The sequence below is a fragment of the Hippocampus zosterae genome, chromosome 6 (assembly GCF_025434085.1).
Source record: "Hippocampus zosterae strain Florida chromosome 6, ASM2543408v3, whole genome shotgun sequence".
Taxonomy (NCBI): Eukaryota; Metazoa; Chordata; class Actinopteri; order Syngnathiformes; family Syngnathidae; genus Hippocampus; species Hippocampus zosterae.
This window is the reverse complement of record NC_067456.1, coordinates 3,194,425-3,254,271: the sequence shown is the minus strand read 5'-3', so window position 1 is coordinate 3,254,271 and position 59,847 is coordinate 3,194,425. Positions and strand designations below refer to the sequence as shown.

At 44.7% G+C, this 59,847-nt stretch overlaps 2 protein-coding genes and 1 long non-coding RNA gene across 3 annotated transcripts; 2 read left to right on the top strand and 1 right to left on the bottom strand.

Moving 5' to 3' along the window:
• The first annotated feature begins 8,610 nt into the window (after nucleotides 1–8,610).
• LOC127602593 (uncharacterized) lies at nucleotides 8,611–9,055 on the top strand. Its single transcript, XR_007962843.1, has 2 exons — nucleotides 8,611–8,753; nucleotides 8,957–9,055. It is a non-coding gene; the product is annotated as an uncharacterized LOC127602593 (long non-coding RNA).
• A 213-nt stretch (nucleotides 9,056–9,268) lies between these two features.
• Nucleotides 9,269–26,975, bottom strand: prodhb (proline dehydrogenase (oxidase) 1b). The gene is made up of 15 exons (XM_052068799.1): nucleotides 26,549–26,975; nucleotides 23,936–24,147; nucleotides 21,372–21,397; nucleotides 21,168–21,281; nucleotides 19,828–19,892; nucleotides 19,639–19,755; nucleotides 19,482–19,555; nucleotides 18,504–18,585; nucleotides 17,084–17,176; nucleotides 16,859–17,005; nucleotides 16,598–16,773; nucleotides 14,978–15,076; nucleotides 14,802–14,890; nucleotides 13,122–13,317; nucleotides 9,269–9,784 (listed from the first exon to the last, which is right to left on the bottom strand). Exons 1-14 carry the CDS (start codon nucleotides 26,861–26,863, stop codon nucleotides 13,127–13,129), a joined length of 1,800 nt encoding a protein of 599 aa, XP_051924759.1. The 5' UTR covers nucleotides 26,864–26,975; the 3' UTR covers nucleotides 9,269–9,784; nucleotides 13,122–13,126.
• Nucleotides 26,976–27,659: 684 nt separating this feature from the next.
• Nucleotides 27,660–51,092, top strand: scarf2 (scavenger receptor class F, member 2). Its single transcript, XM_052067697.1, has 11 exons — nucleotides 27,660–28,414; nucleotides 32,189–32,247; nucleotides 33,465–33,566; nucleotides 34,135–34,654; nucleotides 36,293–36,511; nucleotides 37,412–37,540; nucleotides 37,969–38,072; nucleotides 39,460–39,574; nucleotides 39,854–39,951; nucleotides 45,561–45,716; nucleotides 46,985–51,092. The coding sequence occupies exons 1-11, from the start codon at nucleotides 28,305–28,307 to the stop codon at nucleotides 48,178–48,180; spliced, it is 2,808 nt and encodes a 935-aa protein (XP_051923657.1). The 5' UTR covers nucleotides 27,660–28,304; the 3' UTR covers nucleotides 48,181–51,092.
• The last annotated feature ends 8,755 nt before the right edge of the window (nucleotides 51,093–59,847 follow it).

The window sequence follows — 59,847 nt, the reverse complement described above, 5'->3', positions numbered from 1 at the left end:
AACGCTGATGAGTGTGTTAAGTGTGTATGCACACTTTGGTCACACCATCATCAGTACAATCTGTTTCATGGCATTATAAAAATGCGTATAATTCCGAGAAATAACTACATCATGCTGAAATCACATTTTTTTTTTGTTATTGGATTGGTTTCATCATCTGACCAGGAGCGTTTAATATTTAATATTATGACACAATTAATAAATGTCACCTCACTACAAAGAAACAGCACCTGCTGGTCTCGGACGGATGATGACATCCGCTCATCATGTAACAACTCCTCTACTATCTTAAGGTTATATCACCCTTGTATTTTTGCAACTCTATTCTCATGACTTTGCGGCTGTTAGTCTACCGGTACTTTTTTTTATTTTTTAATCTTTTTCTCACCTGTGGCCTCGCGGCTTTATTCTTAACACCCATATGTCAACATTCGTTACAACGCAACTCCAAAACAGCTAAAACACCTTCAATCGGAAGGCGACCGTGACAGGTGACTGTCACATCCATTAAAGTCCAATCGGCTCATCGGGTAGCCGAGTAAACCATATCACAGTCGCTTGACAAGCCGCCAGAGTCTTTTGCTGAAGGAGAGGATTCAAAACATTGCTTTCCATCAGAAAATCACTTCACTGCGGTTCTTTGCTCTTTTAATAATGAAGACGTTTCGTCCTGTTTTGATAAAAACATGCCACACCACCAGGTCCCGCCTCTTAAAGGTACATATATAAAACACCACAACGACAGCACATTATTTCCTTATACATTTTACAATGTGTTTAAAAAGAGTGTTTTGTCAAATGTACATCTGTTTGAAATATGTGGGACAATAACAATAAATCGTTTTTTTATATAGCACGTGTATAGTATTTGGGTCTGGAGTTTGAACCCCAGCGATTAACCGGTGTTCACTGTAGTCAGTCAGTGAGTGAGGGAGGTGCAGTATGAGGAAAAAGTCATCCACATCACAATGAATTTTGATGGTGAATTTACACAAAATATGTCCGGAGAAGGGGCGGCCCGGTAGTCCAGTGGTTAGCACGTTGGCTTCACACTGCAGAGGTACCGGGTTCAATTCCAGCTCCGGCCTCCCTGTGTGGAGTTTGCATGTTCTCCCCGGGTCTGCGTGGGTTTTCTCCGGGTGCTCCGGTTTCCTCCCACATTCCAAAAACATGCGTGGCAGGCTGATTGAACACTCTAAATTGTCCCTAGGTGTGCGTGTGAGCGTGAATGGTTGTTCGTCTCTGTGTGCCCTGCGATTGGCTGGCAACCGATTCAGGGTGTCCCCCGCCCACTGCCCGGAGACAGCTGGGATCGGCTCCAGCACCCCCCGCGACCCTAGTGAGGATCAAGCGGTTCGGAAGATGAATGAATGAATGAATGTCCGGAGAAAAGTAAGTCGATGAATACAAGAGGCTCAAAACGGGAGCCCTGTGGAACACCACCAGTGACAGGAAATGAAAGAGATGTGAAAAACTTGAGATTGATGAACTTTCAAATTTCAAGATGCTTAGTGTCACCTGGTTGGCACGTTATTGTAGAAAAGTTACCAATTCATTCGCATTCGGGAGCAGGATCGGGAAGCAATTGGTGGCTCAGCATTTTCTTTAAGACCGATTTGACAGGACTGTGAGATTGAACCTTCAAGCTTCTATCTGAGACGCAACCCAATTCTGCTGACAAAATACCTCGCCTTTTGCTTTTTCAACTTTCAGCTCGTTAGAGGAAAGTTTTCAAAACGGGCTCGTTTTCATAACCACTCCTCAAACAATGGGATAACACAACAATAATGCAGCTGTGTATTAATATGCAGAGTAAATCCGGCAACTACGGGATTTGCATCACAAATAGCAGGCAGCTTGCCTCGGGTGGCGACGCGTTCGGTGCGAGCGAGTAGATCAAGGGTTGAACGGGCTGTAAGAGTCACGTGGGACCGAGAAGACGGAGAACATTGGGAGGTGTGTGCAATGGAAACCGTTTTTGAAGATTTGTAAACTGCTGAAAGAATCTTGGAAGCAGCTCGCACTCGGACTAACGATTCCAAACATCTCGGGCTCATGAGACACACTCTCCTTGCGGGTAAACGCAAACGTTAGCTGATATCCCGTACTATCTTCGTTTCGTTTCTAATGGAGGCAAAGCGTTTGCAAGGCAGACTCGTGTTTATGTGCCGTCCGTGGGCTTTAAAGGTGCATCGGCGTGTCTCCGAGCTATGTGGGTATAAGCGGTGCGTTTCCGCAGGGAGGGAGAGGCCGTGTGCGGCATTGGCGAGCCTATAATGATGCACTTCACTGTGATATCAGCGCCGAGGTAATCCTCGCCCGCGACCATGCACACAGCTAACAAATGAAGCAAATGCAACCGAGGAGACACATATAGAGCAGCCCCCCACCCCCCACTCCCCCTCCCACCCCTCCCACATTCTGCACTCCACCTGCGTCTTATCAGTCCGAGAACGCTGGGAAATCAGAGCTGAACAATCTCGTTGTCCCCCCCCCCCCCCCCCGCCGCCCTCGGGAGCCAAACTCATGGCCCCCTCAAAGGCTGTTATGATGATGCACACCTCCCGCATTGCTCCTCTAGGTCCTCCGCTCCGAACGACTGTGTTTGGCTATCGCATGAGGAATTAGCCAGATAGCGGCGTTTTGAAACCTTTCCCGTCAAGGCAGTATCGGGGACTTTGGAGCCAAGACCTCACTAATGGAGCCCAAAAGCCCAATGCTTGTTAGCCGGAGACATTTTCTTGAACTGAAAAATGGGAAGATAGCTGAGGCGTATTGCTAAAGACAAGGCAAGAGCTAAGTGCAGGACGGCGGAGTTAGAAGTATGAATCTCGGCTCAAGTTGACTGTCGATCGAAACATAAAAAGAGAATTACTTACACCGTGGGTATTTCAAACAACCACGTAGCTTTGCCTTAGTGAAGTCACCTTCGCTTCATCATTTAAAAACAACTCCACCACCAGGCTAATACCGTCATTGGTGTTGTGGTGCGGTAACCCAGCAGTTGACTAGCGCATATAACAGCATATCTTCTCTATCCTCTGTGTAGAACGCCTAACATTACTGCAGCTTATTGAGGAGTTTCCGACTGGCTCTATGAAGGGTATATTTGTGTTCCTGTGCTGCGCTGTCCCTGAGGACTTCATACGGCAGCATAATGTCCATTGAATTCAGGCCAAAACTGTAAAATTCCTTTACCTTCTATTTAATCAGTATGTTGTTATAAATGTACAACATTAGAGAGTACCCATTTATCTCACAAAAGGCCACGTTGCATTTTTTTTAAAATAGATTTTTTGGTAGGTAGGGGCTGAAAAGGTTTAATGACTCTTCCGTTGATCATAATGGGAAATGAACGGTGATGACACTCTCAATACCGTTTGGTATAGTATCATTTGATACTCTATCAGGAGCCATAACAATGTGAAGCACAGCATCATATTGTTTATTTTTTGGGGGTGTCACACCTACAGCGGAGTGTTTTTACAGCCACGCTTGGACAGGGGACTCTAGAAAGGAAGTCTCCATCCCATGGCTAACAAGTGTGCACTTTCCAATTGGAGCAGAATCCATCACGTCAAAGACGCCCCCCCCCCTCACCCAACCTCTCCCCCATTTCTACTCTCACTTACTCTTTGATATGATTGTTTCTCTCTCCTCAGACCAAATCAATTTGCAGCCCACAGATGATGGTCCAGCCATGACACTTAGATGTCAGCCTACGTGTTTCCCATTACATGCACACTTCCGGCTATGAATAAATCTTAATAGTAATCCCGCAAACGTGGGGGGTGGGGGGGGGGATTACTGTGTTTACAAGGGGGAATCCAGTGCAATCTGGCAGTGGCGATGCCAGCTTTGTGCAGTATTAAACACAAGGCTCGGGGGCTAGATCTGGTCTGCCGCAACGTCATATGCGGCCCGTTAAATCAGATGATGTGCCGCTACTTCACGTTTCTTGCTTAAATTCGTGACAACATATCAAATAGTGTACATTTTTATTAACGGTGTCCGGATGTTATAATCCGACACGTTAAGAGATATTATGAACAACTCGCAAGCATACCCTATTTATCCTCTGCAAGGAATGAATAATATAACTACAGCTGACTACATGAATATTTAGTTAGCTTGTTAGTCGCAAAAAATGACAAATATTCCTGCATTGTGTCAGTTGTGGAATTCGTCTTCGTATGCTAACTGTATTATACTGCCCCCAAGTGGCCAAGGTACTACCACCAGCAGGAGCAACACAATGTCCATTAAATGAGAGCAAAAAACGTGGCAAAATCAGTTTCATTTGGTTTAATTATGTCATTATTAATATGTTATTTTTATATAAAATACAACATTGTAAAGTGTTGTTTTAATTATTAGAAAACACTACACTCATGCTGAGTCAAAAGCCAAAGAATACAAAGACGAATTTTAAATGATGGAAATATCATTTACAGTTAGTTTGATCTCCAAGCATGTTCCTGGAACGAAGGAAAAAAAAAAGACTGACAACTCTGCTAAGTGAGCTGCAAAAAAAACGTGAGAATGTGAATGTTTTGTAACCTAGATGCATTGCTGTGCGGCTGCCACGTGTTCTTTATTGCAAATAAGAGCCATAAAGGGTATTACGATTCTATGTTTAGTCTTCAAAACCCGTTGCTGGCGCTTTCCTTGTGTTCAAATCTGCCCTTGAAAGTTGTGCCAATAATTATTTATCCCACTTCCTCAAAATCCTTATTATAACAGAATACAGAAGGAGGGACACTCTTAACAGACAGAGTGAACCGAGCCAAGCCAGCAATCTCCGCAAAATAGGTCAGTTTGGAAGCGCGATGAATTTTCGTTGTTTTTTTTAAATTATTTTTTAAAGAAGCGTACGCTTTTCAGGACTGAGGATTGTGGTGGAGAAGTGCCGCCGTGGATTTGTCTCCCTCACAAAAAAAGCTGAGCAAACTGTACAAAGAAGGCACTGAAGATCACTACTGCCCCCCGATGTTCACGACTGGCATTACATCATCTTCCCTCTTGGGCTCCCACTCCGGATAATCAATCAACAATCGTGTGGGTTCTTCGTTCCTCACATAGTCGTGACGACGGCGCTTCCAGGGAAGACGTGGGCTTCCAAAAACGTGAAGCGGATACGTTGTTGACCCTTCTCCCCCTCACATGCCTTCTCTCTATACCAAGCAGAGCGCAAATCCTCCACAAGCACGGGGGGAGACGGAGAAATCAATGAATGCATGCCACATTGGGCTCTTTCTCTCTCCGTGTCTTCCGATTGCCGCTCCAAGCTGACGCTTCACGTTCAGCTCAAGGTTGTGAAGCCATCGGGAGGAGGCGCGAATGTGATTCACATTCCCCGCAAACATGCAATTATTTCTCGCCTGTTCGGAGGCGGATCAAATAAGTTAATATTGCTGACCCTGCTCTCCCTTCGCCTCTCACCTATTCTCCACTCTATTAAATACATGGGCTGAAGGTTCTTTATTGTTCGTCTCGCCGGCGCTGCGAGCTCGGTCGGCATCCTGCGTCTCGCCGATTGGTTTCAGAACATTAACCGGACAGCTTGTGTAAGGGTCAAATTGGATTCGTTCATACACGCGTCTGCCAAATTGTATTTTGCATGAGCTGTATCGTACGGTGCGTTTGAATGATCCAGACAGACTTTTTTTTTCTTTTTTTTCCTCCAGACATTCATTTCTGATTCATTACTTCTGTGTTAAGCTGCTCGCCGTCTCAATTGTTCCAATTTCAAAACAACGCTTTGGAACTAATGGGAAGTGAATTCATTTGTTCAATTGTCATCCTGAATGGGATGAGGCTCTTTTTTTTGTTTTTTAAGGGGCAAGCACAGTGACCTCGTTTCAAAAGTTGGGTCACCCCCACCCCCCGTCCTCCCCCCGCCCCCTTCTTTTAATTGTCTACGGGTGAATGCTTGTTTGACACTTTGTGCCCTGGGGTTGTTTGGAAACAGCCGCACAAAGTCACTTAGGTTGGGCCCCAGCCTAGTGCTGAGGTTGCGATTCTGTAGTACAGTGGTATATTAAGATATTTTGTGATGTTTTCTTTAATCAATGTATTTCTTCTCAGTGAAAAAAACTGCTTTGAGATGATTGCATGACTTGGTGACTTGCTTGCCTAAGCAATTTCAGAGATGGACTCTGGAGCCTGCTTTGACGACTTCAGAGATAAACTATTTAGCCTGCCTTGACAACTTCATAGTCTGCTTTGTTTGAATTGTCAAAACTTGATTGAGATCAATGCCACTTGATTACACAACAAACAGTGTGGCGTAGGGAGGGATGAGAATGGCCACTCACCTCCCCCGATGCACACACTTTAGAGGATAAAAGGAGGGGAGCGATGCTCCTCAGCAGAGTCCGCTGTGGGTTAACGTACGAACGCCCAGCTCGTATTGAAGCTCACTCTGCTGAGGGTGTTGGCTCTCCACTCTACTGGCACACGGTAAGAGTTCTATAGCTTCATACAACTTGTTTGAACTGTGTTATCATTTCTTTGTGGGACCAATAAACTTCTGGCTACCAACAATAGGCACTGTTGGTAGCCAGAAGTGTCTTGTCGTTATTTCTGAGTGCCTATCTCCGACGATCCTTTATAAAACTTGATATTCATTCAAATTGAGTATCAGAAGTGTTTCAAAACATACAGGAAGTGCAAGAGATCTTCACCTTCATCACTTACCCTTGAGCGACCACATCGTCGCCTTCCTCAACATCTTCCCCCCACATTTGAAAACACACAGCTGTCCAAAATCAAGAACTAGAAGTCCGGCAAAAAATAATTTGTTGTTGAATGCATCCGAACTGATGAAGCGCGATCTGCTTCAGCGAGCTTCCCCGACGCTTCGACCGGTTCTCTTCCTACCTGCTTTCAAAAGACTCTATTATGCAAATATATGTTGACGATCACTGGAGCGTGAATTTAAATTGCATTCTGCTTGGCGGGTATAAAAGTTGATACTATATATTTTATTTCCAACATTGAAAAGGGGAAACTTTATTGTACAGTATGTTTGCTTGTAGAAGCACAGGTCGATAAAAGCGTTTACAGTACTCGGCCTGACAAGAAAAAAAAGGCTTACAGAGTATTTCAAGGACTTCTTCAGGTTAAAAATGACCTTTTGTGCTTGCCATCTGATTGTGACACATCAATCAATCAGCTCCTTCTTGTCCCTCCCCCGCTGTTTCTTGCGCAGCATCCTCACGAGTCGGTCAGTTGTCTCCGTACTTTGAGTTTAGCTGGCAACACCTTGTTTGGTCTTCAAGCCCATTCGGAGCTTTAATTGACAAGCAACCAAGCGCCTGCATGTCGCCCATCAATCAGTTCGCCAAGACATCCAAGTTGCGGGATGTCGTTATTTTTCTTCTGAAAACAACATGTGGCCGTCATATAGCGGGAGTTATTTTTCACCACTGCGGCGCTGCACGAGTCCAAGCTAATGACCAAAACACCGAGCCACCCCAAATCATGTCTCACCCCCAAGAGACGGACATGATAAATGACGAGAGAATCGATTCATGTGTTTGAAACTAAAGATCAGTGTGGACTCGATGATATACACCTTTTTCTGTGGGGTCGGGGGGTGTAAGAAAAAAAAAAACTAGGTGGCCGTTTTTGTTTTCATACAGCAGCGTTCATATGATGTTAACATGAACCGAATAGAATACCGTACATACAAGTTCTGACAGAAAAATGTTTGTCATGTATTTCGGGGACAGAGGTGGGAAATTGGATTGAGAGCGCTTCCCTTCGACACGTTTCGTCAACTACGCAGGCGCTCGTCTTTAATCCGTTCGAGCCTAATTCCTGCTGAGCTGTGCCGATAGCTTTCAAAGGCAAAACAGCGCGCATCTTAAAGAGAGGAGATGAAAGTGGTCTAATGATCTATAATACATGGGCGCCACTAATTGGCCCGGAAACGTAGTCTTAGGTGTCAGGTGGTGGTGGTGGTGGGGGGGGGGGGGGGGGACAAAATGTATGACATTTGTCATTTATGCACCGTGTAAGGATGATGTAAACATTTGACACGGCTAACTGTTAAATAACTCATTCAAAATGCAGATTTACCTCAATGTGTGTCGTATACTTTCAAATAATTAATAAAAAAGTAAATAATTTTTTTTTTACACTCTGAAAATCTAAACCGCTATGTTGAGTTGTGGGCTCAGTCGATGAACGCTGCTAACTGCAAGCTAACAAGCTAGCTAAGTGTCACGACAGTAGAGATGTAGTTTCCTTGCCTTATGTTAATCACTTTTGAACCCTCTCATCATTGTGTCTCGTGTAATTTACATTTTAACAGGCACATTGATTAAAAAAAAAAATAACAGATGTATTTGAAATTCAGACATGGTTAATGTTATCATTGAGAGACTGGCTAGTTAAGCACAGGGATGCTAACTAGCAAGCTAAGTGTCATGACAGTAGAGATGTAGTTTCCTTGCCTTATGTTAATCACTTTTGAACCCTCTCACCATTGTGCCTCGTGTAATTTACATTTTAACAGGCACATTGATTTAAAAAAAAATAACAGATGTATTTGAAATTCAGACATGGTTAATGTTATCATTGAGAGACTGGCTAGTTAAGCAAATGGATGCTAACTAGCAAGCTAAGTGTCATGACAATAGAGATGTAGTTTCCTTGCCTTAAGTTAATCACTTTTGAACACTCTCACCATTGTGTCTCGTGTAATTTACATTTTAACAAGCACATTTATTTAAAAAAAAACAGATGTATTTGAAATTCAGACATGGTTAATGTTATCATTGAGAGACTGGGTAGTTAAGCACAGGGATGCTAACTAGCAAGCTAAGTGTCATGACAATAGAGATGTAGTTTCCTTGCCTTAAGTTAATCACTTTTGAACCCTCTCACCATTGTGCCTCGTGTAATTTACATTTTAACAGGCACATTGATTTAAAAAAAAAAATAACAGATGTATTTGAAATTCAGACATGGTTAATGTTATCATTGAGAGACTGGCTAGTTAAGCACAGGGATGCTAACTAGCAAGCTTGCGATCGGTTTAGCTGAATGAAATGGGCTGCCACTTGCATTGCGATTTTCTACCTTCGCTACTCAAAACGCTTCTTCACACTGTTACGTACTGATGACGCAGAATCAGGAGCTTCTGGGGGCTCAGTATCTTGCTCAAGGACACTTCAAAATGGTCACAATGGCCAGAGATAGATGACCCCTCTACCACTGAGCCGTTAACTGTCGTTGCTGCTTAAGTCCATCTCACCAATGGCATCCAAGCTCATTAAAATAACAAAGTTTGGGGTTGCCCTCGACTTTGGCGTGGTATTGCCCCCTTGACAGCTTCACTCTCAGCGAAAAGTAGTTGCTCTCAAACAAACTTTTCAGTAATGATGACTGCCTGGAAAAGAATCAAAAGTATGCAGATGATTTGAATCCCTTTGAATCAGTGAAGATGATTGAAGATGATTGAGTCCACTGTGTGAAATATACACATTTTCAGTCACACACTTTCCATTCCGCCCCTCCATTGCGTTTTATTATCCGTGGTACGCCGCGTCTCGGCTCAGGCCGGTGAGATTAGTCATCGTCTGTCCCATCTGTTGTGTTTACTCCCAGGACTCATTTGTTTACTCATCGGCTCTCATCAGATTGCCGCCAGGGAGATTCCATGGGTACAGATGCAGTCAGATCCGTTCATTTGGCCCAGTGAGTCCTCACATTTCGTCATTCATAGGTTCACTGAACAACACCGTTTCTTTCAGTTGACGTCGTCAGTTCGGACCTGAATGAGAAGGAAAAGAGGATTTCAGAGTCCGAAAGGGTGGGGCCACTGTACATGTATGCGCAAAGATTTTTTGAAAAATAAGATATCCTTTATTTGTCCCACAATGGGGAAATTTACATGAATGGACTGAATGCAAGTGAATTCAGCACAAAAATATTAAGTTGACTCCCGTCACCTTTTGTGTGCATTAAAATACCATTTATATAGTTGAACCCCCCCTCCCAAAAACAAATTAAGATGTATTTTCATTTTTTAAATGGCAAAGCCACTGATGATGCGTGCTTCAACACAAGCAATGGAGTAGCACACGGGAAGAAAAAAAAAAATACGGCATATATTCTTTATCCTCTCTGCAAACAACTGCAGCTTTTTCAGGACCGGCTTTATGTACAGTATGTATTGTATGATATTGTCCTCCCAGTGATAATGGCACAAACATCAGAAGGAAGAGCAACATGTCAAGTGTTGAGGCACAAAAAAAAAGTGATTTTTTTTTTGCATTCTATTTAATTCCATCATTGCTATATGTTTTTCAAAAGAACAAGTTCTGTTTCAAAACACATTGCAAAAATGTTCATAAAAATCTATTGGCACACAAAAAAAACTGGGTGAGAGGCACAAAGACCAAGTCAATTAATTGCCTTCCATGATTCTAATTAACCTGGAAAACTCCCACCCAAGCACGGGAAAAATATACAACCCCCCATACGGGACGGGCGAAGTGGGGATTTGAAACCTGAATTTAAGAGCTGTGAGGCAGTTGTACGAACCACTAACCGCCGTCCTGAATGGAATCATTTCATTCCTCTTGCTTTGCTGCCAAGAGAAAATGCCAAACACGGCCCGCATTGTTGTTATTGTTAATGTTTGTGTGTCAGTGGATTGGCACCACAAACAAGTCCGGGATTCGATGGCTGGCGGAATCCAAATGACGGCACGTAAATCCATCCAGATTTGCTTTGCTCTTTTCAATTGTTCAGTCCATTTCACATCGGGGCCGATCAAGCCGCGTGCGAATAGAAAAAATGCTGCGGACAGCTTTGCTGTCTCAAGGGAAGCGTCGCGCCAAGACCGCAGTCCAACAACCACAACAATGTGGAACTGTGCAGTCATTAAACTAAAAGAAAATCTTGCATAGCACAAGTCGATGGCATTCATCACGCAGAGTAAATTAGCTCTGGCTGCCTCCATTACTGACTCGTGTGCTTTAATGTCAGGAGAATTTGCGGAGCCCACGCTGCTTTGACTGTATTTACGAACTTGTGCCCCCTCCCCCCACACACACACACACAAAATTATCTTTCTAACTGAAAAGTGCAGCTGTCTGTAAGACGCAATTTGTTGGCAAATGAACGGCCAAAAGGCACATTCTGCATCAAAAAGAACACGATTCTTAATTAATCCGAGGGAGTGGCGGCTCGGCGGCGCTTCTCCCCAGTAAAACTGAGCAGCTTCACAAGTTTCCTCTAAGTGATGATTAATGCATCGGACTTCTGTGATGTATATTGGGGCAAAGTGTCGACAATAATAATAATAAAATGAATTTCGACTGAATGCCGATGGCCCAAATCCGAGGACGTCATTATCGTGAAGGATGGCTTGGATTCAAAACTGACTGAGGGTCAATAATACCGCGGAGCGTGACGTGTTACGAAACTAGCCGTAAACAGTCATTTCCAGTTCTTGCTGATCAAACTTCACACAAGTTAACAAGTAAGAATATACATATACACTGAAGGCGGCCCGGTAGTCCAGTGGTTAGCACGTCGGCTTCACAGTGCAGAGGTACCGGGTTCAATTCCAGCTCCGGCCTCCCTGTGTGGAGTTTGCATGTTCTCCCGGGGCCTGCGTGGGTTTTCTCCGGGTACTCCGGTTTCCTCCCATGTTCCAAAAACATGCATGGCAGGCTGATTGAACACTCTAAATTGTCCCTAGGTGTGAGTGTGAGTTCGCATGGTTGTTCGTCTCTGTGTGCCCTGCGATTGGATGTCAACCGGTTCAGGGTGTCCCCTGCCTACTGCCCGAAGACGGCTGGGATAGGCTCCAGCACCCCCTGCGACCCTGGTGAGGATTAAGCGGTTTGGAAAATAGATGGATGGATATACACTGAATGTTTGTTTTTTTCAGAGACAGAATTTGCATTTATTAATTATAATTAATGCATTTATTGGAAGTGTTGAGTTCATTCATCTTCCGTACCGCTTGATCCTCACTAGGGTCGCGGGGGGTGCTGGAGCCCATCCCAGCCGTCTCCGGGCAGTAGGCGGGGGACACCCTGAATCGGTCGCCAGCCAATCGCAGGGCACATAGAGACCAACAACCATCCACGCTTACACCCACACCTAGGGCCAATTTTGAGTGTTCAATCCGCACTGCCACGCATGTTTTTGGAATGTGGGAGGAAACCGGAGCACCCGGAGAAAACCCACGCAGGCCCGGGGAGAACATGCAAACTCCACACAGGGAGGCCGGAGCTGGAATCGAACCCGGTACCTCTGCACTGTGAAGCCGACGTGCTAACCACTGGACTACCGGGCCGCCCGAAGTGTTGAGTTATTTCATTCAAATGTATCCAAACGACTCAATGGAACTGGGAATGGAAGTGGGAATGGTGTGGTGTCCTGTTTGGCTGGAAATTGTGGAACGAGTGTAGAAATGTTAGCATCGGCACTAAAATGGTGAGAGAAGTGCTTATTTACGATAACAAAACAGCACTGATACATGATTGGATCCCACGAAATTGGCGTCGGTGCACCGGTGAGGACAGGAATGTATTGCGACAAGACAACAAAGAGACTTGCAGGCACCGGTATAAAAATACGATTGCCTCCCTGAGTACTGAGCACAAGACGCAATAACAACATAAGCGACATAATGAGGACACGTTAGCTCGTGAAAAGGCTAAAAAACACAAATATACAAGTAGGTGTCCATAATTAAACCTAAAAAAATTAAACCAACCCAAATGGATGACCAATACAGATAATGCATTTATTAGCGTTTAGCGTGTTGTTGTCCTTGCGCATGATGAATTGGAGCATGAAAAGGAACGACCGCCCAGGACTCGTTGACATTTTCACGAGTCCCGTTGGCGCACTTAAGATGCCCCGCTTGAGTGATACGAGTGCTTTGCAGACAAAAGGAGAGCGAAATGAAGAACGGACATAAATGTAAAAGGGGGAATCGGGAGCATGTGGGGAAACATCAACAAATGATGCTTTCCGACTGCAACGGCACCGGGAGAAATAAAAAGAAAGAAACACACGGCGGAGGACCGTAAAGACAGAAAGGAGAGGGAGAGACAGAAGAAATCCTGAGAGCAGCTCTTCCTCACCGCTTTCAGTAGACGGGTCTGTAGAGAAGCTCCCTGGAGGCCAATCTGCGTTTGAGCTCCTTCCACAGCAGCTCTCTCTCCTTTTGGGCGCCTTTCATGAAGCCTCGGTTCTCCTGGGCTCTCCGACTCAGGTAAGGCATCACCTCATTCACCGGGCCGTAGGGGACGTACTTGTAGACCGGAAAGCCTGCCTGGCCTGGCGTTGCATGTCAAGTTAAAGGGATGAATGAGAGTATCGACTTTGCTAGCTTTGAAGTGGCTAATCCATTAGCCACTGCGTGTTGAGCCACTGCGGTTTTATTTCGTTACCTTGCGTTCTTTGTCGGGTTTAAAGTTTTTAAAATGATCATAGAGGGCCCGAACAGTTTACTTAAGGTGCTGAGCTTGCAAATGTCACATGACCAAACGCAGAAATGCGCTGAGCCCTGAGACCAAGAGTGTCAAACCTAAGGCCCGGGGGGCACATCTGGTCCGCCATGTCATTTTATGTGGCCCCGGGAAAGCAGATCACGTGTGGCAACTTCCATGCTCCTTTTCTAAAATCTGTACCGAGATGTCAAATTGTCATGTGTCATAAATCACGTTGAGATTTTGCGATCTTTTTTTTTTGTTCCTGTGGGTTTTTTTTTCATTCATTCATTCATCTTCCTAACCGCTTGATCCTCACTAGGGTCGCGGGGGGTGCTGGAGCCTATCCCAGCCGTCTCCGGGCAGTAGGCGGGGGACACCCTGAATCGGTTGCCAGCCAATCACAGGGCACACAGAGACGAACAACCATTCGCACTCACACTCACACCTAGCGACAATTTAGAGTGATCAATCAGCCTGCCACGCATGTTTTTGGAATGTGGGAGGAAACCGGAGCACCCAGAGAAAACCCACGCAGGCCCGGCGAGAACATGCAAACTCCACACAGGGAGGCCGGAGCTGGAATCGAACCCGGTACCTCTGCACTGTGAAGCCGACGTGCTAACCACTAGACTACCGGGCCGCCCCGTTCCTGTGTTTACACTCGCGATAAGTGAACAAACAAACAAATAGTTGACTGATTCCAAAACTACTCATCCATCAATTTGTAGTGTACAAGTAATAATACGATGTGATGATGTAACATTTATTCGGCCCTCTGAGGGAAGACGTAACTCCAAAGTGTCCCGCGGCAAAAATGAGTTTGACACCCCCTGCCTTAGGCACTCTGATGTCATTTTGCAAGTTGATAAAAAAAACCGGTTTTGGGGATTTGGGATTTTGCCGCGTCATCCCTATTCCACCATTGCAATATTCATCCGAATGGCGTGTTTCCACTCCCGCGTAGAATATAGGACTGTTTTGGATGATCATTTCTTGACTCGACTTCCCCCTTTCTTAGCCTGTCGGCAACGGTTGCTTGATCCCCGCGGAAAAAGCCGCGCGTCTTACACGGATGCGAGGCCTTTTCAAGTGGAACAGACAACATCCTTGCCACCGCCGCTCGCGCCCCTGATTGACAAACAACAGGGCGAGAACCGACAGCCGCGGCTCAACCGAGACAACTCGTCAATGCCAAGGTACCTCACTTCAGATGTCACCGCATGGGCCCAATTTTCACAAGGCTGGACTCTCGGACTCGGCCGATCACATTAAGGGTTCTTAAGGACATCATAAGTTTCACCGTGACTTCCGCGTGTGTGTTTTGCTCACCTAGAGGGAAGCTGATCTGATCGCACATGCCCAGAAGCTGGCCAAAGAACACTTTGTTTTCCCTGGGCAACAAAGCGAGCTCGTTCATTCTGATGGCCAGATAGAAAAAAAATTTAAAAAGACATAATCATTTAGAAAAATTCACTCGAGGATGACAAAGAGGAGTGAAGATGTACCTCTGTAGCGTGTGTTTCACTGTGTCCACATTATGGGAGGCCACCATGACGTTGACCTTCCTGCGGAGGGCGATCTCATCCAGAATGTAATCCAAACATCTGGAAAAACACACACACACGCGCGGGTAAAGTTGCATGTAAATGAAAAAAGTGCTCATCTGACGTTTTTTTAAATGTCTTTATTTTGGCTTGAAGCAACTCCAAACATCATTAAAAGGTTATAAAGCACAGACAGGGTAGACGGGAAGCTCAGTAAGCACCGCACTGGCGCTCGTATATTTTATTGTCTCGTAACAATGGCCTAAAAGTGATTTTCCAACAAATATTGACTGTAATGATGACATTCGGAGGCGGCGAATGATGGCCAATGAACTGTGATATACGTCGTCTCTGTCATGATTCTGTTTTTCGTTCAGATGGCATTTGGTTTTGTTTCGTAGTTTAGTCCCCTTTTTTATCTTCCTCGTTTGGGTTTTGTTTCCGCCTTGTTGTCACCCGGGTCCCTTGTGTGAGCCAATCGGCTCCCTCAACCCTGTTTTAAACACTCTTTCCACTTGAGGCTGATTTGGCTCCTTTTGGCATCTTTTTCGATTTGTGTGCGGCGGAACAGCTGCTTCACCATGTTTGCTTTGAACTCTGCGTTTCACAAATTGACTCGAGTCTGAAGACCTCGAAGCTCTACAAACGATGCGCAATGAACAAGTTTGTTTTTCATACAACTATTTACTGATTTTAATTTTATGTATTTATTTTTGCCCCATGTCTTTAGATTGGGATTTTGTAATGTATGTACGGTACGTGGGCGGCCCGGTAGTCCAGTGGTTAGCACGTCGGCTTCACAGTGCAGAGCTACCGGGTTCGATTCCAGCTCCGGCCTCCCTAATACCGCGGAGCGTGACGTGTTACGAAACTAGCCGTAAACAGTCATTTCCAGTTCTTGCTGATCAAACTTCACACAAGTTAACAAGCAAAAATAAGAATATACATATACACTGAAGGCAGCCCGGTAGTCCAGTGGTTAGCACATCGGCTTCACAGTGCAGAGGTACCGGGTTCGATTCCAGCTCCGGCCTCCCTGTGTGGAGTTTGCATGTTCTCCCCGGGCCTGCGTGGGTTTTCTCCGGGTGCTCCGGTTTCCTCCCACATTCCAAAAACATGCATGGCAGGCTGATTGGATGCTCTAAATTGTCCGTAGGTGTGAGTGTGGGGGTGGATGGTTGTTCGTCTCTGTGTGCCCTGCGATTGGCTGGCAACCGATTCAGGGTGTCCCCCGCCTACTGCCCGGAGACAGCTGGGATAGGCTCCAGCACCCCCCGCGACCCTAGTGAGGATCAAGCGGTTAGGAAGATGAATGAATGAATGAATGAATGTACGGTACGTGTCGTCATCACACTGTTAAGGGGCGGAGTCAATCGCTGTCATGATAATTTTACCGCTGCATTAGCATATGTAGGTTATACCTTTAACCCTTTCATGCACCCCGTAACCTGAAAACATGATAAGCTCTCCAGTGTAGTAACCGCTGTCCCTGAAAGGGTTAATGGAGTCCCACAGGATAACCGGGCTAGTTAAGTCTCATGCCTTTCTCCTAGACACATTTCAAGCAACTCTCGCGCTTACTTGTGGTACGTTGCGTTGGTAGTCTCATAGTCAGGGTTGATGGGGTCCTCGTAATCCAATTCCAATGCCCTCTCCCGCTCTTGGTGCATGTAGGCCCCTCGTACCAGCTTGGCGGCAAAGTGCCAGCCCTCGCGTCGAGATAACTCGACATCCAACGTTACCTTGTCAAAAGCGTCCTGCGGAACAAACAGCGAAAATGACCGAATGGAGATCTCGCGTGCCACCTTTTATTGCGTTTTCACGGCCATCGTGCTTTGGGACCTTCAAGTAGCATTGGTAGGTGTTGAAGATGACCGGCTTGTCTTTGTTGTAAACTTTCTGCATTTCCAGTGTTAGCCTGCTGATGGCCGGTTGCAAGTAGGTCTGTTCTGCATCCACCATCAAGCGGACACCGTTCTTGACTGCATGCTGTGTTTATATTTTAAAACAAAGAAGAAGAAACCTGTACGCATCCTGACGCTTTGGAATCAGGCTGTGAGAGATTACCTGGGCTAAAGTATCCATGCGCTGCAATATCCTCTTCATTTGGCCCTCCTCCTCCGCGGTGAAGTCTTTCAGCAGAGGCTGCAGTTCACCGAGCTGAGCAAAGAAGCAAGAAGACGATTAGGTACTAATGGGCCCTAATGGAATGACAAAGACCAGGAAGTAATTGAACTCCTTATCATTCACTAACAGAAAGTGTAATTGCCTCCGCCATAGGCACAAAGGCAACAGGTGTTATTTCATCGATTGGTTTGTCGGGCAGAAAAAAAAAACACACAAACAGCTGATTTCCATAAAACGTTTTGAATCTGAATAAAGGTTTCATCTCCTTGTTCTCTTAATTAAATTTAAAGCCATTTCACTCCCGAGCCCTGCCACAAATATCATATGTCTGCTAATGGTACAGCCAAAAATAGATAACATACTCTTTATTATTTTAAAACTCTCAAACAAATACAGATGCATCCCTCTCTCCGACAATTTCTGCGTTCGGCTCAAGAGGTGTTCAAAGACCGCCTCAGAAAAACGTAAATTGATGATTGTGTAAGCTTATGATATATTATGAATTATCATTTCATGTTTGAGCATCATATTATTTCATGTTAAGATGGCCTAAATTGCATTCTGTTGTTTAATAATTTCTGAGGCATGTTTTTAGGTGCGGCCCGGTAGTCCAGTGGTTAGCACGTCGGCTTCACAGTGCAGAGGTACCGGGTTTGGTTCCAGCTCCGGCCTCCCTGTGTGGAGTTTGCATGTTCTCCCCGGGCCTGCGTGGGTTTTCTCCGGGTGCTCCGGTTTCCTCCCACATTCCAAAAAACATGCGTGGCAGGCTGATTGAACACTCTAAATTGTCCCTAGGTGTGAGTGTGAGTGCGAATGGTTGTTCGTCTCTGTGTGCCCTGCGATTGGCTGGCAACCGGTTCAGGGTGTCCCCTGCCTACTGCCCGGAGACAGCTGGGATAGGCTCCAGCAACCCCCGCGACCCTAGTGAGGATCAAGCGGCTCGGAAGATGAATGAATGAATGAATGTTTTTAGGTTGATAGCTTCTGATTGGCTGTTGAAGTAAGAAAAAGTAGGTTTTAGTTCCTCAGATGTTCCTTTTTCTTAACGTCCTTTTCAATAAAGCTGCGTTCAAACGGAATCCATCTCTCCTTTTGCCGTTTCGTCAAGTAGAGCCATCCATTAAAAAAACAAACCCTTCATCTTACAATAGCTTCAATGGCACTAAATTTGGAAACACACATGTCTTGAAAGGCGCTTATAAATAAAATGTATTATTATTATTATTATTATTACAATTGTGAAACAGCCCAGTCTCCTCCAAAAGTATCATCGCCCATTTCAAGTGTCAACATAAGAAAGTCCTCGGCAGAGGTCTGCGCCGTGTGCAGTTTTTGAGTTCTGAATTGCATCTTGACTGACCTGAACGTTTGGGACAACAAGCAGTTGCGCCAAATTGGCTCTGTCATCAAAGATGCGATCCCATTCGAGGAGGTCAATAGTGCTGCCAAAACAGAGCATCAAAAATATGACTCGCACAAGTTGACTTCCCGGCAGTTTACGGTTTAGCTACTTGATCTTCAAACTACTGCAACCCAGGAAATATTGGGTTAGTTCCGGTCCACAGACATTTTTTTTCTCGTAAAATACTACTAAACTATACTACTACTAAGACGGCCCGGTAGTCCAGTGGTTAGCACGTCGGCTTCACAGTGCAGAGGTACCGGGTTCGATTCCAGCTCCGGCCTCCCTGTGTGGAGTTTGCATGTTCTCCCCGGTACTGCGTGGGTTTTCTCCGGGTGCTCCGGTTTCCTCCCACATTCCAAAAACATGCGTGGCAGACTGATTGAACACTCTAAATTGTCCCTAGGTGTGAGTGTGAGCGCGAATGGTTGTTCGTTTCTGTGTGCCCTGCGATTGGCTGGCAACCGATTCAGGGTGTCCCCCGCCTACTGCCCGAAGACAGCTGGGATAGGCTCCAGCACCCCCCGCAACCCTAGTGAGGATCAAGCGGCTCAGAAGATGAATGAATGAATGAATTTTAGATCCCATTTACATTTTTTGTGTTTGAAACTGTTGTTTCGCTCCCACTATGGTCCAAAATTTGTTGTTGTTTTTCTTCACTGTAGCTAATGATGCCATGTGCTAATTTTGGAAACTATGCTCATGGTTAAGGAATAAACTATTCTCATGAATATATTCCATATATTGAGCTGAGAGTAGCCATCGTGTTATGTGCTTTCTGTGGCCAACAGATTGCATTTAGAGGGAACGAAATAGAATTAGAAAGTCAACCAACTTGGGCTGCATATCCTCATTCAGTTCTCCAGCGCAGCAGATGCCGTGAAAATGGAGACCTTTCATGTGAGACAGATTTCTCTTCACTACTCTCGTACTCACCCTGAAGTTTCCCTTTTCTGTGCAGGCACCACACTGCAGAAGTCATCTTTTGCACCCACGCCGCTCAAAAATTCCTGCACGGGATACATCGACATTGAAAATACGGAAATAAGCATGTGTGTATAAAACAAGCTCAATATGAGAAGAAGCGAGGCACCTGCATCTGTTTAAGATTCAACTTTTGCTCCAAGACATCGATGCCATCTTGATCCTGCTTGGATGCGAGGAAGCTGAAAAATCGTCGCCATTTCACGAGGACCTCAGAGAGCTGGAGCTTGAAGAACAAAAGGTGCCAGGTCAGTGCAATGCTCGAACAAGACACTGACACTCGGCTGAAACATCTCACCAGGAACTGAGGTCGGCCCAGGGCGGTCATTTTGATGGCAGAGAAGCCGTCCATTGAGCTCCCACCTATTGCAGGTGTTGGAGAGACTTCATTTTTAACCATTTACATCGCATTGTATTTCCACAGCTATGCCTTAGAAAAGTCCACATAGCTGAATGCTAGCAAACAATGCAAAATGCCATAGATGGGCAAATGAAGAGCATCGGTCTTGTGGGGTTAAAACCCATTACCGCAACGGATATTTGAACACACTTGAAGACGGACAGTGTCATAATACCCACAGGCATGTATTCTTTATCCTCTGCCAAAAACGACAATGTTGTGACCGTCTCCTTCATTTCTATACGTACCTGTATGTCTCTATCAATTTTTATGATGTGCAACAAAACAGAGTACAATTGTCCTTATTCATAAAACCCGAAAAGATTGTTTTTCAATGAGTTATGAATGGTATTTCTAATCATTTCATATGGGAAAGATGATTCGAGATACAATTGTACTTGACACAGAATTCTTATTACCAAGAACCAGGGATGGCGCTACACAAGAGACTCGAGGCAACTATAGCCCGCTCAGAAATCTGCGTAGCCCCAGTCAAGCCCCTACAGCATTCATTCATTCATTCATCTTCCGTACCACTTGATCCTCACTAGGGTCGCGGGGGGTGCTGGAGCCCATCCCAGCCGTCTCCGGGCAGTAGGCGGGGGACACCCTGAATCGGTTGCCAGCCAATCGCAGGGCACACATAGACGAACAACCATCCACGCTCACACTCACACCTAGGGACAATTTAGAGTGTTCAATCAGCCTGCTATGCATATTTTTGGAATGTGGGAGGAAACCGGAGCACCCGGAGAAAACCCACGCAAGCCCGGGGAGAACATGCAAACTCCACACAGGGAGGCCGGAGCTGGAATCGAACCAGGTACCTCTGCACTGTGAAGCCGACGTGCTAACCACTGGACTACCGGGCCGTCTTTCCTTATGTGCATTATTGATTTATTTTAATCAACCAGTTAGCCTACTTTAGTATGCTGCTTCCAGGTTCAGGAGCTAAAATAAATAGATAAACAGAAATTTAATTAAACCTGTACGGAAAATGAGGGCGAAGGTCATAACCTCCGGCAAAGGAACTTGTATTTCGACAGTTACACCACTGGTTAGGTGTCATAAAATTACTAATCCAAAAACAGATTCAAATCGGAGCGATAGTGCCCCTCGGAGCGAAGGAGCGCCGTAACAACACATCCACCATGACAATTCATTCTGGGATGTCTGTTGCGTGATCCATTTTACAGTTCTGTTTTCTGATACGTACAGAAAAACCTCCGTTTGCTTACCAGATGCCCGGATACATTTAAGAAATGTTTCCATATGTTGGTCGCATTTGCTCTCATCTGCATAGAAGTATGTTTGGGATCCACCAACTGTCAATCTGTCGTCGTCACCGCCGCCTGCCGGAGACAAAAACTAAATAAATAAAATTTAAAAAGACTGTACTGGAGTGTGTATTTTGAGCAGGACAATCAAGTGAGCTGGCTGACCTTTGTCTGCACGGGGGCCACTTGAGCTAAAGAAGAAGAAACAAGAGGGAATGAATCCATTCGGCAGGTAGAGTTCAACGTTCAACATATGCAAACAATGCCACTACCCTACGTTGTCGGCTGGCCAGACATAAGCTTTATCTTACAAAGAAAAACAATCAATTAAATGTCCCAAAATGTCCAATTAAGGTTGAACTTTTTGGCCACGATTCCAAAATGTTTTTATCTGTCGCAAAGACAACAATGTTCATCAACGAAAAAAAAAACTCATAGTTCCAGTGAAGGATGGTCGCGAGAGCATCATGCTTTGAGACGGTTGATCTTCATCTTAAACTCGGATGCTAGTCAAAGTGGACGGAATTTTGAACAATTCGTAATTGGAGTCAGCGGTACCACAAAACCCTCTGAGGCTTCTGCGAGAAAGCAATTAAAAAAAACACACAAAAAAAAACAAATGGCAGGAGAAGCCTACTAGAATAGTTGAACTTGATTTGGTATTAACCGGAAGCAATTTCACGGACGGCAGGTGTGTGCTGACTCCCATTTAACATTAGATTAAAAATAACAGTTCATTCTGAACACAGCCCCGGTTCGAAGAGGGTGTGCACATTTTTGCAACCACATTATTTCAGTGGTTAATTGTTACTTCCCCTATGTTTTTTAATTAAGTTGATGGGTATAGGTGTTATTATTCATTCATTCATTCATCTTCCGAGCCGCTTGATCCTCACTAGGGTCGCGGGGGGTGCTGGAGCCTATCCCAGCTGTCTCCGGGCAGTAGGCGGGGGACACCCTGAATCGGTTGCCAGCCAATCGCAGGGCACACAGAAACGAACAACCATTTGCACTCACACTCACACCCAGGGACAATTTGGAGTGTTCAATCAGCCTGCCATGCATGTTTTTGGAATGTGGGAGGAAACCGGAGCACCCGGAGAAAACCCACGCAGGCCCGGGGAGAACATGCAAACTCCACACAGGGAGGCCGGAGCTGGAATCGAACCCGGTACCTCTGCACTGTGAAGCCGACGTGCTAACCACTGGACTACCGGGCCGCCTTGCTAGGTGTTATTAATAGAGGGAAATAGTTTAGGAATGATCTTGGTCAATTTTTGGATGGGTGGCCGGTCATTTGAACAGAGGTGTGTCGAACGTTTTTAACTTGAAGTCAGCTGTCGGCGTGCGTCAGCGCCACTTCGACACTTGGACAGACCCACTGCAGGCTTTCTTTTGTTTCGACCTTCATTCAACTCAACATTTGCGCCATGTTTGAAATGTAAAAAAGCTCACTCAGGGTTAGAATGAGAATGAAGCGGACACGTCCACCCCGCCAAGCCGCACTGACTTTAGTTCAAAAGCGCGCCGCGTTGGCTTTTTGAAGCGCTCCAAGTGGGTCGTCCTTGCCCGCTGCTCTCCGGGCGCAGCGCTCACATGGCTTCATAGGAGGTCACGTCGACCGCGTGGCTCCTCATGTGAGCAAATTCCTCGCAAGTGTGACATGCTTGACAGCGGCCCATCACGTGAAGGATATTCTTACTCTTTGTTTTTTTTGGTAGCAAACACAAGTGTGACATATTATTCAAATGTTGCAACTCGTAGAAAGCCTGCGCTATTAGCTCTGGGCAATTTTGCATTGCACGCATAATCCAATAAGTTGGACTGCCACCAAAAAATAAAAATGAAAAGCTTGTTGTAGCCATTGGATGTCAGGAAGGAATGGATTTGATATTTGATACTGTATACATACTTGCAATTGGTGAATTGCAAGTTTCCCAAATGCGTTGGGAAGAAATAATAACAAACGCCTGAAATATCGGGGAGGTGCCAGCACAGATTTTGATTGGGAGGAACGTCGCCGCAATTTGACTGTCGCCGCTGGACGCTTGTGTGTCTTTTTTGCGCCTGTAATGAGGAACATTTTTCACAGCCCCATTTTGTTCAGCTGAGATGTCGGCGCTGTTGGACAGTCTGCTGGAGAGAGAAGTGTCGGAGTAAACATTCATTCATTCATTCATCTTCCGAGCCGCTTGATCCTCACTAGGGTCGCGGGGGTTGCTGGAGCCTATCCCAGCTGTCTTCGGGCAGTAGGCGGGGGACACCCTGAATCGGTTGCCAGCCAATCGCAGGGCACACAGAAACGAACAACCATTTGCACTCACACTCACAACTAGGGACAATTTATAGTGTTCAATCAGCCTGCCACGCATGTTTTTTGGAATGTGGGAGGAAACCGGAGCACCCGGAGAAAACCCACGCAGGCCCGGGGAGAACATGCAAACTCCACACAGGGAGGCCGGAGCTGGAATCGAACCCGGTACCTCTGCACTGTGAAGCTGACGTGCTAACCACTGGACTACCGGGCCGCCCTCGGAGTAAACAAAATTGCTGAAATGGCTCATGTTGCTGATCTGATTAATGACGTCACGGATAGATTAGCAAATGATTGACATTTCAACCGATCAGCGATTTTGTATAAAATCCAAAATATTTGCCCCTCCGACATCGGTGTAAAGTATTATTATCATATGCTGCTGTTTTTTTGGATAACAGTGCAACTTTCTTACCGCATTGCTGGCTGTGGCTCCTCCTCCCCCTGGCCGATATCCTCCTCCACACTGTAGTCCAGCACGGAGCCCACGCCGAAGGCCAGGTTCTTCTGGATGAGCGGCCTGATGGCCTTGTGATCCTCGCCGGCTACAAACTGCCCGTAAAACGTCATCTTCATCAGCTGATCAAAGGCTTTCTGACCCAACACCTTCTTCCCGAAATCCATTATCTGAGCGGAAACGCAGGATGATGTCACCCGAGGGCTTCCTTGAATCATTCAAACACATTCAGACTTGCTGAGTTGACAAGAGCCACCGCAGATCTTGCTTTTTTTTTTTTTTTTTTATTCTCGCAGCGACTGGTTGTGTCTCGGCATGTTTTCAAAGTATCAGTCTTGCCTGACAAGACTGGATCCGGAAAGACTTTTAAAAGCAGCCATACACACCTTTATTGGGAAGAAAAGCGTCTTTGCAAGTCTCAAGGTAGAAATTCCTCTCAAAAAGAGACGGATTAAAAAAAAAAAAGGGAACCCCTTTAACTCATCCAGTAAAGTGAAAGGCGGCGAGCCTTTTTAAAACTCTGTCATATATTATATATCGACCTCATGAATGCAGAATAATACAGCCTACGAATGAATCCCTTCTGGGATCGTCGACAGCTTCGATTTGACCCTGAACAGATTGGAAGGTACAGCGGCAACTCCGAAAATCAAACGATACAATCCGTGATGCCGGTCGGCTCCAACGTGCTCAAACTTTTAAAGCGCTTTGGAAGTCGATTCAGATTGCTTCTTTTCGAAATGATCTGAAAATCATGTAGTGCGCAATTTGGGGGCGTGGCTAAAACGGTGCCTCCTAACCGTTTTTTGGCTCTGGAATGAGTCGCCCTCACCCACAAATTAATAATTAGAGCGCCTCCAGAGTCCACTGCGGTGGCTGCTTAAGTACTCCTTGTTGTGGTGTCGATATGCGGTATATCAGTCAGCGCAGCTTTGAGCAGATATATTTTCTCATCCCACACATTTAGTGATGCGGATGCATAAGAACGACGCTAGACGAGTAGCATCCGTTGGTACGTGATTGACAGTTGAGCAAGGAAGTGTGGTTAAGGCACGTCCAATGGAGATACCCACAGTGTTTGTGAGCGGAGAGAACGGCTTGACTTTTCACTTTTTCAAAGCCTTATTTCTAGGGGTACATAAAAATATATCTCAATCCAGTACAGGGGGTCTAATACTATCCAAGAACTGTATATTTTCAAGAGATTCATTCATTGATTTCAAGAACTTTGATTATTTTATTAATATGCAACGTCATAGCACTCCAAATTATGCATGTTAGTTAAAACCGATTTTCCTATTCATACAACGAGCAACCTATGAATGTAAGCAATGCGATGTTGTGCTGTGGTTGTCGTCAGCCTGCATGCCACTGACGAGAGGGTGACGCTAAAATGAAAGCAACACATGCACAAACAGGACCGCTGGCTTGCCTGGAAAAACGAGTTGCAATTTGAGAGGTGGGTGTTCCCTGCTGGCCTGAAGTTGTTTTTACTCGTCGCAAGTGTGTGAAACAAATCACGAGGCCCAGTGATGAATGACATTATCTTTGGTCTAGGCATGTCTTTCGAACTGTTATGTCATTGATTATCTGTCTCGGATTATAAGTGGCAGCATATAGTACGGCCACTTCATTAGGTACACCGTTTTGTGAGCAGCAATAGAAAAGCTGTATAAAATGCTGCTGTTGAATCGCTACCTAGGCTGGTTTGGATGGAATAGTACGTCTATTGGGAATTATGTCATATGTTTTGCCCCCTACACCCCCCCCCTCCCCAGTGTAGCCTTGTAATATAGCTACTTTAAAAAAATAGGAAATAAAATGTTAGTTCTCCACAGCCGACGTGACTAAATTGTTTGCAGTATAGCAAAATGTTAGGTGTATTTTGGCCTCCAGGGGGCAGTGTAGTGCACACATGCCGATAAGTTGATTTGATGAAACCAAACAAATAAGAAATTGTTATCATCATTGTTATATGAGTTTGGTGCATCCGTAACTCAGGGCTGCAGAGTGGACCCATAGTGAAAATTTTTGAGTTCATCCCACTCATTCATACTGCGGAAAATGGGCTGAGGTTTGCCAGCAACAAAAAAAAATGACTTCAAGAACGGTAATTTTTTTTTTTTTTAACTGGTTGCACTGGTGAGAGTAGATGAAAATTGTAGTTGTATGAAATCTGGAGCTATGCCTAACTTGATACAGTACAGTACTGATGTAATCTAGTGTTTTGTAAGGGTGTACAGTATGTTCTCACTGTGGATGATTAATTTATCATGAATTTCCCAATGCCGGTTCATGTTTCATCACTTCCTGTATAGCAAGCACAATAAGTAATCTTGTTTTATATTCTATAATATTTTGTTTAATGCTCCATATCATTTGAAGTAAGTGTAAAGTATATTCTCATGGGTGATTCATAATAGTTTCCTAAAGCCACTCTGTACTACAGTATAACATAACTGTGATATATTATAATATTTGTGTTTAATGATGCCGATAACTCGAAGCTGGCAAAAATAAAATAAAATAATCACACTATCATTCAGAGGAACCTAATAAATGCTTTGTTACCTCTTGATTCTTATCAACCAGGAAGTCAAAGGAGCACATCTTGAGAACCATCAGACTTCTCAGGAGCTCCAACGAGTCCTTGCTCTTATAAGCCTCCCGGGTGTGCTCAAAGTCCACAGATACCCCACCGCTGTCCCGTCCCGAACAAGCCCCACGTCCTTCTGAGTGTACATGTCGAGCTCCCACGTCCACCTGCGTATGCTGGACTTGGCTGACCGCCGAGGCGCGAAGGGGGAGCCGCGGTCTTCGGCCGGTGAGTAGCCGCCTGAGGTGCACCTCGGCCCGGGTTCGCGTGACTGCTGCTGCCGGCAACATGAGCGCACACCACCGGATCGAGCTCAGGCGTGTTATGAAACGCGCCGGAGCGTCGACCGCACACGATGGAGATCCGCGTTCTCATTTGCATCAGTGGGAGTGTCTGTGCGATTGCAAAAGTTGTTTCGCCGAGTTTTTGGGATGGCCCACGCATCCGCTGAAAGCGCGTTTCGTGACGTGCGCAGAGGTTGAACCCCAAATTAGAATACTCGCCTCAATTGCAAGGGTGACCTTCATTGAAACGTGTTCCACATAAGGTCAAAATTAAGTTTGTGAATATTTTTTTTTTCAATAGGTGTCAAAACTTCGATACTCGAGGGCTGCATCCTGCGTGTTTTTGATGTTTCCCTCCTCTCGCACACCTGATTGAAATGATCGAGATCGTTATCAAGCCCCTGCAGAACTTGATGGAGATCTGAACACTTGAATCGTGTGTGCTGGACGAGGAACACATCGAAAACATGTAGGATAGCGTTTCTCGTGGGACCGGAGTTTCACACCCAATTCGTGTTCAACAACGTCAAAGCAAGAAAAACAAACGTATATTTTTAAAAAGGTCAAGTTCGCTGTCTTTGTTATTGTTTTTGCAGAACTGTTATTATGTTATATTAACTGTTATGAGCACTTGTGCCGAAAGTGCTCTTTTCTTTTTTGAGGCAGTATGAAGTTTTAACGCCAGGGGGAGCTATTGCCTTGCCTCAAGAACAACCCCTAATTGCAGCCATTGCGTCACTGATGCGCACACTCCAAACGACCACTGAAAGTGATGCACACAAGTTCCTCAGTTCCAGTTTACCAGAAACGACCAAAAAAAACGTTCACTTTCATTTTCCCCGCATGATGTTATTTTAATGTAGGCCATTAAACGGGTCCATGTTTTCCTTCGAGGTGGCCTATGTCACACGAGCTTTGTCGTACAATTTAGGAGTCACATGTTGCAGTTTGGCGTGCATAAGTTAGAGGGCAGACCCCGTGGCGCGCACGCTATGTAAATTTGGTGGCGCACACGCAGCCAAAGACGGAGTAACAAATCAGGAATTTCCCTCCTGCCACTCCTGAGAGCGCAAGAGAGGACAAACGTTGAAGTGGTTCTCCTCAGAGAAGCACGAACAGCCATCGCGGGACCTTCTTACCTTTTTGTACTTTTCCACCGCGGTTCATCGTCAGCGAAGTTGTATTTTCTTTCCTCGCGAGTTTTGCACGCGGCCCTCAACTTCGGAGAGCGTTTCATGGAAGTAACGGTGCGGCATGCGAGGACGATTTTAGTGAGTGGAACGGCCGTGTTTGATTTTTGCCAAGCTTGGAGTCGCAGTGGATTGCCGTAGGAGTTTTTTTAACGGCTCGCCTGGAGAGAGATTTGGATTAAGTGAGAAAAAGCTTGTGTGTGGAATAATAAAACAAACAAAAAAAAGGCGTCTAGAAGGATGCTGCTGCTTGTACGATGGAAGTGAAGAACTTAATTGCTTTTGCGGCGCTGGTTTGTCTCCTTCTGAGCTTCGCTGAGAGCCAAAAACTGCGTCCCAAAGGCAGAAATGTGTGCAAAGCAACCGGGTAAGAGCATCGCATGAACTTTTAATGCTTGTTGAAGAAACGCATCTCGTCTTTTTTGATGTTTCTCTTCATTTGTCTCTACATTCCGTCACTGTTCAAATCAACGATATGTTGCAATGACATTGAACACGAACAATTTGCACGAAAAGTGAAACCTGAGCGTATGTACTTTGTGGCCCAAATGGCCTTTTTGATGCGATGGCGTCACCAACGCGAACTTCAGTTTTTAGTTGCGAAATTCGCTTTTTCTAAACCAGGGAGCGCTAGCGACACTTTTATTCCTTGTTTATATTCAAAGAGCTTCATTTCGGGCACTTTTTTTTTCCACGGTTCAGTTCATCGCCGCTGCAGGAGGAGGAGTCGGGACAGATGTGTGCATCCGTGTGTAGCAGTATTAGCATTGTACTACAGGGGACGCTGTTGTCAACGCACAGACCTTACAATGTATTGCAGATGATAGATAGATAGATAGATAGATAGATAGATAGATAGATAGATAGATAGATAGATAGATAGATAGATAGATAGATAGATAGATAGATAGATAGATAGATAGATAGATAGATAGATAGATAGATAGATAGATAGATAGATAGATAGATAGATAGATAGATAGATAGATAGATAGATAGATAGATAGCGCTTGCTATAGGTAGCGCTAGCTATCGCTGAGTATAAAGGTAGCGGCTAGCTAGGTACTGTATATAGATATAGATAGCTAGCTATCGCTAAGTATAAAGGTAGCGGCTAGCTAGGTACTGTATATAGATATAGATAGCTAGCTATCGCTAAGTATAAAGGTAGAGGCTAGCTAGGTACTGTATATAGATATAGCTAGCTAGCTACTGATCGAGATAGATGTATAGATTCCGACACTTCATCCGGTAAGGTTAAGGCTGGAGTTAATTCAAGCTAATTAACTAAGTATTGAGTGTGAAATGTGCAGAACACCCTGGACTGGTTGCCAGTCATTGTCGGGCCATGTAAAAGATACCAGACAAGCAATCCTATTCACACCTCTGGACAATATCGAGTTTCCAATGTCTCCTTACATACATGTTTATGGAAAATGGGAGGAATGTGGAGAACATACAAATTCCACACAGCAAAGTCAGAGCCAAGATTTGAACCAAGACCTCCTCGGAACGATGAGACAGATGTGCTAGAGGCCACCGCATTCTTATTATTTTTGCAGAGCAAGATGAAGCCTCTACGAGCTCCCCAGTAATGTCATTTTGGAAGGGAACAAGTACAGCAGATATATTTGCTATCTTTGAAACATTTCTGGTTGTTGCAATGATGCCAATAACTCTGACATCTCTTCAAACTCTTTCACGAAACATTTAAACACGTATGGGCAATGGTAGATGAAAAGTATTGTAAAAACAATACTGCTGTTTAATGACATGAAAATTTGTTGCGGTATCACCAAGGCTGACTTTATGGCCCGCATATTTCAGTCATCAATATTTTGAGTTGCTTTGTATATATTTTCAGCGCAGGCCTGAAAACATCATTTCTCTTTCCACTTCATTCCATAGCCAACAATCACTGCGCCCGCTACTCACCACGACCTTATTCTTCCCACTGCACTCATGACATTATGTACTTTATTTGCTCTAGCCGCAGTCAAATGAATGGGGGGGGGGAGCATCTAAGCGTTTATCATCACATGACAGCCTTTGCGTCCCAAAGTCAACTGTTGAATGTCAATGATGCCTTCAGCACTGGCTATATTCTCGTATTCGATATGAGAAACGCTTGTGACGAGTGAAAAACTCACACAGGAAAAGCGGTTTGTCACTAAAACAGCCAACAAGGGTGTTTTATTTGAACAAATTGTCTTTTCGCTCTGGAGCAGGGGGAAAAAAAAAATCATAAATCATCATTGACAGCATATTTTTCCACCAAACAATACAGCCTGTCTGGTGCATTCCACAACAGCAGGGGGCGATAAAATTGCTAAACATCACCATGGGGGATGTAATTTCTATCAAAGTGATATATAACAACATGGAATGGCGGAGAAGTGGAGCCCTCCGGAGAGATTACTTCAGAATACCTTGAATGTATAGCTTTCCAAACACAATTATAGTATTACATAAAAATTGAAACTACCTCGGCCATCGTTCTGAATTGGGCACTGGCATACCTGGCCCCAATGCAGGTTGCCTGTAACAAGGAAATTCCTGTGCCTCGTCGAGAACATCAGTCACGTATGCTAACATTCAAAGCAGCACGGCTAGCCCTCACGCTTGGTATAAATAAAACAAGGGGGAAATAAATAAATGAATAGGCAGAAGTTTTTGGGCCCAAGTTACCGGAAACTCAATTTCCAGTGACCTTTAAGGCAGTTTGTGGACAAAAGGTCGAAACTCAAATAAAAATATAAGTTCCTTTGTTTTTGTGGTCTTTTGAAACTGGACAAAGTGACTCCGAAGTGACTATTTTTATGCTGCAGTGGTGCTTGCGAACACACAATCTTGGGATTGGCGGTGTATTAAAAGGTCAACGAGGGTCAACTCTGTCCACTTTGGCAGCAGTTTGTCATGATTCGGAGAGGCGCGGCTGCACAAAATAAGTGGAATCCCGCATCACGCGGAGTGAAGTCGGACAGGCACGGTTCCAAAAACTCCTCTTTCACTGCGAGGGAAAGCATGCGGGGGTTGATCTTTACCACGCGCCGATTTGTCAGAATAAGAAAAAACAGCGTCACTCCCTCCACGCTGACTCTGAAGCGAGCTGCCATCTTCAAACACTTTGGGGGCAGCTGATGTGTTGCAGAGGCCCCGCAAAGGTCACGGCCGTGGGAGGAAGAGGAGACAAATTTGTCCTTTCCTGACAGAGCCCAAAAAAACAAAAAACAAAAATGGCAGCAAACTGTTATATATTTAGCCCCACTCGACTGTTTTCTCTCCAAAAGGCCCGGAAAGGCTTCAGAAGCTGATAAACGAGAAAAAAGAGAATTCCACTTTGGTGGGCTTTTTGAATGCACTGTGCTGGTGGAGAACCAAATTGAAAAAAAAAACTTTTTGAGGGGGATATTCATTTTACCACAAAAATGGGGTAAAAAAAAAGAAAACCAGGCCAATTATTGGGCTTGTGTTGGCGGCCCGGTAGTCCAGTGGTTAGCACGTCGGCTTCACGGTGCAGAGGTACGGGGTTCGATTCCACCCTGCGTGGGTTTTCTCCGGGTGCTCCGGTTTCCTCCCACATTCCAAAAATATGCATGGCAGGCTGATTGAACACTCTAAAATTGTCCCTAGGTGTGAGTGTGAGTGCGAATGGTTGTTCGTCTCTGTGTGCCCTGCGATTGGCTGGCAACCGATTCAGGGTGTCCCCCGCCTACTGCCCGGAGACAGCTGGGATAGGCTCCAGCACCCCCCGCGACCCTAGTGAGGATCAAGCGGTTCGGTAGATGAATGAATGAATGTTTTATGTGTTATTTATTTTGACCCAATTTTGGGGTTCAATGAATAACCCCAAAAGTTGCCAGTCCCTTTTTGACCCATATTGTTTTTTTTTTTGTTGACCCAACTGTTTTTACAGTGCATGAGTCATCTAATTAGACCACCATGTGCACAGCATGTGCATCACAGTGACAATGCCTTGACGGGTTTGATCTCCCCAGATGTGACCAAAAGACTTGGGTGCGGTTGCCGCCACTTTGAAATGTCTGCGTTGTTTCACAACAGGTGCCTCAGCACCCCACCCCGGCGACCCGCCCCCCCCCCCCTCTCTCCTCTTATTTACACTTTGGGAATTCTTTTCCAGATCTCCGGGGTTGGTGTGCTGCAGCGGATGGGCTCAGCTAGGGGATGAATGCCTTACACGTACGTACCACGCAGCGCAATTCATTCAGAATCAGAATCAGAATCAGAATCAGAATCATCTTTATTGGCCAAGTATGTAGAACACACAAGGAATTTGTCTCCGGTATAACACGCTGCACTAGTATCATCGTAAACAACAAAATCATTGAACCATTTTAGAGTAGCCAGTAGTTTTGTAGTACCATTTTGTGGTGCAAGAAGAGTGACTATGTCAGTGACTGTTTAAGGAGTTAATGGCTAGAGGGAAGAAGCTGTTTAAGTGTCTACTGGATTTGGTGCGCATGGATCTGTAGCGTCTGCCTGAGGGGAGTGGCTGAAAAAGGTGGTGGGCAGGGTGCGGGGGGTCCAGGATAGCAGCGGTGTCCAAATATCAAAACATTTTAAAGGGGGATTGAGGAGAAACCTTTTTCATCGATTCAATTTGTATTGGTCATTTTGTTGCAACTGACGAAGTAACAATAAACTGGGCAAAAAAGCACTTTTTGGATCCGAGGTAAGTGGGCTGGTGCACGTGCCTGGTTGTCGGTCAATTTATGCTAAATAGTCAAAACCGTATTTAAAGTTCCTGTCAAGTGAAAAATAAAATAAGTGTTGCGAACGACCCTGTCAGATTTGAATAATTTAAAAATAAAAAAGAATCAGGGCGGCCCGGTAGTCCAGTGGTTAGCACGTTGGCTTCACAGTGCAGAGGTACCGGGTTCGATTCCAGCTCCGGCCTGCCTGTGTGGAGTTTGCGTGTTCTCCCCGGGCCTGCGTGGGTTTTCTCCGGGTGCTCCGGTTTCCTCCCACATTCCAAAAACATGCGTGGCAGGCTGATTGGACGCTCTAAATTGTCCCTAGGTGTGAGTGTGAGCGTGGATGGTTGTTCGTCTCTGTGCGCCCTGTGATTGGCTGGCAACCGATTCAGGGTGTCCCCCACCTACTGCCCGGAGACAGCTGGGATAGGCTCCAGCACCCCCCGCGACCCTAGTGAGGATCAAGCGGCTCGGAAGATAAAAAAGAATCATCAAGGGCATAAAATGAGACTTACATCCCGCCGAAAAATGAATGCCTCAACATCTCTGCATATCCGTCTCTCACTTTATCATTAAAATATGCGTCGAGCCAATAAAAATGGGTTATAAATAACCCCCAGGCCCAGCCAAACTTTGGACACGTTTATGATTCATACAATGTGCAATTGTTGAATAACGCAGCCACTTCCTGTTCCCTCCAAGCACTCTGTGAAGGCAATTTCACCTGCAAGGAAAACGAGGTGTGCGTCAGACCTAACGAATGCCGCTGTCGCCATGGATACTTCGGAGCCAGCTGTGACACAAGTAAGGCATCGTGCACGATTACCTTCGCTTTTTGCCTTAGGAAAGTTTGTTTAGCTTAATGCTAACAAACAATGCAAAACGGCATAGAAAGGCTAATGAATAGCATTGCCGTCATTGTGTTGGAACACTTAGGCTACAGGTGTCAAACTTCGGTCTTTGGGAGCCGCCATCCTGCACGTTTTTCCATCTCTCCCTGTTGCAGCCCACTTGATTCAAATGAACAGGATGGATAGCAGGCTTCTGCAGAGCTTGCTGACGAGCTGATCATTTGAATTAGGTGTGTTGCAAAAGGGCAAGATGGAAAACAGGCAGGAAAACGCCCCTCGAGGGTTTGACACAAAGGGTATTTGAACATAAATGGCTCAGGAACTCATTGAGGCAGACAACATAGCAATCCTCACAGGCATATATTCTTTATCCTCTGCAAAAAAAGACTCATATTTCTGCAGCTGAAAGGGTTGGCATTTCCATTCATCGCAAAATGGACAATCATTTATTAGTTTCTTCCTTTGCACAGAATTGTTACATTCAAATTGTCAACTGATGTCTCTGTTATGTCCCGAACCAGAGTGTCCCGCCCAGTTTTGGGGCCCTGACTGCAAGGGTAAATGCAACTGTCACCCCAACGGCCAGTGCGACGACTTGACGGGCAAGTGCACGTGCAACCACAATCGTTGGGGGCCCAATTGCGAGAACTCCTGCATGTGCCAAAAGGGCAAATGCGACCAGGACACGGGCTTCTGCACGTGTCACCCGGGGTTCTGGGGCCCTCAGTGCAACAACAACTGCTACTGCAGCGTCAACTCCATGTGCGACCCGATGACGGGACGCTGCCTGTGCAGCCCCGGCTGGACGGGGAGAAACTGCGCCATCCAGTGTAACTGCAACAACTCGCCATGCGACCAGTTCACTCAGCGTTGCCACTGCCGAGATAGGATGTGGGGCCCCAGGTGCGACCGCTACTGCCAGTGCATCCACGGCAAGTGCAACCAGGCGGACGGCACGTGTACCTGCACGCCGGGCTACCGTGGGAAGTTTTGCAGAGAGCCGTGCCCCGCTGGCTTCTACGGGCAGAACTGCAGGAACAAGTGAGGAACAATTTGAGTCAAAATGACCTTCTTAAGGGCGGCACGGTGGATTAGCCCGATAGCACGTCCGCCTCACGGTGCAGAGGCGCAGGGTTCGATTCCGGCTCTGGTCTTCCCATGTGGAGTTTGCATGTTCTCCCCGGGCCTGCGTGGGTTTTCTCCGGGTACTCCGGTTTCCTCCGACATTCCAAAAATATGCACGGCAGGCTGATTGAACACTCGAAATTGTCCCGAGGCGTGAGTGTGAACGCGGATGGTTGTTCGTCTTTGTGTGCTCCCTGCGATTGGCTGGCAACCAGTTCAGGGTGTCCCCGCCTACTGCCCGCAGATAGCTGGGATGGGTTCCAGCAAGCCTGCAACCCCCATGAGGATAAGCTGATTAGAAAATGGATGGATGGACAGTTTATTGCAAAATCATTTTTTCCCTATCAGGCTTCCCTAATCTTTGTTACATGAAGTGTATACATTCATTCATTCATTCATCTTCCGTACCGCTTGATCCTCACTAGGGTCGCGGGGGGTGCTGGAGCCCATCCCAGCCGTCTCCGGGCAGTAGGCGGGGGACATCCTGAATCGGTTGCCAGCCAATTGCAGGGCACACAGAAACGAACAACCATCCGCACTCACACTCACACCTAGGGACAATTTAGATCAGCCTGCCATGCATATTTTTGGAATGTGGGAGGAAACCGGAGCACCCGGAGAAAACCCACGCATGCCCGGGGAGAACATGCAAACTCCACACAGGGAGGCCGGAGCTGGAATCGAACCCGGTACCTCTGCACTGTGAAGCCGACGTGCTAACCACTGTGCATACAAGGTTGAAAAAAATTTAAAAGCCTTTAAATGAGTTCATAAAAAGAGAAATGTAAATACCTATACGTTTAGGATGTATAACCACCACGGTTTTACAGAGTAAACCAACATTCCTCCATTCTGAGGTCGATCATTTTTAGCAACATCAAAACATAGACCATAGCAAGAAAGGGGGGAAAAAAATTCGGTGTCGTTCAAATTCAGTTCAGTGTAGCAAGTCGGCAGTCGAGATAAATTTAGTGTTTGCCTCGCTAAGAGACTTTATAAGACTCCTAAATTATACACTACATTAAAAAAAAAAACAGCCCTGGGCAGTGTGAAATTGGTTGTATTATTTCAAAATAAAGCAAAGCAATCCAATTACAGTTGCGTGCACAGTGATTGCAGCAATGATTATAATTAAACATTTTCCATATTCTAAAAAGCTTCGGCTCAGTAGCACGGATATCGCAGAAGGTCGTAATAAAAAGAACAATGTCAAGTCAAAAAAATAAATAAAATAAAAAATCTAAAAATAGGTTGCAGTGTGAATGCGGAGAAGCTCCTATTGGCAGTAGCGAGGTGAAACGTAAAACAGACGTGAGTAATGAAAAGAACAATTTGAAAATAGACGCGTCATTGAAAAAATAGATAAAAATAGGATTAAAAAAAAAATAGGTAGTCCAAATCCTGTTAAATGGCAGCAGCCAAGATGCTCAATCAAGGGCAGGAAACTGTGCTGTTGCACACATGCTAACCGCTCACCTAGCTTAAATGCTGCATCATTCCAACTTCCTCACAGAGGGAGGAAATCAATTTGAGGAACTGACCTTTGTTCCTCAGGTGTGGCCACTGCAAGGGCCAGCAGCCGTGTAAGGTGACGGAGGGACGCTGCGTCACGTGCGACAGAGGCTGGAACGGGACGCGCTGCGACCAGCTCTGCTCCAAAGGCTTCTTCGGGGAAAACTGCCAGGAAGTGTGTCCCACCTGTAAGGACGGCCATCACTGTGACCACATTCAGGGCAAATGCTCGCATTGTAACCCTGGCTGGATTGGGGACAGGTAGGAAAACGTATTTTCATGTTCTCATTTTCTGCGGCGAAAGTTTGCGGTTTTCAAACTTTTCGCAAGATGCGAATGTGGCCTCACAGTGCAAGGTGCACTGTAGATAAAGCAAATGTTAGCCATTGCTGCTACGTCGATTGCATTAAAGTATTTCGTTCCTAAATATGTGAAAAGAAGACCTCAAACCCTCTAAATCACTGAATAACAGTCACTCGAACGATTGGTAGTGAATGGTGCTTGGTGTCCAGCCGAAGTTGGCTTTGACCACACCCACAGCGGCGCAGCCCTCTATCTTGCAGTTCGAAATTACCAATATCAGGTCTAACCCACACTAGCGTAGAGTGTACGCCATTTGCCACACCGGATTTACCCTGGTCATGAAAATAGAGGCCTAATTAAGTTAAAATATATAAGAAAAAAGTTCAAATATACATTTTTGATAATTATGGTAACAATGTTAGTTAGACCAACAAAGCTAGCAAGTTGCTCCCAAACAATTTTTGCCGAGTTGTTTTTACGTATATCTTTCAGTTCTGTCGACTCTTATTTCTTTGTCACTTTAGCAAAACTAAAAAATACTTGAAAATATTTTGTTGGATTGCCCATCTTCAAATGTTTTTTTTTTGTCTTGAAACTTTGAGTTCAGATATCTGTTTTTAAATGAAGGGCATTAAATCGTCACAAATACCAAACACCGTTACTCAAGTGAAGTCCAGATCCCTGAAATTTGTGCTTTAGTACAGTAGCGCTTCCCGCTACCATTTAAAGACATAACTGCAGTGACTTTAACGAGTAGTTGCATTAATTGTACTGTACACGCTGTGATAACGCCTTGTGACTCATGCTGCCCAGCTCGGTAATGGCCGCCGCGCTTGCATTCCGTCTTTTGTGTGATAGGTGCGAGGTGCGCTGCCCCAACGGCACGTACGGAGATAATTGTGAGAACAACTGCAGTCACTGTTTCAACGGGAACTGTCACGGCGTCACCGGAGAGTGCCTGTGTGACCCGGGATTTTACGGAACCTAGTAAGTTGCTAGCATTGAAAAGAGTTCGTTTGACCCACAACATAACAGTGAGGCTTAAACATTTGAGAAGTGCCTACGTTCAAAAATAAATTGCTTGTCTTCGGTTGTCATCATTTCTTTCAAGGAATTGTTTTTTTTAATATGTTTAGCTAAATTGTAGCTAGCTTGCTGTTAGCTGCCGTTAAAAACGTAAAGCGACACCCACTAGCCTGGAATCAACTCCGTATTCATTTTGGAGTTGAATCTCTATTCTGTATCGATTGGAAAAGACACATTGGAAGAAGGAGTTTGCTTTTCAGACGGCAAATACAACAAAATAATAATAGACGCGCGTGGAATGGATAAACCTGTTTCCCCATTGTTGTGATTAAAAAGGACCTGAAGTCGATGGAGTGAATATCAAACAGTTTGTGTTACGTCCTCTGCAGCTGCAATCTGACCTGTCAAGCCGGACAACATGGAGTGAACTGCAATCAAACTTGCTCCTGCCATGACAAGAACTGCGACCCAGTTTCTGGTGCCTGCTATCTCCGTAAGAAAATATGATTTTGTTTCCCACTGCAAAAAGGGAGCGTGTGTTTTTGCCATTGAGACAAAAAGCACATTTTCTTCTCGGGATGTCCAAAGCGCCACAAGCCCTTCATTTTGACGGACTCTTAAGTGACTAACAGTTTGGCTGTACACGCAGTACCAACAAACAACTTCTGCAGCCTTGCGTGTGTACTAGCGAGGGACTTTTACACAGCAAAAGCCTTGATAGCTTTTCCAGACCGGTGTCCCTGTGCGCTGCGGTTTTTTGGCACCGGGAAGGAAAGGAAAGGAAAGGGGGGGTGAAAAAAGGGGTAGAGGAAAGAAGAAGGATGAGCGGGCTTTTTTCATAATTAATCATGATGGCAGCGGTGTTGAAAAAGGCTCAAGTGTCGCGGCGGCGGCGGCACGCTAGCTGTGATCCGCTCAGACCTGGTAATACCTTCGAGCCACTTCCGGTCCTTTATTCCCCCGACGGTGAATAACTAGCGGTGACCGCACGCCACAACAATTCATCTTATCTTTATGAGACACGTAACAGCCCAAGAGACGGCACACGTTACAGATGAAAGCCGCTATATGGAACTTGATCACAATGTGCTAGTGGAGTAGCATGGCTGCCATCACCGTGGCCCTGCAAATCTGTTACATTGCAGTACTTGTCCGACAAGAAGTGTTGTGAGAAGCACGTTCCACAATTAAGCAACAATCAAACCTAAATAATTGATCAATCACTTATTTTCACGAGCCTAAAGATAAATATGCCCTGTTGTGTTAGCACTAGCATTAGCGGCTAATTGTAGTCAATTTTATTTTTTTGTCTACAACAATTTTTTTAAAGCCCATCATTTTGTCGATTAATCATGAAATTGTGTTATCTTTGGTTTTTGTTGTTTTTTTTATTTTATTTTTTACCTCTTTTCATTCCCAAGCAGAACATTATGTCATATTGACAGTGCAGAAAATGCACTGTCAATAATTTCATTACAATTCAGTTCCTGATTTGGTCTGTAACCTGTCAGAAAATCAGCAGAAATTGTGATAATTGTTCTCCAAAACAAAATCAGATGTTTGCAAATGTCGATGGAAAAAAAAACTGAAAATCAGCACAATGCTTTGATGGACAACCACATACATTGTAGAATATTGACTGCCAAGAGGCTGGACTATTTTAAATTAAAATAACAAGTCATCGATGATGCCGGATTATCCCACCGTTCATTTTTTACAGCGCTCGTTCTCAGCTGACTTTGGGGTACACATTGGAATAACCTCGGGCTCAGTGTGTTTCTGCTCTACGGTTTTAATTTCGAGTCACCATTTTTTTTCTGTACCGCACCATCCAGAACTCGTTGCGTCTCTTTTTGTTTTTGTTTTTTTTACTTTTGCAGAGCCTAACCAGCGGATGGGTGTGATCGCGGCCGGGACGCTCGTCTCCTTTTTGCTGATCGTCCTGCTCGCTGTGCTGTGCTGCTGCTGCCTCTGTCGGCACAAAGACGACCACAAGTGAGTGACGCGTAGGTCGTCTGACTCTCAGTAGCCCGTTATGGGAAAAAAAAATGGATGTGGGATTGTTCTTGTCTCACCAGGTAGCAGCTTATGAGGGGCTAAATACGTGTAAAGTGCAATGCAAGTGTTTTTCATGTGTCGATAATACTGCGTAGGAAGCAGTGTGAGCAAGCCTCGACACAGGGCCAAGTCGAATAAACCCTCTTTTAAATGATTCATTTAGATTTCCATGCTGTCATGCTACCTCAGATCTAACCCAGACAACTCTTCCAACAGCAAAAAAGCCAAGCGGATCCTGTGCGGACGATTTAGCCGAATCAGCACTAAACTTCCCCGTATTCCACTGAGGAGACAGAAACTGCCAAAAGTAGTTGGTAAGCCCCAAAACTTTCTTTCATATCCCACACTGAGCCGCCAGACGTTTGCCTGTCTTTTTGCAACTATGCTTTCTGCTGCTAAAAAAAAAAAAAAATCGTCTTTGGATCGTTTTACTTCCTTCAAAACTGAAGACTTCAACAGTAGCAGCAGTAGTTTCATGTTGTTTCAAACAAACACGAAGAGTACTAGTTGACCTACAATTTAAAATAAAAGAATCCTCGAGCCCCTCTTCCACTTAAAATGTTACAGCAGTGCAGAATAAAATTACAGATAATAAAAATCTGAAATTAAAAACAAAAAAAAACGTTTCCAAAGATAAACACCATTCACAATACAAGTAAGCGCTCACCGATACTGAGTATAGATACATTGAGCACTGAGATATATAAATCCATTCAACACATCTTTCTGAAGCAGATGAAGCTTCGCCGAAGTGCCAAACTGTACGCAGTACAACGCTGAGAAGCACTTCTCGGTGTGAATTTCGTTTTCTTTGCCTTAAGTATTGGTGGCTGGTATCGGCAGCCGCCACGAGTACCCAATACCTTTAAAAAAATACAGATACCTGATATCGGTACCTCGGCCATTACTAATTCTAGCCAATTTTCCATCCATCCATCCATTTTCTGAACCGCTTAATCCTCACTAGGGTCGCGGGGGGTGCTGGAGCCTATCCCAGCTGTCTTCGGGCAGCAGGCGGGGGACACCCTCAATCGGTTGCCAGCCAATCGCAGGGCACACAGAGACGAACAACCATTCGCACTCACACTTACACCTAGGGACAATTTAGAGCGTCCAATCAGCCTGCCACGCATGTTTTTGGAATGTGGGAGGAAACCGGAGCACCCGGAGAAAACCCACGCAGGCCCGGGGAGGACATGCAAACTCCACACAGGGAGGCCGGAGCTGGAATCGAACCCGGTACCTCTGCACTGTGAAGCCGACGTGCTAACCACTGGACTACCGGGCCGCCCGCCAATTTTTTGGATCAGATTATTTTTGGTTGAAAAACCATCCAAATAAAGTTTTTAGGAAAGTTTTAGCATTCACATAGGTTCCGTATCACTTGAGTCTCACTGCCGAACGTACCTTTAGGTGTGTATTTTTAGGAGGAAGAAACACCCAAAGAAAACAGAAAACACAGACATTGGGTTAATCGTCCGATGCAAGTTCACCTGAGATTTTACGCCTTGTCGCTGTGCAATAATTCATTCATCTTCCGGACCGCTTGATCCTCACTAGGGTCGCGGGGTGTGCTGGAGCCTATCCCAGCTGTCTTTGGGCAGTAGGCGGGGGACACCCTGAATTGGTTGCCAGCCAATCACAGGGCACACAGAGACGAACAACCATCCACGCTCACACTCACACCCAGGGACAATTTAGAGTGTTTAATCAGCCTGCCACGCATGTTTTTGGAATGTGGGAGGAAAACGGAGCACCCGGAGAAAACCCACGCAGGCCCAGGGAGAACATGCAAACTCCACACAGGCCGGAGCAGGAATCTAACCCGGTACCTCTGCACTGTGAAGCCGACGTGCTAACCACTGGACTACCGGGCCGCCCGCTGTGCAATAAATTGACGCCAAAGCAGGCGTGGTGGCTAGCGCCGCTTTTCAGTCCGAAGATCTTGCGCCATATCCAGGGATTGATCGTTTGACTTCACAGCTTACACTGTTGTTGGAAATTCACATTTTCAACTGTAGACAATTATCGTATGACCGCATTGAACACCCTCCCACGTTACTAATTTACCTTAGCCGCTATGCGCGACGGCTTCTTTTTTCCTGTGCTCTATGCGACCTTAGTTTGCGTCTTAGCTGATGATGATTGAGAAGTCTGCTAACTGCCAGACAAATATGGGCTTTCAGTTCAAAGGAATGCGCCCATTTTAGAGCGCCTTATTGTTCTTGGCGCCCTCCGCCGGCCATGTGTTCGTGTATTTCCAGACCCAAACTGCCGCGCTTTTCTTTCCCCTCACGGTTTTTGTACCCCGCGTCCGTAGTTCACCTGGCGAAGTGTTTCTCGCTCCGAGATGGAGCGCGTCTTATAAAAAAATGGCTGACGGTTGCAAAAGGTTGAGTTGAGGCCTGCTGGTGCTGAGGGATGAGCCAACAAAAGACTGCAGTGTTTACGTGGACTCCGCAGGTCCATGTGGAGGTCTCGTGGTCTGTGACGGATCCGTCTCCAACCTCATTCTCATATTTCAAAAGATGCTGATCTGTTCAAACTCTAACGAGCAGTTGAGCTGTTCTTGAGTTGCGCCAGAGACAAATTTAGTTTACCACCGGATGACAATGAATGGTCTTCGCAGCTAAATAAGGTCATCAAAATATTAGAAAATACAGAAGGCGAAAAAGGGGGTGGTTTTTGGCTGTTAGGCATTCTTATTGGAATTATTTGGAAAAACTCACCATCTCAACATTCAACAATTCTTATTTTGTCACAAAATGTTGTCCAAAAATATCCTTCCCGGACTCTGGCCTACATTTGATACCGCAAAAACTTCCAAGTGAGTGACGAAAGAGTTAAAAGACAATGACCTGGTTTCTTTTCCACGTCTGAGCAGCATGTGCTTCCTTAAGCGATCCAGCTGATTATTTAAACTCCAGTCTGACTCCATTGTGACCTTGTTCCGCGTTGAGACAGTCTTTGTCAGCACAATGTTGCATATCAAAACGCTTGTTTTTAGCTGGAGGCTGTAAATTTCCCCAGTGTGGGACGAATAAAGGATATCTTATCTTATCTTATCTTATCTTATCTTATCTTATCTTATCTTATCTTAGACGAGCGTGGCTCTCCCATATAAGTCAGGAAAAAGGAGAAGACCCAGTCCCTCGCTGAGTAATCTGTTTTCTACAGAAAAAATGTCATCTACCGTTTACAGTGTAATTAAAGAAATATGCACGGTCTCCCTAAATGCTACCAAATGCAAAGATGATGGTTTACTTTTTTTTTTTTTTTTTTTTTTTTAAGACTTTATTGGGCTTCCTAGTTTGTCCTATGCATATTTCTGGGCCACAGAAACATGGCTGCCAGCATTTAGAAACTCATGACTGAGGCTACGCAGTCCTGCACACACACACACACACACACACACACATTCCAGAGGGGGCCCGACAGGGGCTGGAAACAGGAAGTGGTCAAATTTACCCCAGCCCGTGTCAGAGCTGTGATTTATCCCCGCCAGGGCCAGTGGCAACAGATGTGGCAATGTTGAATGAAATAGGAATCGGGGGGGGGGGGGGGGGGGGGGGCAGCGTTTGCTTACTTGCAAGGGGAACGCTAGAATGTGTCACCTCGCCCCCTGCTGGCATCACCAAACATGTGTAAGCGTTGCTTTTTGGCATTCCACTGGAAGCATATTCACCCCACGCCCTCCGCTTTCACGTCTGCGGAGCATTCCTCGCATCCTTTTGTGTGCAAATGTTTCCTCTCGGATAAGTGCGCATATGGAGCACCACCCGTTTTTGTTTTTTTTCCCCTTGCAGCTGGATTAATCCCAGGACACTTGACCGGCATCACAGATGTGTACGTTTCTAAGAACATTCCTCTTCACATTCGGCCCTTTAATTGGCCACTAAGCCGAGAACATTCTCGCACCCTTAAGACGGACATTTACAGTACACCGGCGTCAACACTGAAGCGTTGCGATGTTGCCGTGTTCTATGAGGAATAAAATTTCCTGTGCAGCGAGCTCTCCTTCCCCCACTCAGCAACTTTGTGGTTGAGCTCTGCAGCTGCGACGTGTCAGTAATGCCCCTTAGTGTGGCCAAGAATCCCAGCGGCATCCAGTCTGCCGAATAATGCTCCCCTCAGGAACCACGAGGTTGGGTGGGAGCTTATTTGAAGAGCAGCAGCATTCAATCATGTTGCAAATTGTCCATGGGTTGTCTTGTTGACTAACATGACATGCAGTGCTCGCATCGAGGGGGCTGCCCGGCATTCCTCAGCTCCTGCGGAAGGGCTACGAAGTGATGACCCCGAACAAGGAATTACTCACATCCATTCCCCTCGGCTCACAAATGAGTAAACAGAAAGTCATCGCAACACAAGCAAACACATTTTTGACATTCTTGTGTTGACTTGAGGCTAAAAAAAAAAAGGAAATGAAGAAAAAGAATGTCACAGGTTTTTGGGGAAGGAAACCACGACATTTGTTCCAAAAGTGGCACCTGCTCTAATTGTTGTCATGTCTCAATAGTGTAATAGAGCGACTTTGAAATTCCATACAGTGAAAAAAATGTATGTAAATCTTGTAAATGTAACCCTCTACAAAGAAATGTTGTTAACAACACTGCCAAATTTGAATCATTTAAAAAACCGAATCGGCTTCAAAATTGCAATGAGAGGCACTAGCCACTAGCTAGCTCACAAGCTAGGTCACAAGCTAACACCCTCTCTGGGGGGGGTCAATCAGCCAGCAGACGGGCAGCGAGCTCCTCTCTTTTTATTTTTTTATATTTAAAGAAGAGCATCGAGCTGCTCTGTAAATTGTGGCGTACAGGGAAGATGCCTTTTTTGGAGTGGAGGCTCAGCTAGCTTGCTAACTGCGTACCGTACAAACGGGCCAAGTAATAACAACCAACTCGCATTTTTTTTTTTCGATGGAGGAGAAAATAACAAGGTGTAAAACAGATTAACTCTATTTCTCCATGGTACAGGACTACGTAGGGCTCAGTCTTAGCACGTTTTCAGCAGTTATCTTCATAACGAATTGAGAAATAACTTTTGATATCATTTTGCAATGTCTTTAAAATTGAATCCCAGGAACCCGTTGATAATTATGACCATTGTATTGCTAGGCTTCCATTGTTCCAGATCCAAAAGCGTAGACCTTATTAAGCTTCACCACAAACCCACACAAGCACTTGGAGAACATTCAAATCCACACGGGAAGTCCTGAGACGAGACTGTTCCATCGTGCTAAAGTCACATTATTACGTGACACTAAGACAGCTTAGCGAAAGGACAGAGGCAGATTGGGGGGAGTCATGTTGAAAGCGCCTTCAAGTGGTCATGCCAAGTCAGCACTCAGCACAGTTTTGACCTGAATTGAACTGAGACTACGCAGACTGCCAATGTATGGATGATTCATGAAAGCTGATTGAACTCCAGTTGGGTTTTTTTTGGGGGGGGTGACTTTAGAGGCGTATCTTTCCCGAAAATTGAGGTCAAAATTCAGACTTGTGTGACCTCACGAGGGCCTCAGCTTGATAAATTCCACATTCAAGACACATATACACAATAAAAATGACATGTGGAGATGATATTTTCTTCTAAGAAGTAATGTATCCTTTGTTGTCTGCTACAAGTTGGAAGATGTCTTTGTGTTATTGGTGGCACTCGCTAACATGTCAGTCTCACTGTTCTCTCCCAAGTAGCAGTCATCTGCCAACGTACTGATGGCATGTGGCATCAATCAACGTCGAGAAAACCACCGAACCCTGAAAATCACACTCGCTCTGTTAACTGACATGTAAAACCAATCCCAAGTCCATTTCCTACCACTCGGCAGCCGTTGGGAGAGCCGACTGTTGTTCTTGTAACATGGTACAAAAACCCTCTCGCTGACCTCCGGGCTTCTGCGTTTGTTTTGTGTTCTCAGTAGCCCACCACGACCCCGAGCACAACTTCAACTGCAGCTTCATCGAGCCCCCCTCGGTGGCCGAGCAGCCTTCCCCTTACTCCTGGTCCTCCCAGGAGTCCTTCTCGTCATGTGAGAGCGGCGACGAGAGCCCTGTGTACTGCGTACCCCATGAAGGTTAGTCATTGCGGGGAACAATTAAACGCATTTGTTAACCGCACCGACACACACAAATACATGCCCAATGTGTTGTTGGCATGAGAGGCGTCTTCCCTCACTCTCTCGCACACACACAAACACACACGCTGCTGACTCACAAGATTTGCGAAGATCCCCCATCACCCCCCGATGCAGTGACTCACTCACTTCTGCAAAACTCATTATGTGAGCCGTGCCTCTCATCATGTGCCATCTGTGTCTTTGAGAGCAAGACGAGTCTAAACAGGAAATAGTATGGTCAAGTCAGCATGTGGCTGAAATCCAAAGAGCACTTCATGATTTTTGGTGGAGGGGAGGGTTGGGGGGGGAAGCACTTTCCATCGCTTTCTATGCAGGAAGTGCTGGATTTGCTGGATTTAGCATGCTCAAGTTTTCTTATTCTTTCCAACATAAAGGTTTGATGAAGAATTAGAAGATGGATCATGTCGACCAAGGTCAAAATGGGAATATCTTCAAACAGGAATCACCAAATCCAAATAAAACATTTAGTTCCTCCCATAGAATCTAAATTTATTCGAGACATGTATTCTCATTACATTGTCATATACTATATGTATCAATTAATTAAGAAGAACATTACAACTTCAGGGCGGCCCGGTAGTCCAGTGGTTAGCACGTCGGCTTCACAGTGCAGAGGTACCGGGTTCGATTCCAGCTCCGGCCTCCCTGTGTGGAGTTTGCATGTTCTCCCCGGGCCTGCGTGGGTTTTCTCCGGGTGCTCCGGTTTCCTCCCACATTCCAGAAATATGCATGGCAGGCTGATTGAACACTCTAAATTGTCCCTAGGTGTGAGTGTGAGCGTGGATGGTTGTTCGTCTCTGTGTGCCCTGCGATTGGCTGGCAACCGATTCAGGGTGTCCCCCGCCTACTGCCCGGAGACAGCTGGGATAGGCTCCAGCACCCCCCGCGACCCTAGTGAGGATCAAGCGGTTAGGAAGATGAATGAATGAATGAATTACAACTTCAGGTAAGGCCATGACTTGATGAGCACTAATGGCCTTATCATTGTTTTGTTTTGTTTTTACTCACAATCAAGCCTTTTTATTTGTTTTAGATGGGATTTAATCCCATGGAAAAAAAATATGCTCCCTTAATTTAAAAATAACCATCAAAATCAGACATTGCTGCCATCTCAAAGGAAATCTGATCTGAAATCACATCATGTCGTAGAATCTCATCACAGCCGTGTTTGATCAGCAATGCAAATTCCTGTTGTTGTGCGGCAGAATCTGCGAACGAAAGCAAGGAGAAGCGCAGCCACAGTCCAGAAACGGAGAAGCCAGAAGCTGCCCCCATTGATGAGGATGGAGGAGAGTACACCTCCCTAAAGGATTCCGGTGTCGGTAAACCAGACGGCGGTGATCAACCCGCGACGAAGTCCTCGGACAGCGAAGGCTCAACCAGCGGTTCAGAGTACGCGGCCGCAACCCTATACGCCCGTATCGCCCGCCTCTCCAAGCAGTCCAAGGAGGATGAAAATAGCGGCAGAGACGGAGACTTACCGAACCCAGAGTACAAACGCAACGGAAAACCACCACCATCACCCGGTAGGCCCAAGCCAAGACCACCAGACCCATCAACCAAGCCGAAGGTATCGTGGATCCACGGAGGCACTCCCCAGCCGGACCAGCAAGGGCAGGGGGCCACGAAAGCACCCGCCGTTCCGAAAGAGAAAAAGCGTAGCTCCAGTGATGTCTCAGCCAAGAGTGAGAAGAGCGCTGACCAGCAAAAGAAACAAGAAGTTGACACCAACGGCTCGCCCGGTAAACGCAAACCTTTGCCAGGCAAGAGGTCTCGGGATGAGCACAGCAGTCCCAGTCACATGGAGCACATCAACGGCGTGGTCCAGAACGCCCTCAGGAAGATCAGTAGCTTCCACAGTTCTTCATCTGAGAAGAAGAGCGCCGACACCTCCAAGGAGAACCCCAAGGAACCTCCTAAAAGCCCGAAGGTCATCCATCCCCACATGAACTCTGAGGCTGCCACCCTTTTGGCTGCTCAGCTCAAGGAGAAAACCCAAAGCATCAACAGGAACGAAGGGACGGGCCTGACCAAGACCAATGGACTATCGACGCCCAAGGGAACCCGGGAGAGGCCCACTCCTCCGCAGAAGGCCAAGAGGACCCCTTCCACCAGCTTGAGCCAGCAGGGCTCCACTAAGCCACTGCTTCCCACCTCCAGCAGCCTCCAAAAGATGGTGGCGCCCATCACCACTGACCACGGGACCCCTGAAGCCAAGAGCCCGGAAAAGCAGGACTTGAACGGCTCGAGGACGGGGGACCTGGCGGCGGATGTTGCGCCCAAGAAGACTCCCATTAAAAAGCCACCGAGGAAGAAAGGCAAGGAGGCTACTCTGGAGACGCCGGAGAGCAAAACACCGCAGCAAAAGACAGCTATCATGCCACCCCAGATCGTCAAGTAAGTGTGATTCTTCCACAAGTTGGCAGCGTTTGTCTGCAAAGGGACTAAACGTGGATTTGTTTGAAACTGACATCAGGGCCTACCAAGAACAAAGCAAGTTTTAAACCAAAGATCGTCAGACAGTGTATCATATCTGCATGCACCTCATCATCTGTATCGCTTTCAAACAACAACCTGTGGCTAATGCTGCATTCAAGACAACTGGGAATTTGGTCCGACCTTATTCTTAGCCTAGTCACCCCCCCACCAAAAAAAAAACAAAAAACAAAGCTGCCTAATCAACTACAGTCAAATCTCGGTTTTCGAACGTCTCTGTTCTCAACCAAAAATTTGTATTTTTTTTTATGCCTCGGATTACGACCGAAAATCGGTTCTCGACCAAACTGAGCACACTTGAATGCACCATTTGACTCCGCTCGCCTTCCTTACACGAGGAAGTGACGCTTCCTCGTGTAGCGTTCCTTTGTGAGCAGACGTGTTCAATAAAGATATTTTTTTTATAATTTTTTCGAAACAAATCGGTTTTCGAACAGATTATGGTTGAAAACCGAGGTATGAGGTATTTTATGTTGAGAGGGAAGAAATTTAATCTGTGCTGTATTTTACACATACAGTACATTTGACAATAAAGTTTATCCAATCCAATGAATGTACTTTGTAGTATAGAGAGGTGGTGCAAATCTTCACTGAAAGACGATTCAATACGTATCTCGATACGCGAGTTGCGATACGATTCAAGGACGGATTGATTTCAAAGTGGGTTTAATTCGTTCAGCGGGATTATGATTCCATTCGATGTGGTACGAATCAGTTCGAGAGGGTATAATACAATGAATTTCTTGTCATTTTACGTATGGATTAACTTGTCAGTTCTGTGGGTGATTCTCTCGGATCAAACTCATCTCTGCACAGCTTTTCAACAGACAAGGCGATGTGAGCTAGCTTGTCGGGATACATCACGTTCCCCTAAAACTAAAGTCATTATCTGTCACACTTTTCCACTAGTTTGAAGTTGTCGAAATGTGTGACTTCCTAGTTGTTCAGAATGGAGCATTAGTCTCGAAATTTACAAGTATTCAACATACTGGTTCCTTTGAAGATTACAAACTATTCTCATATTTCTATGGACCAGCAAACACGATTAAAAAACACGAAACTCTTTTTTAACCTGTTTATAGCCAACGCAATGATACTTTACAAATGGGGTCAGTAAAGTTTACCAAAAAAAGACGTAGATTTGTGTTCTTGTCGGGAATTTACAGACATGTTTGCCGTCCAGATGCTCCTGGCCTATATACAGAAAGTCCGTTTGCTTTCTTGTGATGTATAGTGTTTCACTTGTTCCGAACTGTGAAAACAAATCCAACCACGTAGAAAAAAAGCTCCAAGTTTACAAAGTCGTCAGCAGATTCGGAGCAGATTTTCTCCATTTGGAGTGTCTGGACCAGCACCGAATCACCAGAATGTTGCTCTCGGGCCAGAAATCAACATAGTAAGCTGAAATCCCAAGCTGCGTGAACTTTTCATCATGCTTATAAAACACTTGAAAGCGTCCATTTTCCAAACCACAGTCATCTGGAGTTGGCGCAAGCTGCGTTTAATAAGACAAAACCACAGTCTAATGTTTTGTCTACCAACGCATGTGTCAAGTCACGACCGTTCTCTCGAAAACCGATCAATCAATGTGATCGGAACCCTTTGTGTTGTCTGTTGGTGTCATCACGTTACAATAAAGACCAAAAGAAAAAAATATTTTGGCTGTAAAAATCATGCTGCCATTGAATGCTGAAGAAACAAGCTGCTTTTTGGGATGAAACTTAACGTAGCGTGTCGGAATGTGCCTCGACTGTGGATCAGTTTAAGCAAAAATAGCTTTTTAGCTAGCCTCCATTGCGATAGTAGCTTGTTAGCTAGTTTTGCTAGTTAGCTTGTTTGTGTGCGTTTGAAGCAAAAGGTGGAATCACAGGTACTCAAACTGGAAGGATTCGTGTGTTGTTGTTGTTGTTTTTTTTTTTCCAAGAGGAATCGGTTCTTTGTTCAGGGTGTTGGCTAGCTACGTTGAAAGTTTGTCTTTTTAAAAGGTACAAATTCGTATGTTACTTTTTGCGGCTTTTCCAACATGGATACATTGTGTACTTTTTACTTGTTATCTTTGTAAGCTGTGCTTATATGACCCTCTGTGTTTTTGTTTTATTTTTCTCTGTGTGTGTGTCAATGAACTGGCTTTCATGTTTTATGTCACGAAGGAGGATGAGGTCCACGCTGGAAAGAAAAATTGTGAAATGACGAGAAAAAGTAGTCTGTGCGTATTCCCTTACAATGCTTCTCGTTGACAAAGGTCAAAAAAAGGGGTGATGTCAGTTTAGTTCTTTCTCAGGAACGCCCAAACGTTTGCACAAGCACATTTCATTGTTTGGCAAACTTAAAAGCAACATTGTGTCATAATTTCAAACAGTTCCTCGATGTTTTTAAAAATGGGGCAAATTGTTCATCGGAAGCTAATGTGAGCTGATCTGGGCGTCCATCCAGCTCCGCTTACACTATGCCTTTGTACTGTTTGACCACTCTGCGTCCAGACTGCAAATGAACATCGCTTCACCGAAGCCTCAACCAATTCATAATTCAACTATGACCTAATCCTCCTTCGTACTGTTGCTTTTTTTAAAAATACATTGTTGTTCTCTATTGATGTTATTGTTTGTGGAACACTTAACTGCATGATGCAGAGTATAATTACATGGCATTAACAGCTACACAGGAAAACTGTAACCCCCAACCTGTCCTTTTCCATACAACGAACTCATTACGGAAATGATTGTACCATACGATGAGATGATACCACTGACCTGACCCTCACCATTGCATACTTAAAACCATGACGTGTAATAATGAAGTGGCAATTTTTCAATTTGACTGGCCCCTGCCTGTTTTTTTTTTTTGTTTGTTTGACAGGTATGCATTTGTATACAGAAGGGCTTCAAATGCTTCAACACGGTTACCGGCTCTAAAGTGTGTGGGTGTGTGTGGGTGTGTGTGTGTGCGCGTGCATGTGTGTGTCCTTTGTGGTTTGTTTTTAAGCATACAGTATTTGTGTATGGCCAATAAGTTGATGTTCTCATTTACTTACCTGAAAGAGAAAAAAAAAAAGAAAAAGCGAGATGTCATAATTGTGGAAGTAACTGTAGCTTTATGTAGGGCACAGAAAAAAAATGGATAACTTGTACGAGGTCACGGTTACGCGACATTGTAGTGGTCAACCAACTCAACACTTTTACTTGCAGTATTATGATTGACTGACAAAAGTCAGATTGTTATAAATATGATGATTATGATAAAAGATTGAAGCAGCAAAATTCTATTTTGTGTTAAGGTTTCAAAGAATGCCTGTTGATTCAGTTTCTCATCATCAGATAATTTATTGTGGCCTTCTCATGGTGACCCACATTCAGCTTCAAGATCTCTATTATTCCAAACAACACTCAGCTAGAACATCTGTGCAGTGGCGGGGGGGGGGGGGGGGGGGTGGAGTACATATTGAGTCATCAGCCAATAAACGTCCGATTGTCTTTTTATCCTTGATATGTGACCCTTTCCTGTGGGTCCGGACCACGGGGTCCCGGGGTCGACGGCAGCCCCTTCAAAGAGGCCAAGGAAATCAGGGGACTGTTATTTTGGATCACACCCGAATGGGGGACAAGAGCTGCTTTCAGAGTGGAAACAGTGGAACGTCTGTAACGGATCGCAGTCACGCGCTGCATGTATGTTCCGCTTAGAGCGGCACCGCCAAGGCTGCAAAGACACTGAAGGAAAAATGATGGATGGATGGAGAGGTCATGTGCTTGGTAATTGGAGCCGGAAGGAAAAGCCATTTTGTTTTCCCTTTATTTCTAATTTTTGGGGGTGATTGAATGCATGGATGTAAGCACATTTGATAACCAAGCAAGTAATCATGATGGAGAAAATAATTTTCCTCGTGGGAAATAGAAGTACAGCGGTGCCTAATTGCTGGGAGTCCCTCACTCGGTCACAACAAGCAAAAGTTTCAAAAGTACAGAGCAATTCTTCAAAAAAGATTTTTTTTCATGATATGCCCAATTCCAGTTTGCTGTCAAACTAAACATCAAACAAGAAGAATCTACATGCTGTGTGTTATAAGTCAATGGTCCCCAACTAACACCAGGGTGCACTGTGTTGTTCTTATTCTCTTTGCATTGTTCGTATTAACACCCAAAATTATAACTAATGCCCAGAGATAATTGCCATATCCTTAGACACATTCTCCCCTTAGTGGCATTTTGATTCAGTATTATCCGAATTCCCATGTGGCCGTAGGGAAGTGTAGGAGTTATGTCAAGTCAGAACATTTCTGAAAACATCGCTTGTTTATGCTAACTATTCGATACTGTGTACATTTCTTTATTTTTGTGGACTTTATTGTCAAAAGTTGTTAAAAGTCACAAAACCGTTCCGGACTAACCACTCCTCTACACCCGTTAGCAATGTGGACACATTGTTTATTGGTAGGTCGGCTGAAAATTATCACTTCCGTGCGGCGAGGAGATTGGAATGGGATAAACAAACACAGGAACTCAAATAAACAGGTAAGTGTCAATGTGACCATGTTGTGTTCGTCTATTTTGGTATTTCATTAGCGCTGTGGTTCTCTCAGATTTTACAACAAGTAAGACCACAAAAAAATACACAGGTCATCAAGTAATATTAAAAAAATCTACAGATAAAATGAAAGCCTTTCAGTTGTAACTTCTTCACATTCAAACCAGCGGGGAAAGACACCAGGCTACTACTTCCTGTTGGCTAGCTAGCAAGCAGTGCCAAATATGCTCGTACCGGGCCATGACAACTACTTAAATTGAGCTCCATAGCTTGACAAATTAATTTGTTTATATTTTGAAATGTGCTTTTTAACACAGTTTGTCTTTTTAGGAATGAAAGGCCCAAAAGAAGGGTTTTGTTTCATTCATGCCAAACCTGGCAAGTCGGTCAGCGTCACTTGTTGGTGTGCTGCTATTTTTATTTGACTTCTTAAGTTCGAGAGCTGTTTTCAAGTGTTTGTTTCATGGTCCTAAATGTTGTTGTCATGTAAACTGTGAGCCAAAATTAGCGAGGCATCAGTTTAAAATTTTCTTGTGGAAACGGCTCCTTAACTGTTTCAAAACCGGTGAGCTTGAGTAACTATGTACAACCTAATGGAAAAAATCAGTAATGAAAGTGACATTTTAAACATTTCTGGGGTTTTTTTTTTTTTTTTTTTTGGAACACGCAAAATGATTTCATTGCCTTGAGCCTGGTCAAATGAAACATTGCATGAAATTCATCACATCACAAAAGCATTTACAACAATTAATAAGATTTGTTTGTACAATGGCTACAGATGTGTTTTTCTTGTCGAAGTTTGCTGTAGCGAGTTCTGCTCTCAGCAACCAATCAGAGGATGACAAAATGCTGACGTCATTAAGAGTCAGCGGAGTGGCCTTGTGAGGAATAAATTGAAATCTGATTGGTTAGAGGAGCTATCCCATTGCTAATACAGTTTAAGTTACATCACACAGCAAGTAGATTTGGTTGACATTGCAACACACAGGCTGAAGTTGTGATTGGATAAAAAAAAAAAAAAAACACACACACAAGCAATAACACCACAGTGAAGACATTACAATACCCAGAGGCATATATTTTTCATCCACTGCGAGGAACTCTAAATATTGCAGTGTATTTTCAATGGTCTCCGTCAAATTTTCATACAGTATGTCTGTATGTATTATACTGCCCCTGGCGGCCAAGGCATGCACACCAGAAAGAGCAGCACAATGATCATCGCATTACCATGAGATGCAAACTGTTTCTTTAAATGATACTTCATTATGTCACTTCTGTCTGTTTTATAAGGTACAATACTGGAAAGTACATTTTACAAAAAAATTGCTGGTGCTTTTTGGGGCACATTTTCATTGATTTTAATGTGGAAAAAGGATGGAACAAGTTCAACTCAATCAAGGCACCACTGTTTTAGAATTTTAGTTGTAAATGTAGGTCAGTGCTTTTATTCGAGGCAAGGCCACCGGAGAGGATCTTCCTGGCCCTGACCACCAAGCGTTGGCACATACAGTCCGTACGTTTTGATCAGAATCTTTTCTTTCTCTGAATTTGATCATCTCGGAATCAATCTTGTCTGGCAGTTTTTTTTTAAAATACTTGGCTCTGTGTAATTGTTTTGGCCCTAAACCCAACAGCACACAAAGGAGTGACTATACGCTGCGAGGCAAAGCGTGGTCAAACAGCAAACGGTTAGACATGTGGGAACGGGGGGCTCAGTGACATGTTGACTGCCAGTCCAAACATGACATGGAGCGCGCCAGGACTATAGAAGCAGCAGCGCCTAAAAAAAAACTTTTAAAAAACGCAGTCACCAGTGAGTCAGCCAAAGACGCTCCGGACCCCGAAAAACCTATTCCAGTCCCAGTGTTTCCATAGCAACCGGAGCCGATTGGAACCACATCTGGCAGCCATTTGAGTCCCCGCAAGGAGAGGAAGAAAGAAATTTATGAGCGAGGGGGAAAAAGACAAATATTTTCTGCAATGCAAAGCAGAAAGAAAGCGGGATTGAGTTACACTTGAAAGCGGTTAAAAATATTCATTTGAGTAGAGAGTCGATGATGGATGAGGCTTCAGTCAAAATCGTACAAGTGGAAGAAACTTTTCTGATTCACAGAAGTGCTTCTTTACACTTTCTGCCAGTAGGAATGATTTCATTGTTGATTATCTGAAAAACTTTTGGAAGGCCTGCCGATCAGATATGAATAGCTCGTCATTTCCTACGATGCCGTCATTTCCCTTAGATCAGATACGAGCAACGGTGGTTGGTTTTTATCTTTTATCCGTGTCTGCGAGAGACGTAATGTCCTCTAATTGCAGCTCTCCGCACCCATTGACATGATCTTTCTCACAGTGGTGAGTGGCCATTTATTTACTTTGACTTGTGAGCAAAAATTGAAGATGCGAACGCTTGGTGCTCGCGTGAATTCCACTCACTTTACAAGCAGATAAGGGAGAATTTCTTTCAAAACATGAGGCTTCAAGCTATTTATTGGCACTCTCAGCTGAGGTTTATTATCAAACAAATCAAAAGCATCAAACAAAGAGCATTAGACAATCATCGTTTTGCCTTACATAAGTCTGTTTGGCTAAATGCTAGCAAGCAGTGCAAAAACCAAATTTCCGAACACGTTAAAAACTTTTTTTGTTGGGTGTCATATCTAAAGGAACCAATGTCCAATAAGGTGTGACTTTTCAGTTGACCTCATGAGCTAATTTAGCATTTTTGGGAGCACCGGTAGCGCACCGCTTAGCTAGCATGTTTAGCCAAGCTAGCTCTTGGTTAAGAAAAACAGCAAGCGACAAGTATCATTCATTCATTCATTCATCTTCTGAGCCGCTTGATCCTCACTAGGGTCGCGGGGGGTGCTGGAGCCTATCCCAGCTGTCTTTGGGCAGTAGGCGGGGGACACCCTGAATCGGTTGCCAGCCAATCGCAGGGCACACAGAAACGAACAACCATTCGCACTCACACTCACACCGAGGGACAATTTAGAGTGTTCAATCAGCCTGCCACGCATGTTTTTGGAATGTGGGAGGAAACCGGAGCACCCGGAGAAAACCCACGCAGGCCCGGGGAGAACATGCAAACTCCACACAGGGAGGCCGGAGCTAGAATCGAACCCGGTACCTCTGCACTGTGAAGCCGACGTGCTAACCACTGGACTACCGGGCTGCCCTACAAGTATCATGATTTCTTTTTTTTTCTTCTCAGTATGTATACTGTATGAGATCATAACTAAAATAAAAATAGGTACCCTCCTATTTTTTAGCTCAGAAAAGTGTAGTTGAAATTAAAAAGGTACACACTTTGAGTGACCTATTTGTGCTACCTCTGCTGGAAATGCAGCAGGTCTGAACTGCTATTTACTGGAAAAGAAACTGCTGAGGAGATGCCGGTATTAAACGTGTGCGTGCGTATTTACATTCACAGTCACATCTACTTACTGCACACTGTCATTACCGTACACCCCCAAACTCCCTTGCAGCGGCAGCAAGCTAAAAAAGGGCTGCACTTGATGGCGCAAATGAAGGGAAACCGCACAGCGGGGCCGACCTCCCAAACAGGTGCTTTGACGAGTGATGATGTAGTGACACTAGGCCACAAGGAGCCTCATTTTGGGATGGTAAAAAGTCCCTTTTGGTTTGTCTCACAAAGATGGCTCACAATTACTCTCTCTTACATATATAAAAGCTAGCGCCAAAACGTTTGTATATTACGAGCATTTGTAAGACAAATGTTTGTGGGTTCAACATTTCCTCTGAGGTTTTGTTGTTTAATGTTAGAATTGCATTCCAGTGCGGATCAGCCTAACTTTCCAATGCTCTGCATTACTTTGAGTACATTTGACCTAGATGAAGCTAGTTATCAGATAATGCACTTTTTCTACTATCGTAACTCCCCACCCCTTCATCACGGTTCTGCGGGCTCGAAGTCGCAGTATTTTGCAGATTTTTGGGGGATCTTACTCTATTTTGACTAAACGCTTCTTGAGGTAATTCCACGGTCGACCATGAAATATATGGAATTGAAAATTATCAAATGTCATCCTCTGTAGTCCTGCTTTTTATACCTACAGAGAGTAACAGCTTTAAGATCATTTTGAATTGGAGGGATCAGTCCACTGTTAGACTGCGCATATTGTTGTGTTATCCATTGCTAATGCTTTCTCTCAATATATTATTCTGTATTGTTTGAATTATTTTCGGACTAAAAAAAATAAAATAAAAATCAAGTGCTGTAAAGACGGTAAACTCAGTCTCACTATCACACGACTCTAAATTGACACAATTCGACACATTTTTTCCTCTCTCTTTTCTTTCGCAACTTTGCCCATCCTGTGCTTGTAGAGGTTATTTCCTCACACCGCCTTCCATCTGCTCAACGTGCACTTAAGTACGACTTAATGTGGCTTGAGGTTTCAGCTTTCACATAGTGCCATAGGCTGACCCAACTTTTTTTTTTTTTCATCTTCGTCTTCTTCCGTTTGCTGCCGGATGAGACGGCAGAAGGCTTGCGGGTAAAAATATGCAATGTGTTTGTTTGGTTTTTGTTTTTTTGGATAGCTTATTCGTGTCAGAAAGTGGACAGACATGTAGAAGCGCAGATATTTTCGTAATAAGACTAATAAGGCTCCAGATTGTGGTCGCATTTTGTTCTAAAATTTGAGACGTCATGAGTAGTTTGCAGTCAACATCCGAAAGAAGAAGAGACGAAAGGAGATGAAGAAACAACAAAGAAGGAAACGTCTGGCCAATGACTGTGAAATACCTTGTTGAAAATTTGCTGTCAAACTACACATACAACAGAGGATTACATCTTGTGTACTTAAAACAACCACTTCGCTGACCCTGCGCAGCCTCAATGCTCATGCTAAATAGCAACAGATATTATAATAGTACTAGGGTCATACATTCTTTATCCTCGGCAAAGAATGACTGATATTAGTGCCGAACAGATGAGCTGAGAAGAATTGTGAGTACACCAGGAAGAGAAGCATTGTGGTGATTCAGTTCGTGTATTGGCAAAAACATTATTTTTTTAAAGATTCTATTCAAATCACACCAACTGTATACTTTTACAGTACAGAATTATGACTGCTATTTTTGACTCATTCTTCACAAATAAAAACAAATCTACTTCAGTACAGTCAGTAGCAAAGTATTTGTACTACATTACCGACAGTGTTGGTAGGAAGCGTGTGCTGAATGTTTACGTGACAGAGGCCGTGCGCCTCACGTCGACGTCAGCCTCAACATCTCTGCTCCCCTCCACAGAGTGGCCATTATGGGAGCCATGTGTTTCTGATTACGCAGGCAGAAATTAGAGGGCTGCAAACAGCGGTTGGTGTCTACCTTTATACCCCGGTCCTCCCGTTCATCCTGTTTCTACCCTCCCTTCCTTTCTTGTCCCCCTGCGGGGCTTTTCTGATGTGGGCCACCAAGTGGACACCAATCAATTAAAATCACACCCTTCATCTCATTTCCTGTCCTGCCTTCCCAGTTTTTGTCCCGACCAGTGTCATCTGTCAGGTGATGCGGTTTTACATTCGAATGTGTGGACTTGACTTGAACAGACAAGAAAAGAACCAAAAACAACAAAACGACTTTTCTGCCTTTGCGTATGGTGCTGATTCAAGAAAATTGGCTTTGGGCAGCCAATGACCCTCTCGCCCCTTCATTTTAGGCCATCGGGTCCAAACAGGTCATGGTCGTTTTTTTCGAGTTAAAATGCCTTACATGGTCGTTTTTTTTTCAGCTAAAAACGCCTTTCTATACATGGTCGTTTTTTATGGCTAAAAATTTCATCCAAAAATGCCTTACTATACATGGTCGTTTTTTCGACTAAAAACGCCTTACGCTCCATGGTCGTTTTTTTTTTCCGTCTAAAAAGCCTTACTATACATGGTCATTTTTTCGACTAAAAACGCCTTACTCTCCATGGTCGTTTTTTTTTCCGTCTAAAAAGCCTTACTATACATGGTCGTTTTTTTCAGTCAAAACGCCTTATTATACATGGTGTTTTTTTTCTGTTAAAAACGTCTTACTATACATAGTTGTTTTTTTTCGGCTAAAAATTTTGTCCAAAAACGCCTTACTATATACATGATTGGGTTTTTTTTCGGCTAAAAACGCCTTTCTATACATGGTCGTTTTTTATGGCTAAAAATTTCATCCAAAAATGCCTTACTATACATGGTCGTTTTTTTCGGCTAAAAACGTCTTACTATACATGGTCGTTTTTTTTTCGGTCAAAAACGCCTTACTATAAATAGTCGTTTTTTTCAGCTAAAAACGCCTTACTATGTATATGGCCGGTTTTTTCGGCTAAAAACGCCTTACTATACATGATCGTTTTTTTTTCGTCCAAAAACGCCTTACTATACATGGTCGTTTTTTTCGGCTAAAAACGCTTCACTATACATGGTCGTTTTTTTCGGTCAAAAATGCCTTCCTATACATGGTCATTTTTTCCGGCTAAAAACGCCTTACTAAACATGGTCGTTTTTTTCTGTCAAAAACGCCTTACTATACATGGTCGTTTTTTTCGGCTAAAAACGCCTTACTATATATATGGTCGTTTTTTTCGGCTAAACACATTAGTCTTGAGTTAACTAATTGGTGTTTTGTCTGCAAGCTGGAAAACGGTCTACACGTGCCCACTTGACGACATAAATGTCCTTCCGCCGTGTCGAGACACTATCGCGCAACTACCGCTCAGTTGGTGGTTTAATCTCTACTGGAGTATGACATTTTGCCTTTGAACCTTCACGTGGCAGTCAATTTATTCGACCAATTATACAATTTAGTCATTATCAGTACATTCTTTCCTGAATGACATCCTCAACACGACCTCCTTTAGGAATCCAGCAAAGTTAGCCTCTTCACACTTTGGGGCTTCACAGTGGTTAACTTCTATTTTCCTATTGATACTCGCACACACCATGGAGACCACAGGCTGTCTTAAACATGAAATTTTTCCCTATATCATCATTCCTGCACCAGATGTGGCTAAATATGTTTTTAAAAAACATTCTTTTGTACAGCTGGAGGT

What these genes read in the sequence shown, in the direction of transcription:
- prodhb (XM_052068799.1), bottom strand. Translation starts at nt 26,863, where the DNA reads ATGTTGCCGGCAGCAGCAGTCACGCGAACCCGGGCCGAGGTGCACCTC. An exon ending in TGGTTGATAAGAATCAAGAG is followed by an intron (nt 24,148 to 26,548) that starts GTAACAAAGCAT and finishes GTTTCCGCTCAG; the next exon opens with ATAATGGATTTCGGGAAGAA. An exon ending in GTGAAACACACGCTACAGAG is followed by an intron (nt 14,891 to 14,977) that starts GTACATCTTCAC and finishes TCTGGCCATCAG; the next exon opens with AATGAACGAGCTCGCTTTGT.
- scarf2 (XM_052067697.1), top strand. Translation starts at nt 28,305, where the DNA reads ATGGAAGTGAAGAACTTAATTGCTTTTGCGGCGCTGGTTTGTCTCCTT. An exon ending in GGGCAGAACTGCAGGAACAA is followed by an intron (nt 34,655 to 36,292) that starts GTGAGGAACAAT and finishes TTTGTTCCTCAG; the next exon opens with GTGTGGCCACTGCAAGGGCC. An exon ending in TTCTGGTGCCTGCTATCTCC is followed by an intron (nt 38,073 to 39,459) that starts GTAAGAAAATAT and finishes TTACTTTTGCAG; the next exon opens with AGCCTAACCAGCGGATGGGT.